General features: G+C 45.1%; 3 protein-coding genes across 10 annotated transcripts in view; all 3 read right to left on the reverse strand.

The window, feature by feature from the left end:
* Window positions 1-3099, reverse strand: part of LOC129858442 (BTB/POZ domain-containing protein KCTD12-like) — an 11097-nt gene extending 7998 nt beyond the window's left edge. The window contains exon 1 of the mRNA XM_055927669.1: window positions 1-3099. This exon is cut by the window's left edge and continues 7998 nt beyond it. Coding sequence (XP_055783644.1) covers window positions 1074-1925 — 852 coding nt within the window. The 5' untranslated portion in view covers window positions 1926-3099 and the 3' untranslated portion in view covers window positions 1-1073.
* Window positions 3100-12159: 9060 nt separating this feature from the next.
* LOC129858443 (zinc finger protein 711-like) lies at window positions 12160-36263 on the reverse strand. 3 transcript variants are annotated; one of them, XM_055927671.1, is made up of 10 exons: window positions 36132-36263; window positions 34544-34623; window positions 34194-34291; window positions 32498-33952; window positions 29539-29688; window positions 27272-27448; window positions 26805-26942; window positions 22312-22452; window positions 15995-16161; window positions 12160-15046 (listed from the first exon to the last, which is right to left on the reverse strand). In XM_055927671.1, exons 3-10 carry the CDS (start codon window positions 34270-34272, stop codon window positions 13901-13903), a joined length of 3453 nt encoding a protein of 1150 aa, XP_055783646.1. In that variant the 5' UTR covers window positions 34273-34291; window positions 34544-34623; window positions 36132-36263; the 3' UTR covers window positions 12160-13900. The 3 variants fall into 3 exon arrangements, with proteins under 3 accessions (XP_055783646.1, XP_055783645.1, XP_055783647.1); XM_055927670.1 differs by lacking the exon at window positions 36132-36263 and adding an exon at window positions 35842-36061; XM_055927672.1 differs by lacking the exons at window positions 22312-22452; window positions 36132-36263 and adding an exon at window positions 35842-36061.
* A 223-nt stretch (window positions 36264-36486) lies between these two features.
* On the reverse strand, window positions 36487-56868 carry LOC129858444 (SLAIN motif-containing protein-like). 6 transcript variants are annotated; one of them, XM_055927675.1, is made up of 9 exons: window positions 56608-56868; window positions 55351-56030; window positions 46898-47052; window positions 43859-43990; window positions 40347-40487; window positions 39479-39808; window positions 39133-39276; window positions 37759-38026; window positions 36487-37555 (listed from the first exon to the last, which is right to left on the reverse strand). In XM_055927675.1, exons 2-9 carry the CDS (start codon window positions 56016-56018, stop codon window positions 37489-37491), a joined length of 1905 nt encoding a protein of 634 aa, XP_055783650.1. In that variant the 5' UTR covers window positions 56019-56030; window positions 56608-56868; the 3' UTR covers window positions 36487-37488. The 6 variants fall into 6 exon arrangements, with proteins under 6 accessions (XP_055783650.1, XP_055783652.1, XP_055783651.1 ...); XM_055927677.1 differs by having other exon boundaries at window positions 46913-47052; window positions 55351-56033; XM_055927676.1 differs by having other exon boundaries at window positions 39133-39273; window positions 55351-56033.
* Window positions 56869-72089: the final 15221 nt, after the last annotated feature.

A 72089-nucleotide genomic window follows, 5' to 3' on the forward strand; every position in this document is an offset into this window, starting at 1 on the left:
GAGACAAGATGGCATCATGTTAGCTAGTTGTCTTCACAAGCAGAGACTTAAAAGCTAAGGTATTATTCCCTTTCCACGAAACTGGGGGGGAAAATATGTTACTTCATTTGAATAGTAGAACTGAACGGTGCTTTCCCAACAGTTTGGTCACAGACATATCATAATGGAAATAAGAAGTAGGAGAAGGAGGAATGGAAGTTAAAGACTTTCGTTTGTGTAACACTTTGTTCTTGCTTGTGCCGGGCTGGCCACTCTCTCGCTCATTCCTCTAGGCTGCTTAGATGTCACATTAATCAGACATTTTTTGTTCAGAGGAGCAGGAGTCTGATCTGCTGGAGTAAACAGCAGCAGAGGCTAGATTCAGAACAAAAGAGTACCGACCAGGGGCCACTTCAAGCTAAGCTCTTTTCCAATAGGCCCCTCCAGCCTACTCTCTGAGTTCTACAATTAGTTAAACACAGACCAGGAAGGGCTTGAACTGGACTAAATAAGCTATTTTACACACAGCATTGTGCTTCACTGAGGCAGATACTATATACAGGAGGAGGAGACAGTACATGGAGAGTGGAGGGGGAGGCAGTTGGGTCTCTGGGGCTTGGTGCGGAGGCTTGAGGGGGCGATGGTCAGGTTATAGATGGATCAGGAGAGGGGACAGCAGAGGCGGTAAGGAGAGCAGCTGATGGGTCAGAAAGAAATATGGAGGGGTGTTTCAAGCAGGGGGCCGGGGCCAATGGGGCTGGCGTCCAGGCGACTTGAGGCAGGGGGCCAGGCCCGTGGGGCTGGGGTCCAGGGGGCTTGAGGCAGGAATCCATGGGAGGCTGGAGAGTGGGAGGGGGGGGGGGGGGGGGGGGGGGCACATGGTGGTTGGGGCCAAGGGCTGGAGGCTAGGGAGCACTATGGGGGTCAAAGAGCCAGGGGGGCAGTGGCTGGAGGCTGGGGTCCAGGAGGCAAGAGGACTAAGGGCCGGGTCCCGGGAGGCAAGGGGACCCAGGGCTTGATCCAGGGAGGCAAGGGGAGAGGGGCTGGAGGCTGGGGAGCACTAGGGGGCCCGGGGACCAGGGCTGATGATGGCCTCACTCACGATAGAACACGTATTCAGTGTAGCTGGTCCAGATCTTGTCGTCCGTCTGCTCATGAGCGAAGGCGCAGGTCCCCGTGGAGTTACAAGCCACCATGTGAAACCCGGCGTCCGCCAGCTTGTCAAAGGCCTGCTCCAGGAAGGTGAATTTGAGGTAGTAGCGTGACGTGTAGCGCTCTGGGGGTCGGTCTGGGTCCCGGCTCTCGTTCAGCGTCTCCCCAAACACCTCTTTAGCCAGCGACGTCTTGCCACAGACCATAATGCGAGCAACACGTCTGAACTTGGCGTCGGACTGACTGTCACGCCCCAAAGTATAGGAGCCGCGATAACCGATGGTGATGAACCCTGAGCGTTTACCGTCTCCGCTGGGGACCAGACTGGCGCAGGCGGCAGTGCCCAGCGAGGCCAGGTTGCGCCCGGTGTCGATGCCCGGCGAGGAGTCCTCCGGGTCGCTCTGACACCCCTCGTCGCCCAGCGAGTTCTGCTTGCTGAGTTTGGGCGCCAGGATCTTTATGAGCTCAGGTAGGTTGAAGAACTCCGCCTCCCGCTGCAGGCGACCCCGCTCTGGGAAGTGGTCTGGGAGCACCAGCTGCTGATCTCTCATGTAGTCCAGAATATACCGGAACAGGAAACCATCCCGATCCAGGAAGAAACGGCCCTTGGTGTCCCTCGCCAGCCCTTTGGTGGTTTTCCTGCTAAACATCTCCCACAGGAGAGAGTCTGGTACGCTGATCAGGGTTGAGTAGCGGGTGATGTACACCTGGCCGCCCACGTTCAGCTCTACTATCTCAGGGAAGATGACTTCCTCCGCTACGGGAATGCCGGGGGTGTTATCTGGCAGAGCCATGGCTGTTGTCCTTCTGTCACAGAGAACTCCGCTCACACTGCAACCCTACTCCACTGTCACCTTGCTAGTGCTGTGGGTAGATGATTCCACCTTATAGCCTACAACTGTACACTGCAGATCAGAATAGGTTACTTGCGTTTATATGAATTACAATTGATTTTTTTTATATATATATCGGTTAGTTGTCAAAATTAACAAAAGGGTATTTCTGAAAGCCTGTAGGTGATCTGCGTAGCGTCTATCCCGATAGGCCTTTATCTGTTCAAAAGAGCTTAACTACAGCAGTGCACTATTCCTACCAGCGAAAAGCAATCCTCTAAACCGCAGTTATATCATCCCAGCCCGTTAATTGCAAAATAGAGAGCACGAAGACATATATTCTAACTACAGGGATAATTTATGGTAGCTAAAACATAACTTGCGTAGACAGTGGATAATAAACATTGTGTCCATGCCCTTTACACGCCAACCAATGGAATATCCTGAAAATCGCAGCCGAGGATTGAAACAAAATTGTCTATCAAAGTCTATTTCGGTTAAAAATCCGTTCCCTTCTGCGTTTCTCAATGACCCGCTCTATAGATGGGGATCAGTCCGGAATGGAAAATAACCCACAGTCGTCCGTGATGGTTTCCTCTTACTTCTTATTGTCTTGACGCAGAAACACACAAGGTGGAACTTCAGTGCAATCCATAGTTGGAGGTGTCGGTTGATGTACCGATCAGGATTAGCCAATAAAGGAAGCAGATTTCCCAGACGAAATGCGAGCTAGAGCCGTGAACAAAAACACCTCTAGCTGTGCCATCGCCGATGGAACGATTCCACGAGGCTCTGTCTTTTGTTCGGTCGGTAGGTTTTCTCCTCCCGTAGTAATAGCCACTCTTATGCCATCCCGGAGAGCTCTGCTGCTACAAAAAGTACCGTAAATAATCAGCCCCGTTAAACCCCACCTACCTGCCAGAGTCAGCGTTTATATTATGCAAAACTAACAGTTTCCCTTACAGCTCTAAAAACAGATGCAGGACTTTGATTGTTTAGATGATTCATCAAAGGGAATTATAGAGATGATTCATAATTTGGTGTCATGTCATTGCTGTCATGAGCCATATAGCAAAGCAATTGAGATATCTGTTTGATTTGCAATGTCAATTTCAATTCAATTGTCTTTGTTGTGAACATCAATTGTGAATATAGTAAACAGGAGTGTAAAATACCAACTAGAGTTAGAATTAGCATTTTAACGGTCCTTATAATAAAACTCAGGTCCTTATAATAAAACAGAGGACAACAGCGACACCTAGCGGAAGAACTATAACTATAATAATGGCAAATACCCAAGAGTAAATAAAAAACGTTTAACACTAAAAACGTTACATATCATTTGAATTCCAAATAAAAAATATATTATTTCAAAATCGCATTGTAATCAATATCACTTTATCGGTCAATTGCACACAAGATCCAACCGAAATTTGACTTCTGCTTTAAACCCAAATGCACAAAGTTTTGGGGGGAGAGGCGCAGGGGGCTGCCACACTGGATGCCCAGGGAGCAGTTGTTGTGGGGGGTTAAGTGCCTTGCTCAAGGGCACAACAGCAGGCAACGGCATCTAGGATTTGATACCAGCAACCCTTTGGTTGCCAGGTCACTTCCAGACAGACTTTTCCCGTCAGACCCGGGATTAGAGCAGGCAGCCCTCCTGCCGCCCTGGAGAGTTAGCCGTGGCAGGTAGCCTAGCGGTTAGAACAACACAACATTTGAGCCACATCCACGTGCCTTGTGTATAAGATATTTGATTTGCAATGCATCTTGCACCTTAGAATAAACTGAAGGTCAATAAGATGTTGTCTGGTTGATTATTAAGGCACTTTGTTAGAACAGGGAGTATTCTGACACACCAGTGTTCCAGCTCCTACAGGAGTCCCTCCTGACACACCAGTGTTCCAGCTCCTACAGGAGTCCCTCCTGACACCCCAGTGTTCCAGCTCCTACAGGAGTCCCTCCTGACACACCAGTGTTCCAGCTCCTACAGGACTCCCTCCTGACACACCAGTGTTCCAGCTCCAACAGGAGTCCCTCCTGACACACCAGTGTTCCAGCTCCTACAGGAGTCCCTCCTGACACACCAGTGTTCCAGCTCCTACAGGAGTCCCTCCTGACACACCAGTGTTCCAGCTCCTACAGGAGTCCCTCCTGACACACCAGTGTTCCAGCTTCTACAGGAGTCCCTCCTGACACACCAGTGTTCCTTGTGGGGAGAGAATTCATCAGGAGGGTAGTGGATGTGGGAAGCTGAATCCTCTCTCTAACACACACACTCAAGCAAACAAGCACACACACACACACACACACACACACACACACACACACACACACACACACACACACACACACACACACACACACACACACACACACACACACACACACACACACACACACACACACACACACACAGTCCCTGTCTGACTCATTGGTTCTGTCTCTCACCAATCTGTTCCCTGATTTCCCAGAGGACCTTTCTCTTTGGGTCCAATACGGTCCCTGTCCCTCAACACCTAGATCTGCCCGTTGTTAAAATAAAACAGTGTGTGTGTGTGTGTGTGTGTGTGTGTGTGTGTGTGTGTGTGTGTGTGTGTGTGTGTGTGTGTGTGTGTGTGTGTGTGTGTGTGTGTGTGTGTGTGTGTGTGTGTGTGTGTGTGTGTGTGTGTGTGTGTGTGTGTGTGTGTGTGTGTGTGTGTCAGTGGGTATAGTCTAATGTGGCCTGTTATCCATATTATAGTCTAATGTGGCCTGCTATCCATATATAGTCTAATGTAGCCTGCTATACATATTATGGTCTAATGTAGCCTGCTATCATATACTAGTCTGTGAATATAAAGTCCATATAAAGAACTCTGATATGATTCAGACTGTAGTGGTGTTTGGAGGACAGCAAAGTGATGCTGAGTGTGAGCATCTAAACCAGGGGTGGGCAACTCCAATCCTCGAGGGACTGATTGGTGTCACACTTCTTCTCCATCCCTAACGAACACACTGTTCACTACAGTATTCACTACCCACCACTACAGTATTCACTACCCACCACTACAGTATTCACTACCCACCACTACAGTATTCACTACCGACCACAACAGAAACCACCACAGTACTCACTACAGTATTCACTACCCACCACTACAGAAACTACTACCCACCACTACAGTATTCACTACCCACCACTACAGAAACTACTACAGACACAAAAAGATTTCTAGCGTAGTGCTCCGAAGGAGGTAAGCAGGGTTCTTGGGAAGCCGGGGTAGATTGGGAAGACATGCCGCTGGTAGCGGGGTAATTGACAGTCTGTAGTGGCGGGCTGCCTCAGAAAATCCGCAGAATTGCTCCAGCAATGTGTTGAAGGCACGATCCTAGCAGTTCGCCAAGGTCTGTAATCCTTCCATAAGACCTTCAAGTAACTCCTCGTGTCTTCCAATGGTGGCTCCTAGGGAGGAGACGGCGTTGAGGAGCTGGTCCAAGTCTGCTGGGTCAGTCATGGTATGTTCGTACTATCACAACTCAGGATATGACTGCACCTGTACATAGCTCATCTGTAAATAGCCCATCCAATCTACCTCATCCCCATACTATATTTATTTATCTTGCTCCTTTACACCCCAGTATCTCAACTTGCACATTCATCTTCTGCACATCCTACCATCCCAGTGTTTTAATTGCTATATTGTAATTACTTTGCCACCATGGCCTATTTGCCTTACCTCTCTTATCCTACCTCATTTGCACATGCTGTATATAGATTTTCCTACTGTATTATTGATTGTATGTTTGTTTATTCCATGTGTAACTCTGTGTTGTTGTATGTGTCGAACTGCTTTGCTTTATCTTGGCCAGGTCGCAGTTGCAAATGAGAACTTGTTCTCAACTAGCCTACCTGGTGAAATAAAGGTGAAAAAAATGACCCAGATGCAAACACGGGAGAGGGATAGTACAGTTCTCAGATGATTTATTAGAAACACGGGGCAGGCAAACGGTAGGTCGAGGGCAGGTATAAGTTTGTGATCAGGTCAGAATCAGACAGGTACATGACGGCAGGCAGGCTCGAGGTCAGGGCAGGCAGAGGTTCGTAATCCGGTCAGAGTCAGACAGGTACAGGACAACAGGCAGGCTCGGGGTCAGGGCAGGCAGAATGGTTAGACCCGGGAACAACTAGAAAACAGAACTAGAGAAACAGGAATGCGGAAAATAACGCTGGTAAGACCTGACAAGGAGCTGGGGAGGTTCCTTAGAAGTCACTGCCAGGACCGGCAGGGGGAGTGGGCCCGGTTCCTTCCCTGGGCAGGGTATTCCCAGAACTCACTTTGCCACTCCTCCACCGGGTTGACCCCCTTCCTAGGGTATCAGCCAGCCCTGGCCACATGGACCCCAAGTCAGACCGAAGTCCCTGCAGTGGACGAGAGGTTTCGGCGTGCAGAGGAGGTTTGGAATGCTGCATATGTGAGGCTCCCGTGTTTCATCCTGGCTCCCCACCAGGAACCTCCCGCTCCGCCTGCCCCGGTTTGTGGGGCCCTTCAAGATGAATGAGGTAACATACCGTTTACAACTCCCCACCAACTACCAGATCTCACCATCTGTTCATGTTTCCCTCCTCAGACCGGTGGTTCCTGGTCCCCTGGTTGACGCAGTCCCCCGCGACACACCTCCGCCTCCCCTGGACATCGATGGGATCCCTGCCTATGCCTTCAGGTCCCTACTGGACTCCTGACTTCATGGGGGTCAGATTCAGTACTTGGTGGACTGGGAGGGGTACGGTCCAGAGGAGCACTGTTGGGTCCCGACATCCTGGACACCAACATCGTCTGGGATTTCCATCTCAGCCGAAATATTTTTATTCTGTACAGACATTTACATTTAAGTCATTTAGCAGACGCTCTTATCCAGAGCGACTTACAAATTGGAAAGTTCATACATATTCATCCTGGTCCCCCCGTGGGGAATGAACCCACAACCCTGGCGTTGCAAGCGCCATGCTCTACCAACTGAGCCACACGGGACCGGCTTACTTATTTTCACTCCTCCAATTAAGTTAGTATTGTGGAGTAACTACAATGTTGATCCTTTCTCAGTTTTCTCCTTTAACAGCTATTCAACTCTGTGTTTTAAAGTCACCATTGGCCTCATGGTGAAATCGCTGAGCGGTTTCCTTCCTCTCCGGTAACTGAGTTAAGAAGGAAGCCTGAATCTTTGTAGTGACGGGGAGTATTGATACACCATCCAAAGTGTAACTAATAACTTCACCATGCTCAAAGGGATATTCAATGTCTGCTTCATTTAGTTTTACCCATCTACCAATAGGTGCCCTTCTTTACGAGGCATTGGAAAACCTTTCTGGTGTTTGTGGTTGAATCTGTGTCTGAGATTCACTGCTTGACTGAGTGACCTTACAGGTAATTGCATGTGTGGGATACAGAGATGTGGTAGTCATTCAAAAATCATGTCAAACACTATTTTTCCACACTTATTGAGTCCATGTGATTTGTTAAGAACATTTTTATTCCTGAATTTATTTAGGCTTGACATAACAAAGTTATGGCTATCTACACCTTGTAGTAATAATGGCTGAATTACTGACCAGGCACGCAGGGCCCGTGCCCAGGGGTCCTGTCCTCCAGTGGGACCCGATTGATTTTGTTAGTCACTCTCACTCAGACATCATATGAACATGGCATAAGTCAAGGCAACATTAAAAAAATATCTCCGTCCCATGTGTAGAATTGCAGGAAATTAGCTATAAAACGGAACATTTTGCATCTCAATTGAATAGTACAGTTGGGATCACATGAGTAAAAATGCATGAAATTACTCTTCCTCACATGGCAAACTTTGTAGAATTGTATGAAATTTGTTAAAACCTGCAACATTTTCTCTATGTCCAACGGCAAAAGGTGTCGAATTTCAGGAAATTAACTTTACATTTCTAGGAAGGACAACTTCCAGGAAGAAGTTTCAGGAATTCTGTCAATATGTAATAGCAAATATGGGGAAACTGGAAATTCATGTCTATTGATTACTGCAGTAAGAGAGAGAGAGAGAGAGAGAGAGAGAGAGAGAGAGAGAGAGATGAGTCATGTCTATTGACTACTGCTGTGTGAGAGAGAGAGCGAGAGAGAGAGGGGGGAGAGAGAGAGAGAGGAGTCATGTTTATTGACTACTGCAGTAAGAGAGAGAGAGGAGAGGAGAGTCATGTCCACCAAAATAATGCCAAAATGTACGCTTGCTTTATCGACTTCTAAAAAGTATTTGATTCTATTTGGCATACAGGACTGTTCTACAAAGTTATTGAAAGTGGTGTAGGGGGTAAAACATATGACATAATTAAATCAATGTATACTGGCAATAAGTGCAGCATCAAAATAGGAAAGAAAATAACAGAATTCTTTAACCAGGGGCGGGGCCTTCACCAGGGTTGCAATCTGAGCCTTGCACTCTTTAATATTTACATCAACGAATTGGCCACTATTATAGAAAAATCCTCAGCACCCTGGTGTTAATTCTCACAATTCAGAGATTAAATGTCGGCTCTTCGCAGATGACCTATGCCTGCTGTCACACACAGCACATGGCCTACAGCCGAGCCTGGACCTGCTAGAGCAGTACTGCCAGACCTGGGCCATGGCAGTAAACCCCAAAAATACTACAATAATGATTTTCCAGAGAAGATCCAGATCTCAGGGAATTAGACCAAATGTCTTAATTGGTACAAAATATATAGAGTACTGGACACACTACAATTACTTAGGTTTATATATATAGAGTACTGCACACACTACAATTACTTAGGTTTAAAAATAAGCTCAACTGGACACCTTAATGATGCACTGAATGAACTGAGAGAGAAAGCATGCAGGGCATTCTACATCATTAAAAAACTAATTCAAATAGAAATACCTATTAAAATTTGGCTAAAACTAATTGAATGTGTCATTGAACCAATTGCACTTCATGGCAGCGAGGTGTGGGGTCCACTTGTAAAACAAGATTTCACCCAATGGGCCAAACACCCCATTGAAACCCTGCATGCAGAGATCTGTGCGATTCTCCTACATGTCCAGAAGAAAACTACAAACAACACATGCAGGGCAGAATTAGGCCAATATCCACTAATAATAAAAACTCAAAAAAGAGCAATTACATTTTGGAAACATCGAAAATACAGTGACCCCCTCTCATATCATTACCACGCCCTGCAATGCCAAGAGCTGAGCAAAGAAAAGAGTCCCCTCATCCAGCTGGTCCTGGGGCTGAGTTCACAAACCTGTTCTACTAACACACTGAAGCCTCAGGACCAGAACATCCAATCAATCAGAATAAACCAAATTACAACACAGTCAAAACAAAACTACATTACTTATTGGGAAACACAAGCACAAAGCAAAATGCAGTGCTATCTGTCCCTAAATCTACAGTACACCGTGGCAAAGTACTTGACCATAGTTACTGATCATAACCTTAGAAAGACCTTGACAAAGTGCAGGCTCAGTGAGCACAGCCTTGCCACTGAGAAGGGTAAACACAGGAAAACATGGCTCCCTGTAGAGGAAAGGCTGTGCAACCACTGCACCACAGCAGAACCTGAGACGGAGCTGCATTTCCTGACAAAATGTGAAAAATATAAAACAATCAGTGTCATTTCCCCAAATTTGAATCCCTTATTCAAGGTTTCAAAGAGTTCCGTCGGAGGACGCAGAGGGGGAGGACGCAGAGAGGTGTGGGTTACCGCGCACTACATTGCTGCCTGTCTAAAGATGACGGACAGTGTCTGACAGACCAACCAACCTGCACATGACCTTTATGCTTATTGTTCAATGTATGGTTATTTTGACCCTTTGTTATTGTTGTTACTGTTGTCCCATTGACAAATTGATTATTATTAATATGTTAATATTGTAAATCTCCAAAGTAAGCTTTGGCAATATGTACATTGTTACGTCATGCCAATAAAGCAAATTGAATTGAGAGGGATCATTAAAGGCAGAAAGTAGGAAGACATAAAGGCCTCTTCTTATTGATCTCACTGTTCTCAGCAGCTTTACCTTGCAGACAGCAGCATTTAGTAAGTGGTGTGTGTGATATATTCAGTGCATCAACCACGGGAATATGACGTTGCATTCCTCTTCCTCTCCCCGGTGCCCATAGCAACAATGTGAACCCACCTGTCCTATTCCGTGTCCCTCCTGTGAGAGGCATGGTCCATCACCGACATCTACAGAGAGAGAGATTATTAACATATTACTGTTACTACTGTCTCTAAACCATTATTAACATTTCTCTGATGTCCTTGTCCCATCGCGCTCTAGCTACTCCTTGTGGCGGGCGCGCTGACTTCGGTGTCCAGCTGTAGGGTGTTTCCTCCTGGCTTCCGGGTTAAGTGAGCAGAGCGAGCAGTGTGTCAAGAAGCAGTGCGGCTTGGCAGGGTCGTGTTTCAGAGGACGCATGGCTCTCCACCTTCGCCTCTCCTGAGACCATATGGGAGTTACAGCGATGGGACAAGACTGTAACTACCAATTGGATATGACAAAAAATAGGTAAAAAGTTTAAAATATATATTTCTAAAATAAACTATATTCTATATCTTTATCAGTATTGAGGGTCATGTACCACATCAATTTCAATGGGGATGATACCACAACCCCTAAAAAGAACAGAACAGCCAGAGCATCCCTTCCACAGAATATTAAATTAGGCTGGCCAACTTGATGTAGTCCAGAGCATCCCTTCTAATATTAATTAGGCTGGCCTACTTGATGTAGCCCAGAGCATCCCTTCTAATATTAATTAGGATGGCCTACTTGATGTAGTCTAGAGCATCCCTTCCACAGAATATTAAATTAGGCTGGCCTACTTGATGTAGTCCAGAGCATCCCTTCTAATATTAATTAGGCTGGCCTACTTGATGTAGCCCAGAGCATCCCTTCTAACATACATCAGGATTGATTCTCCAGGCAAGATTGTTTAAATGAACCCTGAGACGGAGCACTCACCCTGGCTTGTATTCCAAAAGGCACCATATTCCCTACATAGGGATATAGTATATATATAAGTGCTATATGTATATAGCACTTACGTGTTGACCAGAGCCCTATGGGTTGTATAGGGAACACGGTGCCTTTTGGGATGCTCACACTGACTGTATGTCCACTGGTAGACTTTAACCCAGACGGAGAGGGTGGACGCTGGGGGGGCGTTAGTCCTGTAGTTGAGAAGATGCAGCCTGGGCTTCAAGTAGGCCAGCCTAATTAATATTCGAAGGGATGCTCTGGACTACATCAAGTAGGCCAGCCTAATTAATATTCGAAGGGATGCTCTGGGCTACATCAAGTAGGCCAGCCTAATTAATATTAGAAGGGATGCTCTGGACTACATCAAGTTGGCCAGCCTAATTAATATTCTGTGGAAGGGATGCTCTGGACTACATCAAGTAGGCCAGCCTAATTAATATTAGAAGGGATGCTCTGGACTACATCAAGTAGGCCAGCCTAATTTAATATTCTGTGGAAGGGATGCTCTAGACTACATCAAGTAGGCCATCCTAATTAATATTAGAAGGGATGCTCTGGGCTACATCAAGTAGGCCAGCCTAATTAATATTAGAAGGGATGCTCTGGACTACATCAAGTAGGCCAGCCTAATTAATATTAGAAGGGATGCTCTGGGCTACATCAAGTAGACCAGCCTAATTCATGGAAGGAGAGGAGCACACAAGTGCAGACATCACTTCATCACAGTTCCATAAGTTCTGTCTCTTAGATGGAGCAGCATAGTGGCGTCACATATAGTCTGTCCCAAATGGAACCATATTCCCCATGTAGTGCACTACTTTTTAACAAGGCCCTTAGAGCTCTAGTAAAAAGTAGTGCACTATATGGGGAATAGGGTGCCACTTGGGACATTTATTGGATAAGTACTCCTTCCCCATTTTCAATATGGTAACCCACCCTTGACCTAAGTTAATTACTAGGTATTTTATATGATCATTTATGTGAGTTGTCATACTATTCAACTGAGTAAGACCTTATCGGTAAAGCTTGAAATAACGTTTGAATTTTCCATGGAGTTAGACCGCCATCTTGTGGTGATGATTGAGCAAGAGGAGACATTCTATTCCCTCGTCGTGCACTACTCACTAGACTTTGAGGCTCTAAATTCCCCCCCCCCCCCCCCAAAAAACAGCAAAAACTAAAAAGATAATTGTTTATTTTGGTTGCTCCTCACCAGTAGTTTCTGAACAATCAGACAAATTTAACAAAAAAAAATCTAGAAAATGCATACATTTTTTTTTTTTTTACACAATTCATTTCATGGCCAGCCTACTATGTGCACACTTTTATACTCCAACGACAATCTCTCCACCATTGTACTTAAGTGACTGTGGGGTTGCTGGACACCAGTGAGCAGAAATCTCAACAGAAAGACCAACCAATTACCTATCAGATATCAAAACAGAAGAGTTCATTAGACAGCTTTCTATTGATAATACATTTAGATGAATACTGGCCGCTACCGTCCCACTCCAGGCCCTGAAATACCCACAACCCTTTTCCAACACTCATATTGTCTCATTCAGGGAATATATATTATACACCGTACATGTCAAATGAACAAAACAATAGTTAAAGTGCTTTCTACTGACTCAAACACACAATCTCTTTACACGGCATATGTTTGAGACTTAAAATCACTTTACTTTTCAGATGTCTGTTTTAGCAGAGCTCAGTGCATGAGGAGAAACAGAACATAAGACATGACCATCGGATGGTTGGCTTGTGTGTGACCACGTCTGTGTTCTATGTGAAGACACATACACATCATATACACAACTTACAGTGGCATTCACAAGGTCAAAAAACGGTGGTGACAACTGCCAAAGTTTTTACCAAACATACAGAACAGAACCATCTGTCCACCAAACACCAAAACATTAAACAAGTTTAATTAATAATAAATTGGCACTGTTAAGAAACAAAACAAAGTTCTATTTTGTTTTTAAAAAATGAGTTGGTTTCGTAGCTCGTAGGTTAAGGTGCTTGTGTAAACATTGTTCCACTCTGACCTCACAGGTGGACCACCCAAACAGGGCCCACAGGCTCATAATGACATGATTGTGATTGAGATTGCCTTTAAAACAAATGGTATTAGGGTATAAACCAGGTTATTGGGAGGATACTTAGACCTGGGTTCAAAAACTATTTGTAATCATTTCAAATACATACCGTCGCTGGGCTTGCCTGGCACAACGGAACCAACTCATTCGCAAAAGTCCACTCTAGGCAGGATAAAGGAAATGCTAAAGGTATAAGAAATAGTTCTAAAATGATTTGAACCCAGGTTTGAAGATACTAGTCGGTAGCAGAGCCTTGCAGCTCTCCAGTATGCACTAGTTTGATGCACTAGTTTGATCCACTAGTTTGATCCAGATACAGTCTGGTGAGATAGAGAAGAACAGGCCTGAATGACGATCTCACATAACCACATCCTATATTAGAGGACGCCGTCCTTCTGTCCATTTCTTTCTCCCAGAAATTCAACAGGTATACACAGACATATGAGACCCTGAAAATAAAATGTCATCATATGGTGAATCCTCTCTGCAGATAAATAAATACAGAAAGATTGACAGGAGCCCCACTGACAACATATACACTGGTTTTAAACTTCACCAACTTCCACCACATGCTTAGTTTGATTACACCTGGGGGAGAGGGAATGGGGGGGTCTGGTGAGACCTATTCCTACTCTATACAACCAGTAGAAAAAGAGAAGCAGTCAGAATGTTATCATCGCTAGCAGTCTAAATGTACCATTCCATCCTTATCAACTGCCTAAATGTGTTCCCCCTTCGTGGTGTGAAAAAGGTCTACATAGACTAAGGAGTGAGTGTGTCAGTCTGTCTGTCCGGGTAACGTTGTGTCAACATTGTATTAACAACGTTCCATCAGCATATCTTTGTGATGTCTGGCTATGTGCTGGCTCTTCTCCGAGGGCCTTCTGAAGCCTTTACAACAGTAGTCACAGCAGTGGGGGTATTCCTTGGTGTGGATCGAGATCACGTGGCGTTTGAATCCTGAAGCGTCCGGGCTGTTGTACTCGCAGTACTGACACTGGTACACTTTCCTCCCGCTGTGGGTCTTCATGTGTTTCTTCAGCTCCGCGGACTGGCGGAACCCTCGCCGGCAGCGTTTACACTTAAAGGGGAGGTCCTTGGTGTGAACGGACAGGATGTGTCTGCTGAGGGTGAAAGGGTCAGAGGTCGTGAAGTTACAGTGTCTGCACTGGTGCACCTTGTTGCCCTTGTGCGTCTCGGAGTGTTTCTTCAGCTCAGAGGGCCGGTGGAAGCCCTTTTCACACACGTCACACTGGTGAGGGAAGTCTTTGGTGTGAACAGATATAATGTGTCGTTTTAGATCAGAGGAGTTGGTGCTCTTGTGTTCACAGTGGGGACACTGGTGGGTCTTGTGTCCCTGCACCATCTCTGTGTGGCGCTGCAGCTCCCCCTCGTCTGCGTAGGCCTGGGGGCAGTGGCCACACTTAAAAGGCAGGTCGGCACCGTGTTTGCTCTTGATGTGAGTCTTTAGGTTGGACTGGTCTGCACAGCGAAAGTCACAGTGCGGGCAGCAGTACGGCTTCTCGCCCGTGTGGGTCCGCATGTGCTTCTTGAGCTCTGACGGGTGACGGAAGCCTTTAGCGCACTCCACGCACACGTGGGCGAAGTTCCTACTGTGAACGGCCAATAGGTGGCGGTTAAGGAGCCCCTGCTCTGCAGTCTCATAGTCACAGTACTTACAGTGGTGCAGTTTGGACTCCTTGTCCCTCAGGATCAGCTTGTTAGACCCTAGCTGGCTGTCTTCGTGGTAACGCCGGGTGTACTCGGTGTACTCTGGGGTGGTCCTGTTGTATTCTGGGTACTCTGGGGTGGCCCTGTTGTATTCTGGGTACTCTGGGGTGGTCCTGTTGTATTCTGGGTACTCTGGGGTGGTCCTGTTGTATTCTGGGTAGTCTGGGGAAGAGGTTCTGTCTCTGTGATGGACCAGTAGCTTGTGGGACTCCAGGTGGTTGTGGAAGTTGACCTTCAAAAATAAAACAGAATATATTTATAGTGCATTTTACAGACATGTCACAAGAGCAACACACTTATCAGGGAGGAGTTACAACGTAATATTATAAAACGGGTTGTCTGGATCCTGATTGGCTGATATGCAGGAGTTGAGACAACAACTCAAGCAAAATACCATGACGTATTAATCTCATAATTCCACTGTCCAGCAGACCAGGCAGGAAATTCATCAACTTAATTTTCCTCTGGGGGAAAAAAAAAACACACGATCTTTTCCATGCTACTATTTGGTTTGCAACAGTTGGGGGGGGGAGGGGGGGGGGGATCTCTCCCCTGCCAATAGGCTAGCTAGCCCAAGAATGAACCTGAAACTAATAATTCACCATGGAAACCAAACACTCAGAAATCCATGAATTCTATTGGACATTTATTGAATCATTATTTACTGAAGTGCTTGTCTCATCTTCATTGACTCTCTGCTAGCTAGCTACATGCCAATGATTTGTTTAGCATAGCAAGTGGCATAGCAACATCGAATGAATAGAATGATTAGCATTAACGACAGGGTCAAAACATGAGAAAATAACTAATGACCAGTACACTTGAGTATAAACTTCAGAATGCAAAAACAAAATGTACTCGTTAAAATAATGTTTTTAATTCTAAAATGTCCATCATATTTTAATGAATAAATATATGTTTGCAACCATTTTACAAAAAAGTTATAATGCCCTCGAACCCGGGAATTATCGAGGGACAACTCCCTCCAAGGCAGTATCCTGGCCCTTGGCTTCGTCTTGGGCCTCAGAACATCCCTCGTCTGATCATTCCCGGGTTCTCAGGCATTATTGCTTAAATAACATAAAAGAATAGAGAGAATGAAGGGGAGAAGAAAAGAGGAGAGTAATAACAGAAAAAGTCCAATGACGGGAACATCAGAGATATGAGAGACGACAGAGACCTTCTTGTTGGTGGTGAAGTCACAGTCGGTACACTGGTACTTCTTAACGTGGTGGTCAGGATGGTTCTTCATGTGACACTTGAGGAAGCCTTGTGACCTGAACTTCTTACCACAGATGTGACAGGGGTAGACGGTCAGGGGCATGCCATCTGGACCGATGATCACAGCTGAGATGAGAGAGAGGGGAGATGTATTTAGCCTTTAATTATCCAGGTGAGCCAATTAAGAACATATGACCACAGCTGACGAGACAGAGCAAAGATATACAACATGGCCAACTGTATGTGGACACCCCTTCAAATTAGTGGATTCGTCTATTTCAGCTACACCCATTGCTGACAGGTGTATAAATTCGAGCACACAGCCAAGCAATCTCCACAGACAAACATTGGCAGTAGAACAACCTTATTGAAGAGCTTAGTGACTTTCAACCTGGCACCATCGTAGGATGCCACCTTTCCGACAAGTAATTTCGCCCTGCTAGAGCTGCCCCGGTCAACTGGAAGTGTGGTTATTGTGAAATTGAAACATTTAGGAAGAAAAATGTCTCAGTCGCGAAGTGGTAGGCCACACAAGCTCACAGAATGGGACTGCCGAGTGCTGAAACGCAAAAACTTTGTCTGTCCTCGGTTGCAACACTTGCTACAGAGTTCCAAAATGTATGTTCCAAGATGGCGTAGCAGTCGGACGCGTGTTTTGTCTTGTCCCGTGTATATAGTTGTGTTCCTATTTTTTTTTCATATATTCGAATCTCACTTTCCATCTACGGACAGAATATACTCTCCTATAACCCGCCTCACCCAATGTGGTATGGATATGCTATTTTTATACTTTAGAACCGGAACCCCCTTCAGAAGCTAGCCAGCTAACTAGCTAGTAGTCAGTTAGCCACTGCTAGCAGTCTTCACTGTTAACTCGGACACCAGCCAGCCTCAGCTCGGTCAATACCGGACAGTCTGCACAGCACAATATCAACCCAGAGCATATCGGACTGCTTTTTCTCTACCCCATCTTCGGATTCCTACCGCAAGCTCAGGACCATTACACCGGATCATCACAGCTAGCTAGCTGCAATCCGAGTGGCTACTCCTGGCTAATGCCTCTGTCCCGAAGCAAGCACCAGTTAGCCTTGAGCTAGGCCCATCTCCCGGCTAGCCGTAGAGGTCTACCAGCTAATTCTTGGGCTACAATACCTCTTTCGCCAATTGGCCTGGACCCTTTATTGCTGACACGGAGCCCCGCCGATCCGTCACGACTGGTCTGCCGACATAATCGCCCGAGGTGGTTTCAACAGGCTTCTTCATTGCGACGTCGCCGAAGACCCATCTGCTGGCTATAGCCTGCTAGCCTTCTGAATCGCTGTGCCTCCAGCTCGCCTAGCGTAGTAGCGGCTACCGAACGTCTCCATGACTCCCCTATTGCTGCTCATTGGACCCTATGATCACTCGGCTACACATGCCTCTCCCCAAAGTCAATATGCCTGGTCTACTTCTGTTTAGGTTAGTTATTATTGTATTATTTCACTGTAGAGCACCAGCCCCGCCCTAAATGCCTAAGATAGTTAATTTGTCGCACTCTCCATACATACGGAGACCTCAACTGGCACCTCCAGAGACGCAACCGCTCTCATTGTCACTCAATGCCTAGGTTTACCTCCACTGTACTCACATCCTACCATACCCTTGTCTGTACATCATGCCCTGAATCTATTCTACCACAGCCAGGAATCTGCTCCTTTTATTATCTGTCCCCAACACACTAGACAACCAGTTCTTATAGCCTTTAGCCGTACCCTTATCCTACTCCTCCTCTGCTGATGTAGAGGTTAACCCAGGCCCTGTAGTCCCCAGCTCCACAGCTATTCCCAAGGCGCTCTCATTTGTTGACTTCTGTAACCGTAAAAGCCTTTGTTCCATGCATGTTTCATGCATTCATACATCAAAAGCCTCCTCCCCAAGTTTGTTTTATTCACTGCTTTAGCACACTCCGCAAACCCTGATGTTCTAGCCGTGTCTGAATCCTGGCTTAGGAAGGCCACTAAAAATTCTGACATTTCCATCCCCCACGACAGCATTTTCCAACAAGATAGAGCTGCCAAAGGGGGCGGAGATGCAATCTACTGCAGAGAAAGCCTGCAGAGTTCTGTCTTACTATCCAGGTCTGTACCAAACAATTCGAGCTTCTACTTTTAAAAACCCACCTTTCCAGAAATAAGTCTCACCGTCCCCTCTTTTATAGACGCCCCTCAGCCCCCAGCTGTGCCATGGACACCATATGTGAATTGATTGCCCCCCATCTATCTTCAGAGTTCGGACTGTTAGGTGACCTACACTGGGATATGCTTAACACCCCGGACTTCCTACAATCTAAGCTAGATGCCCTCTATCTCACACAAATGATCAAGGAACCTATCAGGTACAACACAAAATCCGTAACCATGGGCACCCTCATAGATATCATCCTGACCAACTTGCCCTCTAAATATACCTCTGTTGTCTTTAACCAGGATCTTAGCGATCACTGCCTCATTGCCTGCATCCGTAATGGGTTCGCAGTCAATTGACCACCCCGCATCACTGTCAAACAATCCCTAAAACACTTCAGCAAGCAGGCATTTCTAATCGACCTGACCCATGTATCATGGAAGGATATTGACCTCATCCCGTCAGTAGAGGATGCCTGGTTGCTCTTTAAAAGTACAGAATGTAGATCTAAGAACAGATATAGCCCTTGGTTCTCCCCAGACTTGACTGCCCTTGACCAGCACAAAAACATCCTGTGGTGTACTGCATTAGCATCGAATAGCATCCACGATATGCAACTTTTCAGGGAAGTCAGGAACCAATAAACAGAGTCAGTTAGGAAAGCTAAGGCTAGCCTTTTCAAACAGAAATTTGCATCCTGTAGCACTAATTCCAAAAGGTTTTCGGACATTGTAAAGTCCATGGAGAATAAGAGCACCTCCTCCCAGCTGCCCACTGCACTGAGGCTAGGAAACACTGTCACCATCAATAAATCCACGATAATCGATCATTTCAATAAGCATTTTTCTACGGCTGGCCATGCTTTCCACCAACTGCTCTGCACCCCACACAGAAAGTGCCCCCCCCCCCTCTGGACCCTCTCCTTCTAAAAATGATCCGCCGAAATTGTTGCAACTCCAATTAGTAGCCTGTTCAACCTCTCATATCATCTGAGATCCCAAAAGATTGGAAAGCTGCCGCGGTCATCCCTCTCTTCAAAGGGGGAGACACTCTTGACCCAAACTGTTACAGACCATTATCCATCCTGCCCTGCCTTTCTAAAATCTTCGAAAGCCAAGTTAACAAACAGATCACCGACCATTTCGGTTTCCCTGCTGGTCATGGGTGCACCTCAGCCACGCTCAAGGTCCTAAACGATATCATAACCACCATCGATTAAAGACAGTACTGTGCAGCCGTCTTCTTCGACCTGGCCAAGGCTTCGACTCTGTCAATCATCACATTCTTATCGGCAGACTCAATAGCCTTGGTTTCTCAAATGACTGCCATGCCTGGTTCACCAACTACTTCTCAGAGTTCAGTGTGTCAAATCGTTGTCCGGACCTCTGGCAGTCTATGGGGGTGCCACCGGGTTAAATTCTCTGGCCGACTCTTTTCTCTGTATATATCAACGATTTCGCTTTTGCTGCGGGTGATTCTTTGATCCACCTCTACTCAGACGACACAATTCTGTATACATCTGGCCCTTCTTTGGACACTGTGTTAACTAACCTCCAAACAAGCTTCAATGCCATACAACTCTCCTTCCGTGACCTCCAACTGCTTTTAAATGCAAGTAAAACTAAATGCATGCTCTTCAACCGATCGCTGCCCGCACCTGCCCGCCCGACTAGCATCACTACTCTGGACAGCTCTGACTTAGAATATGTGGACAACTACAAATACCTAGGTGTCTGGTTAGACTGTAAACTCTCCTTCCAGACTCACATTAAGCATCTCCAATCCAAAATTAAATCTAGAATCGGCTTCCTATTTCGCAACAAAGCCTCCTTCACTCATGCTGCCAAACATACCCTCGTAAAAATGACTATCCTACAGATCCTTGACTTAGGCGATGTCATTTTCAAAATAGCCTCCAACACTACTCAACAAATTGGATGCAGTCTATCACAGTGCCATCTGTTTTGTCACCAAAGCCCCATATACTACCCACCACTGCGACCTGTATACTGTCGTTAGCTGGCCCTCGCTACATATTCGTCGCCAAGCCCACTGGCTCTAGGTCATCTATAAGTCTTTCCTAGGTAAAGCCCCACCTTATCTCAGCTCACTGGTCACCATAGCAACACCAACACGTAGCACGAGCTCGAGCAGGTATATTGCAATGGTCACCCCCAAAGCCAACATCTCTTTTGGCCACCTCCTTATAGTTCTCTGCTGCTAATGACTGGAACGAATTGCAAAAAATAAATAAATAAATAAATAAACTGAAGCTAGAGACTTACATCTCACTCTCTATCTTTAAGCATCAGCTGTCAGAGCAGCTTACCGATGTACCTGTACACAGCCCATCTGTAAATAGCACACCAATCTACCTCATCCCCATATTGTTACAATTTTTTTGTTGTTGCTCTTTTGCACCCCAGTATCTCTACTTGCAATTCATCATCTGCACATCTATCACTCCAGTGTTAATGCTAAATTGTAACTATTTCGCCTCTATTCCCTATTTATTGCTTTACCTCCCTAATCTTACTACATTTGCACACACTGTACATTGAAAAAAGTCTATTGTGTTATTGACTGTACGTTTGTTTATCCCATGTGCAACTCTGTGTTGTTGTTTTTGTCCCACTGCTTTACTTTATCTTGGCCAGGTCGCAGGTATAAATGAGAACTTGTTCTCAACTGGCCTACCTGGTTAAATAAAGTGAAATAAATAACAATAATAATAAAAATGCCTCTGGAAGCAACGTCAGCACAAGAACTGTTCGTTGGGAGCTTCATGAAATGGGTTTCCATGGCCGAGCAGCCGTACACAAACCTAAGATCACCATGCGCAATGCCAAGCGTCGGAGCGGTGTAAAGCTCGCCGCCATTGGACTCTGGAGCAGTGGAAACACGGTCTCTGGCGTGATGAATCACGCTCCATCTGGCAGTCCAACAAAAAAATGTGGCGGATGCCAGGAGAACGCTACCTACCCGAGAACGCTACCATTGCCGTGCACAAAGCGAGGTCCATACAGAAATGGTCTGTCGAGATCAGTGTGGAAAAACTTGTCTGGCCTGCACAGAGCCCTGACCTCAACCCCATTGAACACCTTTGGGATAAATTGGAATGCCGACTGTAAGCCAGGCCTAATCGCCCAGCATCAGTGCCCGACCTCACCAATGCTCTTGTGGCTGAATGGAAGCAAGTCCCCGCAGCAATGTTCCAACATCTAGTGAAAAACCTTCCCAGAAGAGTGGAGGCTGTTATAGCACCAAAGGGGTGGACCAACACCATATTAATGCCGATGATTTTAGAATGAGATGTTTGTCTAGCAGGTGTCCACATACTTTTTACCATGTAGTGTATATTACTGAGGAGCAGATCAAAACTCACACAAGGTCTAAGAGCAGAATTTCAAGAAACAAAAAGGAAGCCACAGGGAATCTCCGCCATGTTTTCAACCCTCTGATCATTTTATATATTAAGGAGACATAACTAGTTGTATGTTCTTTGAGCTCATGTCAGACGAAGGGATAATGTAATGTCTGTCTGTAGCGGTCTGGCACTGCCGTAATAATGTAATGTCTGTACCGGTCTGGCACTGCCGTGATAATGTAATGTCTGTCTGTACGGGTCTAGCACCGCCGTAATAATGTAATGTCTGGCACTGCCGTAATAATGTAATGTCTGTACCGGTCTGGAACTGCCGTGATAATGTAATGTCTGTCTGTACGGGTCTAGCACTGCCGTGATAATGTAATGTCTGTACCGGTCTGGCACTGCCGTGATAATGTAATGTCTGTCTGTACGGGTCTAGCACTGCCGTGATAATGTAATGTCTGGCACTGCCGTGATAATGTAATGTCTGTACCGGTCTGGCACTGCCGTGATAATGTAATGTCTGTACCGGTCTGGCACTGCCGTAATAATGTAATGTCTGTACCGGTCTGGAACTGCCGTGATAATGTAATGTCTGTCTGTACGGGTCTAGCACTGCCGTGATAATGTAATGTCTGTACCGGTCTGGCACTGCCGTGATAATGTAACGTCTGTCTGTACGGGTCTAGCACTGCCGTAATAATGTAATGTCTGGCACTGCCGTGATAATGTAATGTCTGTACCGGTCTGGCACTGCCGTGTGTCGCCATTCCTCTTCTTCTTCTTGATCTTCTGTTTGAGGGCTCTGTTGATGCCCTGACCGTCTCTGATCTGAAGGTATGGCCTGGTCCCTCCATTCTTCACTGTGTCCACACTGTTGTTATCTACATTTAAACAGCAGGAGAAACAGACTTATCTACATATAAAACACATTAAGCCCCACCCTCTTCAACATGTATATCAACAAATTGGCGAGGGCACTAGAATAGTCTGCAACACCTGGCCTCACCCTACTAGAATCTGAAGCCAAATGTCTACCGTTTGCTGATGATCTGGTGCTTCTGTCCCCAACCAAGGAGGGCAAACAGCAGCACCTAGATCTTCTGCACAGATTCTGTCGGACCTGGGCCCTGACAGTAAATCTCAGCAAGACAAAAATAATGATGTTCCAAAAAAAGTCCAGTTGCCAGGCCCACAAATACAAATTCCATTTTGACACCGTTGACCTAGACCACACAAAAAAACGATACATACCTCGGCCTAAACATCAGCGCCACAGGTAACTTCCACAAAGCTGTGAATGATCTGAGAGACAAGAAGGGCCTTCTACGCCATCAAAAGGAACATAAAATTCAACATACCATCTAGCTAAAAAATACTTAAATCAGTTATAGAAGCCATTGCCCTTTCTGGTTGTGAGGTCTGTGGTCCGCTCACCATTCAAGAATTCACAAAACGAGAAACACCAAATTGAAACTCTGCTTGCAGAATTTTGCAAACATATCCTTTGTGTACAACGTAAAACACCAAATAATGCATGCAGAGCAGAACTAGGACCATACCTGCTCATTATCAAAATCCACAAAAGAGACGTTAAATTCTACAACCACCTAAAAGGAAGGGGACTCCCAAACCTTCCATAACAAAGCATTCACCTACAGAGAGATGAACCTGGAGACCAGCAACACAATTGGACCCGACCAAATCATGAGAAAACAAAAGGATAATTCTTTCCAATGTGTCAAGTAATTAATAAAAAAACCTGAGCAAACTAGAATGCTATTTGGCCCTAAACAGAGAGTACACAGTGGCAGAATACCTGACTACTGTGATTGACCCCAAATTAAGAAAAGCCTCGACCATGTACAGACTCAGTGACCATAGCCTTGCTATTGAGAGGCCACAGTAGGCAGACAGGGTTCTCAACTTAAGACAGGCTATGTGCACACTGCCCACAAAAGGTGGAAACTGAGCTGCACTTCCTAACCTCCTGCCAAATGTATGACCATATTAGAGACACATTTTCCCTCAGATAACAGACCCATAAATAATTTGAAAACAAACCCAATTTGCTCAACTCCCATATCTACTGGGTGAAATAACACCGTGTGCCATCACAAAGGCAACCCATATTTCGATGTATTTTCCCCTTTGTACTTTAACAATTTGCACATCGTTACAACACTGTATATAGCCATAATGACATCTAAAATGGGTCTATTCCTCTGAGAGTGTAATGTTTGCTGTTCATTTTATTGTTTATTTCACTTTAGTTTATTTTCTATTTCACTTGCTTTGGCAATGTAAACACATGTTCCCCATGCCAATAAAGCCCTTTAAATTCAATTACACAGCAGAGGAGGAGGAAGACTTATTTACACGGAACAAAAACAAAAACGCAACAATTTCTAAGATTTTACTGAGTTACAGTTCAAATAAGGAAATCTGTTAATTAATGAGGCCCTAATCTATGGATCTCATATGACTGGGAATACAGATATGCATCTAATCTATTGGTCACAGATACCTTAAAACAAAAAGGTAGGGCCTTGGATCACAAAACCAGTCAGTACCCGGTGTGACCACCACCTGCCTTATGGTGGTGTGTACAGATCCTTGCGACATGGGGCCGGGCGTTATCATGCTGAAACATGAGGTGATGGAGGCAGAGAACGTAGACCTCCCGGATACTGTTTCTGACAGTTTGTGCAGACATTCTTTGGTTGTGCAAACCCAGTTTCATCGGCTTGTCTGGGTGGCTCGTTTCAGACCATCCACAGGTGAAGAAGCCGGATGTGGAGGTCCTGGCTGGCGTGGTTACACGTGGTCTGCGATTTTGAGGTCAGTTAGACGTACTGTCAAATTCTCTAAAACAACATTGGAGGTATGGTAGAGCAATTTACATTCAATTCTCTGGCAAAAACTCCGGTGGACATCACTGCAGTCAGCATGTTAATTACACTCTTCCTCAAAACTTGAGACATCTGTGGAATTGTGTTGTGTGACAAAACTGTACATTCTAGTGTGGCATTTTATTGTCCCCAGCACAAGATGCACCTGTGTAATGCGCATGCTGTTTAATCAGCTTCTTAATATGCCACACCTGTCAGGTGGATGGATTATCTTGGCAAAGGAGACATGCTCACTAACAAGGATGTAAACAATGTGTGCACAAAATTAGAGAGAAATTTCAGGGATCTTTATTTTCAGCTCATGAAACATGAGACCAACACTTTACATGTTGCGTTTATATTTTTGTTCAGTGTACATATAAATAGCAGGGGAGGAGAAATAAGGTTTAGCAAATACTAAAACAAGCACTAGTCCTGAAAGGTCTGTGTGTGCCCCCGTGTACACCTTTTACTATACTTGTGAGTACCAGAAGTCCTCACAAGAATAGTAAACCAACTAAATTCAGCTGTTGGTCAACTGTTGGTCCCCAAAAAGTCAACACAAGTATAGTAAGACTCAGGGCAACGGGTTTCGACGTCCATCGTGAAACGAGAGATGAGAACCTCTGTGAATACCGGCCAACCTCGTATTTAGAAGTTATTTTCCTGTACAAATTGTTTTCCCGTTTCATTTTTTTGTTTTTTAAACCCAAGTCCTCTGTAGGCTACTCTTACCCTCAGCCTACTATAACGAAGGCTGGTTCAACAGCAATTTGGCTGGTTCAACAGATTTTATGATATCATTACATTTTACATGGATTTATTGTTGTTGAAAAACAGATTGCTTGTTTTTGTTTATTTTTATTTTTTAAATTTTATCCCCTTTTCTCCCCAATTTTTGTGGTATCCAATCGCTAGTAATTACTATCTTGTCTCATCGCTTCAACTCCCGTACGGGCTCGGGAGAGACGAAGGTCGAAAGTCATGCGTCCTCCGAAGCACAACCCAACCAAGCCGCACTGCTTCTTTAACACAGCGCGCCTCCAACCCGGAAGCCAGCCGCACCAATGTGTCGGAGGAAACACCGTGCACCTGGCCCCCTTGGTTAGCACGCACTGAGCCCAGCCCGCCACAGGAGTCGCTGGAGCGCGATGAGACAAGGAAATCCCTACCGGCCAAACCCTCCCTTACCCGGACGACGCTAGCCCAATTGTGCGTCGCCCCACGGACCTCCCGGTCGCGGCCGGCTGCGACAGAGCCTGGGGGCGAACCCAGAGACTCTGGTGGCGCAGTTAGCACTGCGAAGCAGTGCTCTAGACCACTGCGCCACCCGGGAGGCCCCGTTTTTGTTTAATTTTATTAAAACCAAACGTATTAGAATGATTCAGTGTCCTGGTTTAATGGTGAGGACGTCCGTGGCACTCATACAATGCACTTCTGGAAAAGTGTGACTGCGATCTATAAGATGGTTCCAAAATGTATATAAAACATATTTGGAAGCAGTATAACGGGTGAGGGGACATTCTCTCAGACTGCTGTGAACAGTCTGGATGTGCGTAAAACCAGAGCCTGCGTTGTTTAAAAATTATATTCCCACAGGAAGCAATTATGGTCCCTGTAAGTGTGTTTAGACATTTAGCTTATTTAAAAACAAGTTGTTTTCTTTCGAATTGTATTACAATTATTCACTCTCTTTTTAAGCCTAAAATAATAATGAATTTAATCATGCTTGTTGACATGGCATGTCCATGCTCAGTCCTAATGCAATTTATGTAGGCCTAGCCAATATTTCAGTGCTGATTGTATGTATATCTTTCCACATTAAAGCCATGCAATTACCTAGAACAATGTGGACTGCAAACAGGTTTGAGCCAACATATTAAGCAAAGACGGGATAGGTCTATATTTTGTTATTTGTTTCTGTAAGCTGTTTAACAAACTATAAAACAAACTAACATTGGAATTGGAGTTGATTCCAAGGCAATACATAAAAGATAGTAAATACACAACCACATATTTAGCCATGGAGCATGTTACGATTGGCAAGTGAGGGGCCAAGCCCCGACAAAAGCCACAATTTGTTTATTCATCAAACCCCAGCCCTTTCATACAACCGCCAGCACTGTGACGTACATTTTTAGTTGTGAAAAGAGCTAAAATACTTCTGACCCTCCCCGCGAACCTATAGCGCTACCTCCAGGGCTACCGCCAGCGCTTGGACTTACCATTGCGTTAGGTTTGTTAAAATAGAGTCCATAGTTGTGTGTGTGTGTTATATCCAGATGAAGGAATACTGTTATTAATGAATATAAAACCAGTTGATCACACAAATCCTTATTCCTTACCGTAGGCAGCAGCCCAGGAGACAGGGGCTAACGTCTTGCTGTTTGGAGAGTCATCTAGCTGGTTCTCCTGGACTGCAGAGGTCTCCTCCTCTCCTACAATCACCTCCATGTACACCTGCTCTGCCATGTCTGACACATCTGTAAACACACAGACAGATTCAGTAACAACCCTTACCCTCCTCCTCAACCACCTACATCTGCTCAGCCACGTCGGCCAGGTCTGGAAAACAGAGCGACACAGACACATGTACAGAACATGCACAAACACTGTTGATTTGCACAAAGCCCTCTTCAAATCCTTCTGAACGGCACCTGTGAAAGCTGTTTGTTGGAGAGGGAAAAAAATGAAGAATAATGAACCTACCCAGGCGTGTTTGATCACATGATTGGACAGATGAAATGAAGGGTTCCACTAACAAGCCTTCACAGACGGGGAGTTATTTTTTTTAAGAAGAGTGTTTACTCACCGATATCTTCCTCTGACTGGGCGTGGTCCTTCACAGCCATGTAGACCATCCTCTCCCCCCGGCCATGTCTGCCCCCTCCCCCAGACTCCCCCCGGCCATGTCTGCCTCCTCCCCCAGACTCCAACACAGCATGGTGGCCGTTATGGAAGTCACTCTCAGACACCACCTCGGTCCCACCTACAGACAAAGACAGTAACCACAGTTTTTAATGCTAGTCGAGTTTCAGAGTGTTCAACAGACAGTTTAATGCTAGTAGAGTTTCAGAGTGTTCAACAGACAGTTTAATGCTAGTAGAGTTTCAGAGTGTTCAACAGAGAGTTTAATGCTAGTAGAGTTTCAGAGTGTTCAACAGAGAGTTTAATGCTAGTAGAGTTTCAGAGTGTTCAACAGAGAGTTTAATGCTAGTAGTTTCAGAGTGTTCAACAGAGAGTTTAATGCTAGTAGAGTTTCAGAGTGTTCAACAGAGAGTTTAATGCTAGTAGAGTTTCAGAGTGTTCAACAGAGAGTTTAATGCTAGTAGAGTTTCAGAGTGTTCAACAGAGAGTTTAATGCTAGTAGAGTTTCAGAGTGTTCAACAGAGAGTTTAATGCTAGTAGAGTTTCAGAGTGTTCAACAGACAGTTTAATGCTAGTAGAGTTTCAGAGTGTTCAACAGAGAGTTTAATGCTAGTCGAGTTTCAGAGTGTTCAACAGACAGTTTAATGCTAGTAGAGTTTCAGAGTGTTCAACAGACAGTTTAATGCTAGTAGAGTTTCAGAGTGTTCAACAGACAGTTTAATGCTAGTAGAGTTTCAGAGTGTTCAACAGAGAGTTTAATGCTAGTAGAGTTTCAGAGTGTTCAATAGACAGTTTTTAATGCTAGTAAAGTTTCAGAGTGTTCAACAGACAGTTTAATGCTAGTAGAGTTTCAGAGTGTTCAACAGAGAGTTTAATGCTAGTAGAGTTTCACAGTGTTTAATGGTCACATGTGCAGGGTTGCAGGTGTGATTGCAGGGTACATTGAAAATGTTAGGCTTGGAGCTCCAACATGCAGGACTAGTGAAATATAATAAAAACAATAGAAATAGCACTATATAACTGTTTTAAATAAATAAAGTTATCCCACATATATATTTTTTTTTTAAATGCAACAGCTGTGATGGAAACGGGAAGTTTTGGTACAATTTTATAGATGCTGACAGACAATTAGTTAATTATTCGACATGGTGGGATCGTTGTATGACGGTAAAATGAATTATGCGAGAAAACGCCTTCATGCGCAAATATAGATATATAATAACTATATGGAAGTAGAGTTGGGAGTCATGCTATGTGTTGTTGTGTGGACCTCCCAATACAACTGGGAAACCATGCAGTTTATTAGGCGACAGATGAAATAAGTTGTGATGAACTTCACAGGGTGCTGAAAATGCACAGTGACATTGATGCTCTTTTCAATAAAATATCGAGGGTCTTATTCTGGTGAGATGATGACGCTTGACTGCTGTTTGACAAATAAACTACATCTGGCTCTTCTCCATAATAATCTCATTATGTAGACTAGCCTACCCTCACTGTATCTGAGAGCTGTTGCACCCAGACCAGGGTAGACACATTTGCTATTTAAAACGCAACAGTTTGTGACAAAACTATCAGTTGAGTTGAAAATGATGCAAACACATTGAACTTTACATTTTTATTCAGTACATGAAAAAGTACATTTTGTGTGCACTACGTCAACACGCACTGATTTTATATACAAAAAGTAAATGTTTTGGAACTAGCACTGGTGGGAAAATGCACATATTTTCTTATGCAGATTTTTGAATATTTGCATAAAAATCTGTCGCCAATTGGAAGGAAACATAGCTAGCACTTATGTTCTCTCTGCTCCTCCAGGGAACACTTACCATCTAAACTATCATTTCCATGCATGTAGCTGATACTTCACGTTAGAAGATAATAGTTTGATGCCATTCAGCATATGAAAATGATGCTTCACGTTTCAATTGACACGTGGCTCTTGAAATGTTGGCCTCGTTGATGAAAGAATGGCGCTTTCAAGACAAGTGGGAACTCTGAAATAACCGAGGTCAAATTATGACGTCGGTGATCTTCAGATCAGAAAGTTGGAGCTCTAGAAAGATGCCAGAGTTTCCGAGTTGGATGACCGTTCAAACCGATTATTCCCCAGTCGGAGCTAAATTTTTTCTGCGTTCCCAGTGGTCTTGAACGCACTGAAGTCGGAGTGTTCACAGTTGTTTTGAACGAGATAGAAGTATCACTCACCTATCTCCACATCGTCATCAGCCTCTGCTTTGAAGATGTAGACCTTGATGACCTCGGACCCCTCCTTGTTGGATTCTTCACCATGCATCACCTCAGTAGTGATCTCTAGAGGAGTGTCTCCTCTGTCCAGCTTCTCACCAACGTCGTCCACTGGATGGACGGACACACACACACACACACACACTAAGATTACAGTAGTGATCTCCAGAGGAGTGTCTCCTCTGTACAGCTTCTCAACAACGCCATCCACTGGATGGACACATAACACGACAGTAAGCTTTTACCCAGCAGCAGGGTAGGACAATACCAAGGACTTGGAAATCAAAAATGATCAGAAGAGTTCATGAAATATGCTCTCAAAACAGACTTCAGAAACTGTCTACAAACAATCCTTCAGATATATTCTAGCTTGTTAATTTGCAGCAGTTGTAAACATTGATTCAAATTAGGGCTGTCCCCAATTAGGCAACTGGTCGCTTGGTCGTTAGGCTGTTGGTCGACCGAGATGGTTTTAGGTCGAGCAGTAACACACACACACACATTATATATATATATATATACACACACACACACAAACACACATTATATATATATATATATATATATATATATATATACACACACACACACACACACATACAGTACCAGACATAAGTTTGGACACGCCTACTCATTCATTAAATTTTTCTTTATTTTTTACATTGTAGAATAATAGTGAAGACATCAAAACTATGAAATAACACATATGGAATCACATAGTAACCAAAAAAGTGTTAAACAAATCAAAATATTTTATATATGAGATTCTTCAAAGTAGCCACCCTTTGCCTTGATGACAGCTTTGCACACTCTTGGCATTCTCTCAACCAGCTTCATGAGGTAGTCACCTGGAATGCTTTTCCAACAGTCTTGAAGGAGTTCCCACATATGCTGAACACTTTGTTGGATGCTTTTTCTTCACTCTGCGGTCCAACTCATCCTAGACTCCAGACTAAAGGACAATTTATGCTTGATTCTAAAATGTAGTCGGAGGCTCCATACGGAAGGTGTGAAGCAATTGCGTAGCCTCCAAAGGCCAAATCGAGCTCTGTACCACAGTCAATGAGCCCCCTAAATTTTGTAACAAGAAGGGCTCTGAATAGCTCCGCATTGGCATGATTGGTTGACGGTAGGGGGAAGCGGTACACCTTGTATAAATACAAACTCACTTCCTTGACAACAGCTCTGCACTGCTCAGCAAAGTGAATGTATGAACGCCCTGACATCTGCTGAGGCCAAATCACGGTAAATGCCGACTTCGGCATTCGTCTCTCTACCGCCAATTTGTGCACATTCATTGTCTCATAACTTCATTGTGTGAATTGGTTGCGTTTGATTTTTAGTGTCTATCAACTCCCCTTTACATTTACCCTTCATTCCTAATCTACAATGTTGGTTAATTTGGTTACGGCCATTTAAAAAAAAAATCCATTCAATATTATTCCAGTCTTCCTGTTGTCAGTGTCAGAGTGGACATGTTGATTGCAGAGTTCACAGCCTATGCCTGGTACACTTATGAGAAACAATGTTTGGTTAATTTCATTTCATTTACGAGTTCTGTCAAATTAGTCATTGTCTTTTGTTTGGAGCACTACTGTAGAATGTTGAGTAAGGACGCACACACATGGAAGTAGGCCCATAGGCTACCTGTCATGCGTGCAAATGTAGACATAAATGTGCCCATTTGGGGATCTGATAGTATTTCTGATTGGCTTAACACACCACCTGTGGAGCGTCTCAATGTAATGTTTTCTTCACCTCAAACAGCAAGCAAACAAATTCTGTTTTTCCATCCATTGAGAATAACAATAGTTCCTCAATGTATTTGAACAATATTTCCAGGTCTCTCCCTTTGATAACCACTCAGTGTGATAGGGAAAAATGTGATTCTCTGATCCAGTGAAAACCTCATAAAATATGCTTCTTATCAGTGCTCGACTTGAACTGTAATAGGTTCCGGGAACTCATTTTGGGTGCTGCTACTGTTTATATTTAGGTGCAGGAGCTCAACAATACTTTTTAGCTAATTTTCTATAAGAGGAACAGGAGCTCAAGAGGTAGAACATTTGAGGTACCTGTTTTCAGCTCCGGCGAGCTCCCGCCCAAGTCAAGCACGGGTTCTTATCCCTTGTGTCTGTCCTGAGCTCACTGGCGGAAACTGAGGGCCCAGAATAATGTTATACAATGTTGCAAGTTCGATAGTGCTAGCTTCAGGCTGGACACAAGTTAATAGTTGATACAATGTTTCAAGTTTGTTGCAGACAGGCCATGTGTAGCCAATGTGATTTATATGAGGGGGGGGGGGGGAATATATTTTAAATCAGGATATTTTCTACCTGCAGGCTGTAATATTTGTATTTGTTTTTACATAGTTGGCAATGGAAGTAACGTTTAAGGTTTGTATCATGTTCATTTAGATTTGGATATAATTTTTATTAACCACATGACAATGATTGAGATATGAAGACGTTATTATTAATTCAATTAAACTTTCACGAAAATGTGAATATGAAAACCATAACTGTCACGTAGATCGGTAGAAATGGTAAGATAAATTGGCATTCCACATGAGAAAGTTGGCCGACTCCTCGTGTAGTCTATTACCGGAAACTTCAGGAGAGTAATGGCAGAAAGCCAGCAGGAGAGGGAGGATAGTTGGGCCAGGTTTTTTTCCTTCTGGTTATCTAGATCTCTGGCACCCTCTTAAGGCATCAAACGGTAAACTTTAAGCATCAGACAAGCTCAATGCACATAGATGATTTTATTAAAACACATAAGGTGTGTCTATATAGAAAAATACATGTTTAAAAATTAACCAATCCATTGGTCGAAAGAGGGACAGCCCTAATATCACTGATCATAGCAAATCATTCAATGAAATCAAGCCTCATTAGTCTGTTTCTAGGGCTAGTTGACTCACAGGAGATCATGAGGTAGTCCTCATCAGTCTGAAGAGAGACAGCCTCCACGTCCACCGGCAGCTCCTCGTGGGCCTGGATCACTGTCTCCTCCTCCCCCACCGACACCTCCTGGTCCAAACCCTCCAACCCGTTCTCCTCCTCCTGGTGCTCCACAAAAAGCTGGTCTGGCATGTGGTGGTGGTGATGGTGGACTGAGCCCTGGATGAGGTCTGAGGTTAGAACATGGTGATGGTGAGAGTCTATAGCCTCCTCGATGGCCACTTCGGAACCCAGCAAGTGTTCGTGTCCGATGTCAGGGCCTTCAATCACCTCAGTCTCTAGATATTCCTCTAGGACCTCTACCTCTTCCTCAAGGCCCTCGACTTCCACCCCCGCTTCAAGGCCCTCGACTTCCACCCCCGCTTCAAGGCCCTCGACTTCCACCCCCGCTTCAAGGCCCTCGACTTCCACCCCCGCTTCAAGGCCCTCGACTTCCACCCCCGCTTCAAGGCCCTCGACTTCCACCCCCGCTTCAAGGCCCTCGACTTCCACCCCCGCTTCAAGGCCCTCGACTTCCACCCCCGCTTCAAGGCCCTCGACTTCCACCCCCGCTTCAAGGCCCTCGACTTCCACCCCCGCTTCAAGGCCCTCGACTTCCACCCCCGCTTCAAGGCCCTCGACTTCCACCTCCGCTTCAAGGCCCTCGACTTCCACCTCCGCTTCAAGGCCCTCGACTTCCACCTCCGCTTCAAGGCCCTCGACTTCCACCTCCGCTTCAAGGCCCTCGACTTCCACCTCCGCCTCCAGGCCCTCGACTTCCACCTCCGCCTCCAGGCCCTCGACTTCCACCTCCGCCTCCAGGCCCTCGACTTCCACCTCCGCCTCCAGGCCCTCGACTTCCACCTCCGCCTCCAGGCCCTCGACTTCCACCTCCGCCTCCAGGCCCTCGACTTCCACCTCCGCCTCCAGGCCCTCGACTTCCACCTCCGCCTCCAGGCCCTCGACTTCCACCTCCGCCTCCAGGCCCTCGACTTCCACCTCCGCCTCCAGGCCCTCGACTTCCACCTCCGCCTCCAGGCCCTCGACTTCCACCTCCGCCTCCAGGCCCTCGACTTCCACCTCCGCCTCCAGGCCCTCGACTTCCACCTCCGCCTCCAGGCCCTCGACTTCCACCTCCGCCTCCAGGCCCTCGACTTCCACCTCCGCCTCCAGGCCCTCGACCTCCAGGCCTTCAACCACCTCCGCCTCGAGGCCCTCGACCATCTGTGTCTCTATCTCCACCACCTCCGCTCCAAAGCCTTCAACTTCCGTTTCCAGGCCTTCCACCTCCACCTCCGTCTCCAGGCCCTGCACCTCCAGGCCGTGCTCCAGCAGGATGCCTTCGTCCGTCATGACGTCAGACAGGAGCATGCCATCAGGCACAGACACCAAAATGTGATCCCCGTCGATGTGGGCCAGACCCCTCATTCCTGTCACTGCACAGGGAAACAGTAAGAGGGGGAAGATTATTACAGGAATGTTTTTCCACTGCAGCCCTGGTTTGGCCTGAGGCATTTCCAGGCTGTCCTCTTAGTGGAAAAGCACCAAAAAAAAGGTACAGCTACACAAGACATTGATGTAGTGTGTTCAGCATCTAACTTTGCATGAGGCATTGGGCTATCAAGTGAAGGCTAATGAACCCAAAGTATACATTATCACAAGGCTATATTGACCTACCAAAGTCTTGCATGATCATGGTGTGAGGCATCTTTAACTCCTGTGTGTGTAGCTCCAGGATCCCTCCGCCATGGTCCATCTCTTTGATCTTAAAAAAGCTTAAATAAAATGATTCATGTTAGGCCTACACATCCTTTCAAGAGGTTCAATACTCATTACACACTATGTGAATTCAGGAATGTCAGATGATTAGGGCCGGTATCCACAAAGTATCTCAGAGTAGGAGTGCTGAACTAGGATCAGTTTGGCTTTTAGATCATAATGAATAATATTATATGGACAGATCCTAGAGCAGCACTCCTACTCTGAGAGACAGGCCCTGGAAATGAATTACTGTCAGTGTGTATTACCTTCACATTTGATGCCAATGCACTCTAAAATAAGAACAGTGTGTTGCTGGTGTTTCTTCCTTCCATTGGGAGAGAGCACCCTGCAAAGAATGGACAACAAACTGTGAGATAGATGCCACTGAAAACATTGATCTTTCATCCAGGGAACACAAGAGGAAGTGTGGGAAAAACTGATGACATCACATATCCAGTAAATATCCTCTGTGTATGCTATTTTATGATATGGATACTGAAACTGATGTATTCTAGCTACAGGCATTGCTGTGTCTGTCTTGACAAAATTAATGTCTGGAAAAATATGACCACATACTTAATTGGTGCTACTGTGGAAACTGTTGATTAGTTAACACTTGTTGATGCCATTTGAGTCAGTCCAAGCTCATATGGAATATGACTGAATAATGAGATATTCTGTCATATTTCTATTATGCGACGGTCGAAAGAGACCTAGAACGGATATAATAACGGTTGTTTTTCCTGCTTCTCAAATGCAATGGTTTAAGCTGTCCCACACACGCCCACCATTCATTGCTCAATTTCATGGCTGCCTGGATTATGCAACTGTAGGGCATGCTAGTGAGCCCTCGCTATTTAAAAATAATAATAAAAATGAACAGAACCGAATAGTTAGTGTTACTAATTCCACCTGATTGCCAAATGTTCGTGTTAACACTTGCAAACATCCACATGCATTGGGTGGCGGTGGGGTAGAGAGCTATCTGTATCGGGCTAGCCAGCTAGCTAATAACGAACTAAGCAAGCTTGTTCCGAGTTGTGCAGACGTTTTGCGGCAGATGTCGACATCTGGGGGGAAATTCCACAAACGCAACGTTGTGTTATACTGCAAAGAAAGGGATGTATATAACAGTAACAAGTCGTTGAACAGTGTATAGTGCTTGGTGGCTGTTATTTATGGTATATTTATATATAAAACGTTGCGCCCACAACAACCGTAGCTAGTTAGCCTTGATTCCGCCATTTTGGTTAGCTAGTTTGATAGCGTGTTTTGAAACTCCATAAAACCTCCATACATCAACGATTGGTGCTAAATGAACGCGATCGACACCACAAAATAAATACAATCGACGTGTACATTCACAACATTGCTAGTAGCTAAACATTTATCGATGCATTTGTAATTGCGAAAGGACATTAACTAGCTAGTCTAGCATGTTAGCTAGCGCATGCGGCATTATCAACCATGTTGTTTTTTGATGGGCTGTAGAAGGCCCGTAACGGCCGACTGGGCCCTAGTCTTATATTTGATATGCAATTTCAATCGTTTCGAAATGTTTTACCTTATTATGGACTCCTTCAAATGGATCGTCGATATGTCTCCTTTCTCGGTTGTGTCTGTTATTGTTTGGGTTTATTTTTCGACACTAAGATAAATGCGGCCTGTACATTTGGATCCCCGGGCACTCTTTCCGAGGCCTGGGCCAATCACCTTGCTCGCTCGCAACCGAGGGCGGGAGGGCCAGACAATGCGTGGCCTCGTTTAGCGCTGATCCCTGTCTATTTGCGTCACGCAAGCGAGAGCTTTGAGTACACATCGATATTGTCAAATTGACAAAGATAATTTACTTACCTACTGATCAGGAATGTTACAGCAGTTGATGAAATAAGAATATACATGTGTGTTTATATGTGTTTGATTATCGGACAGGGTTCAACATTGGATAGAGATGACAGCAGTGCATTGAAGTGCATACACTCATCATTCATGTTCCCTAATAAAGTTGTCCCCTACTATGACAGCTACACATGTTGGAAAATACACATTGCCTTGTTAAACAGGATATAACAGTGGGATTATTCATAGGTTCTGAGTTTTATTCACAATAAAAAAAAAATATATAGCAGAATGTGTTCCAGCCTACGGCACATCGATCTATGGTCCATGCATGCTGAACAGAGGAAGAGCATCTGCACGAGAAACAAAGTAAACTTTAAAGTTCTGGGTAGGTTTTATTGTTCGTTTTCATGACAGTTCCTGATTTTAAGAGGCACTCCGCATGAGGGTGCATAGCTGGTTGTCTTAGAAAAGGCATAAGGCCTTTGCTTCGTGCATAAAACAGTTCATTTTATTAGTACAGTGGTATTCAAAAACCAGAACAGATTAACCTACCGATATGCAGTAAAAACAACTGTGGTAAATCAACGCATACAGTATCTCAACTACAAGTCGTACTTTATTGGATTTTAGAAACAGTGCTGCAGCATCAGAAATGCACCTTGGCACAAAGATTTGAACCCAACAATAACATGTTTTGTTTTTCTTAAGGGAAGGGCAGTGTGGTCCAGAGATGTTGCGTCAGAGTCGGCAAAACACAAATAGACAACACATCATTATAGGAGAAATCACAATCAATCACTCAAAAAACCTTCCCACACGCATCAACATGGGGTTTGTTCCTTGGAAGAACAGAATTACTATTGATAAGGCTATTATGTAACAAACTAACTTCTTTGTCCTCAGAGGAAACTAAACAGAAACATCATGCAACACCCAAGATGAGATCACCTTCATATCAGAGTTCAACTTCACACAATAGAACAGTCCACCCACGGTCTTCAATCATTTGTACATCTACAGAACGTAAACAAATCAAAAACAACCCGTAGTCTTCTCTCAACTATCATAAAATATAGACTGGACTTGTTAAAAACAACATTTTGTGGAAGCTTTGTCTAGGTCCCTAGAGCGATAGAGCGGTGTGTGTTTGTGCGCTAAGTCTCTCTCCAGTATATCCATGGTGTGAGAGGGTTCTTCATGCCAAGGAAGGTCTGTTCATCTACAGTGGTCCAGCCTACAGAGGTATGTTCAGAGGCAAGTAAGTTGGTGTTGCCCACAGGGGTATGTTCAGAGTCAGTACACAATGTTGGTGTTGTTTATACTAAAATGTGAGGTAAAGGAGAGCGGTGGAGGAAGTTTCCTTGTTGCCTCAGTAGCAGCCGTCTCTCCACGACTCATTTGAGATTGGGCCATTCATTCTAGTCATCCCCATAGACCTAACAAACAAAGACAACAATGACATGAGTCTTGATAGCTGTAAGAGTGCCATACAAACGGTTTGTGGCCGCCACTGATAAGGAGTAATCAGGTTTAACCAACGGAGTGACTACTGAAAAATCACACTCCTATCAACTCACTTTATGAGATGTAATCATCCCAAGTCATAATGCTGAATGTGTATGTCTAAATAATCAATCACCTTCTAGGTGTCTGGGCCAGTCTTCCCCTGGAGGATGGGGCTGCTGCTTGCCTCCCACCCCCAGTAGAGGCTCTCCCAGCTGGGTAGGCTCCCCCATTGGCAGGCCCTGGGGACTGGACCCTCGATACCCCTCCATTGGGTCCACTCTGGACTACAGGCAGGCCCCTGGAGGGCTGGCGGGCCCCTGGCATGGAGCCCATGGCTTTGACAGGGACCCGCATGGACAGAGGGGACTGGCCACTGCCTCGCATCCGACTAGATGACATACCTGGGGAGGGGGTGATGGGCATGATGAGATGGGTTTAGGAGAGTGCTATCCACACTGCAAAGTAGTACACATGTGGTCTTCTCACTTATTTCATGTTCATATGCCAATGATCTGATGACAGTACAATTCAGGTAATGAGAGAGAAGAGCACATATTCTCTGTATACTTGACATCAGGAATTGTGGCAGAAAAAAGTTGTAGACTAGATGTACCCAGAGGACTATTAGTGGAACTGAGGTGTATAACCAGGGAGGGACAGTAATGAGGGAGAGGGAGGAGTTGTAGACTAGATGTACCCAGAGGACTATTAGTGGAACTGAGGTGTATAACCAGGGAGGGACAGTAATGAGGGAGAGGGAGGAGTTGTAGACTAGATGCCTGTACCCAGAGGAATATTAGTGTGTTTTTTTTTGGGGGGGGGGGTGTAGTTGTGAGACAGGCGAGGTACCGGTAAGGGTTACCTGAGGGGAGTAGGGTACATGTGAGAGGCTCCCTCTGAGCCTCAGGATAGGGTACACAGTATCAAGTTCTATTTGAGAGAGTGGGGCAGGTGCACAGGCCAGGTGAGGGTTACCCGAGGAGGGGGCAGGTGGACAGGCCAGGTGAGGGTTACCCAAGGAGGGGGCAGGTGGACAGGCCAGATGAGGGTTACCCAAGGAGGGGGCAGGTGTACAGGCCAGGTGAGGGTTACCCGAGGAGGGGGCAGGTGGACAGGCCAGGTGAAGGTTACCCAAGGAGGGGGCAGGTGTACAGGCCAGGTGAGGGTTACCTGAGGAGGGGGCAGGTGTACAGACCAGGTGAGGGTTACAGGAGGGGGCAGGTGTACAGGCCAGGTGAGGGTTACCCGAGGAGGGGGCAGGTGGACAGGCCAGGTGAGGGTTACCTGAGGAGGGGGCAGGTGTACAGACCAGGTGAGGGTTACAGGAGGGGGCAGGTGTACAGGCCAGGTGAGGGTTACCCGAGGAGGGGGCAGGTGGACAGACCAGGTGAGGGTTACCTGAGGAGGGGGCAGGTGTACAGGCCAGGTGAGGGTTACCTGAGGGGGCAGGTGGACAGGCCAGGGTTACCCGAGGAGGGGGCAGGTGTACAGACCAGGTGAGGGTTACCTGAGGAGGGGGAGTGGGGCAGGTGAGATATGCGGTTGCCAGAGCTCTGGAGGTTAGCCTCCATGCTGCGGCTGTTCCTGACCGCCTCCAGGGAACGCAGGCTGGTGCGGGGGGCCAGGTTAGGCATGCTGTGCCTCACCTCTTCTGGAACCACACACACAGTTTGAGTTGGAGAAAGACTGAACTGAAACGGCGTTCTATAGAACTAGTCGATTTAGAAGTCATGTCTTCAAACGATACAGAGTACATCTGACTGACAATTCCATGTAGTTCTGACTGTACAGGTACTGCTATGTTTTCGGGTTAGTGTGTGATGCATGGACACTCCTCTCCAGTCTCCACCTACCCTCAGTCTTGGCGAACTTTAGCAGCTCGGGCCCGGGCCCCTGTAGCGATCGACGTGGAGTGCGTTGCCGGGGGGCCCCCAGCCTGCTGTACTCTGCCTGGCCCTGGGAGCCTGGGGAGGGGGAGAGGCAGCGGGGCGAGCCCAGGGGAGAGGGGGAGTAGCGGAGGCGTCGCTGGGGCAGAGAGCAACACTCATCCTCCTCATCCTCCAGGCTGTAGGTGTCAAACTCCTGGTCGCTGTAGGTCCCACCCCGACGTAGAGACTGGAGGGAGGCAGAGGAACTACGACGAGACACTGAGGCAGAGCTGGAGGCATAGTCCTGTCTCAGACCTGAGAGGGCAGAGAGTTACAGGGCCTGGACGCTGCCACAGACATACACATGGAAGAACAAGCGTCTACGGGCTTGTGTATTTAGTATCTACATGGACAAAACTCTGAAAGACATGCACACCCACACAAACACAGTCCTGCCCTAAGCACACAACCACAGAGTGAGCATATTCACGGTCTTCTTCTTTATCAGTTATCTGTGGCATATTGACAAGCACAATGTAACCCTTTAGAGACTTAACAGTATTCTATACACCACTCACCCTCTTCCTGAAATACATGATCACCACAGTCATTATTCTAGACAACACCACTCACTCTCTTCCTGAAATACATGATCACCACAGTCATTATTCTAGACAACACCATTCACCCTCTTCCTGAAATACATTATCACCACAGTCATTAATCTAGACAACACCACTCACTCTCTTCCTGAAATACATGATCACCGCAGTCATTATTCTAGACAACACCACTCACTCTCTTCCTGAAATACATTATCACCACAGTCATTATTCTAGACAACACCACTCACTCTCTTCCTGTAGGCGGGCCATGATCTGGACGTCAGTGAGGTCCTGTAGCTTGTAACCCATGGTGATGGAGTCGTCTGAGGTGCTCAGCTCACTGTCTATAGACGACTGGGAACTCAGAGCAGAGTACATACTCATGTAGCCTGGAAAAACAATAACACACCGTGATTTAGATATAATCCTCCACAGTAGTCGCACACAACAGCCCCTTGAGGGATAAAAATAAGGACTATAATACAACCTGAAAACCAAGGACATGCAACTATACATTATCCATACGGTAGTCAATTCTCTTTATTAGTCTAAATCAGAGACTGGTCCAGTAATAATCTCTGTGTATGGAGACCTGAGAACAATATAAAGCTATGAAATTGTTTCTGGACCAGGCCTGCATTATGAGAAGAGATATTTACAAGTCCTGACTTCCCTGTCTGTCCTACTGTACTAGTATAGACACAGTGCTGAGGACAGCTAGAAGCATGATGTTTCTACTAGGCATCAGCAAGGCCATCGTGTGACACACACACACACCCACCCACCCTTCATTCAAACTGAAACACACACACACACACACTTCATTCAAACTGAAACACACATACTTCAGTCAAACTGAAACACACACTTCAGTCAAACTGAAACACACACACCCTTCAGTCAAACTGAAAAAGAGGCAACATAATCCAGGGTGTTTGGTTATATAACAGATGGGATTAGGAGGGGTCACCAGCAAGCAAAGCAATTACATACTTCATGCAAAGAGTGTTATTCACAGTCTGTGTTCATCATAACAAAAGCATTGTGTTGGTTTACATAGTGCCACCCACACCTTGAGAAGTTAAAACGTTTGTTTTCCCAGTATCGCTAAGGACCAAAGTATTTGATATCCACACCACTCTGCAAAACATGCCTGTAAATGCCATTAGTTGTGAAATAATCATCAATGCATAACATAAGATACCATTCAGCATCGTTGCTGTAAAAGGCCAATATACACAATACATCCAACCTTTGACCCTTTACGTTGAGTTGAGAACAACCCTTTGAAAACTTTCCAGAAAAAACAGCAAACATTGTAAACAAACACTTGTTACAAACCTGTTACTTTAAAGTCCTACTCCAGTCTCCCTTTCAGCTCATTCATCACCTGATTTACTTAACAAAAGGCACATCTCAAAAGGTGATCCAGGTGTCCAGATTACTCTATTTATACATGGAATATTGTTTTTCAACATGAAGTTCCAAAATCACTTGGGTGGGTCTTAAACAAATAAAAATATATTAGATTCTTCAAAGTAACCCCACTTTACCCTGAAGACAGCTTTGCACACTCTTGGCATTCTCTCAACCAGCTTCACCTGGAAGCTGGTTTGCTTCTCGAACAGTCTTGAAGGAGTTCCCACATATGCTGAGCACTTGTTGGATGCTTTTCCTTCACTCTGCAGTCCATCTCATCCCAAACCATCTCAATTGGGTTGAGGTTGGGTGATTGTGGAGGCCAGGTCATCTGATGCAGCACTCCATCACTCTCCTTCTTGGTCAAATAGCCCTTACACAGCCTGTAGGTGTGTTTTGAATCATTGTCCTGTGCAAAAACAAGTGATAGTCCTAAGCGCAAACCAGATGGGATGGCGTATCGCTGCAGAATGCTGTGGTAGCCATGCTGGTTAAGGGTACTAAATAAGTCACAGACAGTGTTACCAGCAAAGCACCATCACACCTCTTCCTTGCTTCACAGTGGGAACCACACATGCGGAGATCATCCATTCACCTACTCTGTGTCTCACAAAGACTTGCTTGGGCCAAGAAACATACACAATCTGTCCTATGTTCTGATGAATCCAAATTTGAGATTTTTGGTTCCAACCGCCATGTCTTTGAGACGCAGAGTAGGTGAACGGATGATCTCAGCATGTGTGGTTCCCACTGAAGCATTAAGGTGTGATGGTGCTTTGCTGGTGACACTGTCAGTGATATATTTAGAATTCAAGGCACACTTAACCAGCATGGCTACCACAGCGATACACCATCCCATCTGGTTTGAGCTTAGTGGGACTATCACTTGTTTTTCCACAGGACAATGATTCAAAACACACCTACAGGCTGTGTAAGGGCTATTTGACCAAGAAGGAGAGTGATGGAGTGCTGCATAAAATGACCTGGCCTCCACAATCACCCGACCGCCTTCACACGGCAGAGTGAAGGAAAAGCAGCCGACAAGTGCTCAGCATGTGGGAACTCCTTCAAGAATGTTAGAAAAGCCTTCCGCATGAAGCTGGTTGAGAGAATGCAAAGAGTGTGCAAAGCGGTCATCAAGGCAAAGGGTGGCTACTTTGAAGAATCTAAAATATATTTTAATTTGTTAAACACTTTTTTGGTTACTACATGACTCCATGTGTTATTTCATAGCAGCATACCACCCTGCATACCACTGCTGGCTTGCTTCTGAAGCTAAGCAGGGTTGGTCCTGGTCAGTCCCTGGATGGGAGACCAGATGCTGCTGGAAGTGGTGTTGGAGGGCCAGTAGGAGGCACTCTTTCCTCTGGTCTAAAAAATATCCCAATGCCCCAGGGCAGTGATTGGGGACACTGCCCTGTGTAGGGTGACGTCTTTCGGATGGGACGTTAAACGGGTGTCCTGACTCTCTGAGGTCATTAAAGATCCCATGGAACTTATCGTAAGAGTAGGGGTGTTAACCCCGGTGTCCTGGCTAAATTCCCAATCTGGCCCTCAAACCATCATGGTCACCTAATAATCCCCAGTTTACAATTGGCTCATTCATCCCCCTCCTCTCCCCTGTAACTATTCCCCAGGTCGTTGCTGCAAATGAGAACGTGTTCTCAGTCAACTTACCTGGTAAAATAAAAAAATAAAAAATAATTTTGATGTCTTCACTATTATTCTACAATGTAGAAAATAGTCAAAAATAAAGAAAAACCCTTGAATGAGTAGGTGTCCAAACTTTTGACGGGTACTAATATTATTTTTTTCTCCCCTTTTCGTGGTATCCAATTGGTAGTTACAGTCTTGTCCCGTTGCTGCAACTCCCGTACGGACTCGGGAGAGATGAAGGTCGAGAGTCGTGCATCCTCCACAACACGACCTCGCCAAGGCGCACTGCCTCTTTACACACTGCTCGCTTAACTCGGAAGCCAGCCACACCAATGTGTCGGAGGTAACACAGTACAACTGGCGACCGTGTCAGCGTTCATGCACCCGGCCCGCCACAGGAGTCGCTAGAGCGCAATGGGACAAGGACATCCCTCCCAGACAACGCTGGGACAATGGGTCTCCCGGTTGAGGTCGGCTGCGATTGAACCCGGATCTGTAGTGACGCCTCAAGCGCTGCAGTGCCTTAGACTAGCCTCCCGAGTGGCACAGCGGTCTAAGAACTTAAGTTATTTTTAATCTGATACTACTTTAATGTTGAGTTCCACCAACACTGTTAAACACACTGGAGAGAGAGAGAGAGCAGCTGAAAGTAAAGCAGCACGTGGTGTATTAATATCATGCATACCTGAGCCACCACTGGTTAGTAGGATTTTGTTAGTGGATTTGTTGTGGTACCCAGGAGAGAGGAGACCAGAGCCAGAGGAGCCAGCCTCCCCCGCCTGACCAGCGCTGCTGTAGATGTTCCTCCAGCGAGATGCTAAAAGGCACACAGGAGAGGAGACAGGAGAGGACACACACAGTTACATAAACAGAGTCACGGCACCGTTTAAAAGGCAACCTGTATCGTGCAAAGAGAGTGTTTACTTCAATTTTTGGCCAAAATCTGTGACCTTGTAGACAAATAAAACACCGCCCGGTGGAAGTGTGTGCTCAGGATTCCTTTACCAGTTCTTTAGGTACTGATTCTGAAGTGAACAAGAACTTTAAAAGTAATTCCTGATCAAAAGAGAAATGACAACTTTCACCATCGTTTCAAAATGGTCGGCCGTGGCAGGTTCATTAAAAAAAAAAACTGTTGCAAAAGAGCGAGTCCAATCTAAAGGCATTGATTTTGTGTATTTAGTAGGACAGATGATGTTTCCAAGAGCTTAAGGTGGGACCATGTCTGTGCCTGCACAAAAAGAGTTTTACAACTTACTGTACTATAGCAATACTTATGAAGAGCTAACAATGGTGTCTATATTATTTACCGACTTCACACAGCGTCATTGTTGGCCACAACACAAGTTTGGGAGTGTGAAACTGTTCTCGTAGTGATCTAGAGGTAGCAATGAGGCTATGGTAGGTCGCTATTCCTAAGGCACTGGTTCCTATATGTTTTATTTAATTTACTTCCTCCAGGAAGCAGTATTGTTTGCCATTGGCCACATCAAGTGTGGGAGGGTGAAACTCCAATATCACACTTATATAACATAACTATGGGGTAGGTTATAGCCTAGTGAATGAGTTCCTATTTGGCCGGCTGCCTGTGCCAGTGGGTAGCTGATGTAGTACATTGAGCGCCGGAGTTCTTTGATCTTTTCTACAATGAAGTCAACTCTGGGGCTGTAATCTCCTGTACCACACATGAGCAGCACGGTGGTGTGCATGTCAACGTTTCACTTCTAAAGTGGGTAGTATCTGACCCAGAGCAAGGTAATCCAACCCAACAGCCAGCCTCTACACCATGACATCAAGTGGTCATTGAGCCAGGCCCTGGTCGGGTGTGAATGGCTTGGTTGTTGAAGTTCAATAGCTGCAGGAAGTACCAGATGCACACCGGATAAATAAATAATGAATGGGGGTGTGCTGCTGGATCGAACACTGGTTAACTACTGGTGGTGGCGGAGTTGCCGGGAATCTCTAAATTAGGAGCACCGCATGAAATTTAGGAGCACCAGATTATTATTATTTTTGATTGGGAGCAGCATATATGGGGCCTATATAGAATCTAGCTACTTTCGAAGCACACGTGCCTTAGAAACTAACATGTAACACCGTTAAGTTTATTATAAAAGCAAAAAATGTCGATACGAATACACGCCATTGAAATTACAAAAGTCACATTTGTAGATTATTAGGTTTCTACATTGTGTAAAATCACAATTTCTCTATGGAGATGCATTACATTGACAATTGTACACCGTCTCTAAAAACATCAGGTTTGTCATTCATCGCTATGATCATTGATCTCCTGAAGAAGATATACCCCTTCCTTTCTTTGCCCCCAGATGTTTGCGTATACTAGCAAAGTAACCAGGTTGTTAGCTAGCTAACGAGGTAACACGACTGAACGAAGTGTAAACAAATAGTTAACGGCGCAAGTAGTTTTAGAATGGCCCAGGACATGGTTTAGGAACGTTAAATGCGGTCCCGGCGATCCGTTATAGGAAGATTAAAATGTTGCGGCGGTAATATGAGTCCGATCTTTTGACCTGTTTGGGCTAGAAGCAAGCCATTTCCACTGTAGTAATGGCGCAACCGTGACGCGAATAAATTTGCACCCACAAACATTAATTCCAGAGAAGACGCGTGAATAAAAACATTCCCTCGTTATGCCAAGATCATACATTTTCTCGTAATCACGACAAGTTGTTTTGTGGAGATTGAGAGGAACTCTATACATACAGTAGGTGTGGACATATTGATGATCGGATGACAGTAGTGTCATAGTGCCTTAGAGGCAGTAAGAGACTCTACAATGACCTTTAATTAGAGCACATCTGCTGTAAGTAGCCGTGTGCTAGTGTATAGGCCTCGGCCCTATCAAACCCCCAGCAATTAAATCCGATTTCGATCAATCAATACGTCCACTCCTATTTATAGAACTTCTCATGGTTGACAAAACTTTTGTTACATCATTATGAACAGAAAATTGTCTTGTGATCTCGCCATAACGTTGAGGTGTGATTATATTTCCCCATAGTACCGAAGTTGACTGACAAAGGGAACGTAACGTTATGACTAGAACTACTGTTCCCGGAAGGGTGGGAAACGAGGTACACCTGTTTGGCCCCACACCGCCTGTTCCTCGGCGAACAGCGGTATTCAAATCAAGTACTGAATCCAAGCCTCATACTTATAACCAGAGAGGCGCAGATTTCATTGGCCATGTCAGACGTGTTTGTAGATCCGTCAACTGAAGTCACTGGAGTGAGACTCCCTATAGTATGTTGTACCTCGTTTCCCTCCTTCAGGGAACAATAGTTCTAGTCATAACGTTATGTTATTGGATAGGAGGCTGTACTGGTTATTGCCTCAGGTAATGTGTTATGACTGCATTCACTGTTGGTCAGTGGCAAGCTCATCTTATTTGTATATTGCTTGTTATGAGGTTATTGGGTGTTGGACAGGAGCGTTACTTTGCACCGGTACTGTTGGTATAAGGTTACTGGGCACTGGCAGGAAGCAAGGTTATTGTAGAAGTGTTCCTACAGGGTTGTTATAATGTTAATGTAAGGTTGTTTTTTTATGGTTATCAAAAGGTTGTATATGGTTATTATAGGATTACTATAAGATTATTGTACATGGTTAATACATGGTTAGTATAAAGTGACTGTGGTTACTATAGTATAGTTACTTTAGAGTTGGTATATGATCATTATAAGGTTATTATCAAGGTTACTAGGTAGGTGTGTACTCTGGTCGAGACGGTTGAGCAGGGTGCGACAGGCCACCTCCGTCTCTGGGCTGGGATGGTCCAGAACCTTCCGACACCACTTCAGAGGAGACTCAGGCCTGGGCTCAGCAACTACCTGCTTCTTAGGGGAGACATACAACCTGCAGAGAGACGAGGGAGAGAAGAAAAAAAAGATATATATATGAAAGTGATAGAGAGAGAGGGTAGGGAGGAGAAAGATGAGGCCGGGAGAGAGGAGAGATGTGGTGGATAATGGGGCAGGCAGCAATGAAAGGAGGTGGTGGATGGAGAGCACGAGACAGCAAGAGGAAGAAAAAGAGGCGATTTACATTTTGCAAAGCCCCAAAGCCTGTTCATCCAGCCTGCCTGCAGCCAAGCAAACAGCAAAACAGTGGGATAAGAACACAGCATTAATGGTTCTCTGGCTTGCGAGTTACGCATTTAATAACTTGTACTATGCGGGAATGTTTGCAGGAGGCCTGTCTTCTAGTCTTACGCATTGGTGGAACAACCACACACACAAACTCGTTATCCTTCATACCACTAATCACCTACTACTAAAAATACACTCCACGTGTTTCAACATACAGTATGTCTTTGTTACATACATAAGGCATTGCCATAGACTAAACCCTCCTTTTATCCAATACTAGACAGTCACCACTCCATCTCAACCAATTTAGTTCGGCCCATCCTAGCCTATCCCAGATTCCCGGGCAATAACCACAGTCCACAGCTGTGCTGTTTGTGCTCAGCCCATACCTGGCAGTGTTACCTCTTCCTTCCACAGTAGCAATATCAGCAGCACTGTGGCCTGTGCATGACCCCATCTCCCAATGAGGGCTCTACTGTACTGTCCTCTCCCAGCAATCACTATGCATTACCTTCTACTGCATGAGTGGTCTGAAATAGGCACATCTACAGCAAGTCTAGCCTACTGTAGACAATGTGCCTAGTCTCCTACACAGCAAGGTGATGATCTCAACTGACATCAGCGCTGGGCCTGATCGTCTTGCACATCAGCGCTGGGCCTGATCGTCTTGCACATCAGCGCTGGGCCTGATCGTCTTGCACATCAGCGCTGGGCCTGATCGTCTTGCACATCAGCGCTGGGCCTGATCGTCTTGCATTGCTTTAACAGTTTGAGTACATGTGAAGTAAAGGTAGCAGTGAGTCTTTAAGTCTCCTTGAAAAGTGCAGCGCAAACTGCCAAGTTCGTTAGGACGTTTGATCCGGGTCACATGGGGGAATGCTTCGAGCCACAAAACACACACAAAAGAGGCCTGGCTGTGCTAACTGGTTTTTGAGTAATCAACTTGGGCTCATCTTCCCATTGGACAAACACAAAAGACAAGCCCTCTATCCCACTGGGACCAGCAACAATGAAGACAGTAGTCAGCCGGGTCTCTCACTACAGATGTTTCAGTAGTCAGCCGGGTCTCTCACTACAGATGTTTCAGTAGTCAGCCGGGTCTCTCACTACAGATGTTTCAGTAGTCAGCCGGGTCTCTCACTACAGATGTTTCAGTAGTCAGCCGGGTCTCTCACTACAGATGTTTCAGTAGTCAGCCGGGTCTCTCACTACAGATGTTTCAGTAGTCAGCCGGGTCTCTCACTACAGATGTTTCAGTAGTCAGCCGGGTCTCTCAGTACAGATGTTTCAGTAGTCAGCCGGGTCTCTCAGTACAGATGTTTCAGTAGTCAGCCGGGTCTCTCAGTACAGATGTTTCAGTAGTCAGCCGGGTCTCTCAGTACAGATGTTTCAGTAGTCAGCCGGGTCTCTCAGTACAGATGTTTCAGTAGTCAGCCGGGTCTCTCAGTACAGATGTTTCAGTAGTCAGCCGGGTCTCTCAGTACAGATGTTTCAGTAGTCAGCCGGGTCTCTCACTACAGATGTTTCAGTAGTCAGCCAGGTCTCTAAAATCAGAGAACTTGATCCTGGAACAGTTTTGTTCTAGTAATTGGAGAGCTGCCCAGCGGTGACTGATGTTAAGTAGTAGGCCTAGTTACCGAGGCCAGTTGTTTAACAGGCAGATCATTTGATACACAGAGCTACAGTTGAAGTGATGAGGCACTAAGGGCAGATCATTTGATACACAGAGCTACAGTTGAAGTGATGAGGCACTAAGGGCAGATCATTTGATACACAGAGCTACAGTTGAAGTGTAGAGGCACTAAGGGCAGATCATTTGATACACAGAGCTACAGTTGAAGTGTAGAGGCACTAAGGGCAGATCATTTGATACACAGAGCTACAGTTGAAGTGTAGAGGCACTAAGGGCAGATCATTTGATACACAGAGCTACAGTTGAAGTGATGAGGCACTAAGGGCAGATCATTTGGTACACAGAGCTACAGTTGAAGTGTAGAGGCACTAAGGGCAGATCATTTGATACACAGAGCTACAGTTGAAGTGTAGAGGCACTAAGGGCAGATCATTTGATACACAGAGCTACAGTTGAAGTGTAGAGGCACTAAGGGCAGATCATTTGATACACAGAGCTACAGTTGAAGTGTAGAGGCACTAAGGGCAGATCATTTGGTACACAGAGCTACAGTTGAAGTGTAGAGGCACTAAGGGCAGATCATTTGGTACACAGAGCTACAGTTGAAGTGTAGAGGCACTAAGGGTAGATCATTTGGTAAATGGACCATTTGTTGTTATTATTTATACATAGAGCTAAATATAAATACTGGTAGGCACGCCATCATCTGCACACAAAACAAAGTGCTCATGCATGGACATTGGACACTTTTGTTCACCTTAGCTTGTGTGCCATTTCTTGGCTTGTTCCTTGCACAGCCGGGTTACTTCTAGACTCAACCCCCACAGATGACCAGAATTCTCCATACCTCTCAGTAAATGTTTTTAGAAGCAGAAGGTCCATGATGGATCACATGCAGCCTAAGCCACCCCCCAAAAAAATAAGTTTAGGCCTCAGCAGCAGCAGCCATCCAGCCCAAATGGCACCCTATTCACTATGTAGTCCACTACAACCATAGGGTTCTGGTCAAAAGTAGTGCATCATAAAGGGAACAGGGTGCCACTTGCGACTCAGTCCTGAGCCCTAGCCACCAGCCCAAAGCAGCTTAGGGGTCCATGCCTGGGCAGATTATTTATTTAATGTTGTAGTAGTGATAACCACCTGGGGCTCATACAGACTGGTCCATAATGTGGTAGAGAACCACCTGGGGCTCATACAGACTGGTCCATATTGTGGTAGAGAACCACCTGGGGCTCATACAGACTGGTCCATAATGTGGTAGAGAACCACCTGGGGCTCATACAGACTGGTCCATATTGTGGTAGAGAACCTCCTGGGGCTCATACAGACTGGTCCATATTGTGGTAGAGAACCACCTGGGGCTCATACAGACTGGTCCATATTGTGGTAGAGAACCTCCTGGGGCTCATACAGACTGGTCCATATTGTGGTAGAGAACCTCCTGGGGCTCATACAGACTGGTCCATATTGTGGTAGAGAACCACCTGGGGCTCATACAGACTGGTCCATATTGTGGTAGAGAACCACCTGGGGCTCATACAGACTGGTCCATAATGTGGTAGAGAACCACCTGGGGCTCATACAGACTGGTCCATAATGTGGTAGAGAACCACCTGGGGCTCATACAGACTGGTCCATATTGTGGTAGAGAACCACCTGGGGCTCATACAGACTGGTCCATATTGTGGTAGAAAGAACAAGGCTTTGCTGCTTTGGGTTGTTAATCCACAGATCAGCTGCTACAGTAGCTACCTGGAATACAATATGGTACCCGTTTGTATCGGACAATACCGTACAAAATGGAACAGCTAAAACAAACGCATACGTTTTTTTATTTTTAAACACCCTGAACTTGGCAAACACACAAGCCTCATGCCCAGATGAACATTGTGGCGTACAGAGAGGAAATTAAATGAATATGGACTCACTTGGAATTAGCAGTCTGCCATTACAAAAATGTAGGTAATCCAATCCTGTTAATTCAATTCTGGTAAACAAGCCAAGCTCCTCCTACTGCCCAGAAGAACCCAGACTAGACAGCAACAGCAGTACAGGGTTGACATTCATTTGAATAGAGTGAGATGATCATTTGAATGATGCAAATCCTGACTGAGCCAGCAGTAGTTGAAGCCCTGAGTAGCGACTGAGCCAGCAGTAGTAGAAGCCCCGAGCAGCGACTGAGCCAGCAGTAGTAGAAGCCCCGAGTAGCGACTGAGCCAGCAGTAGTAGAAGCCCTGAGTAGCGACTGAGCCAGCAGTAGTAGAAGCCCTGAGCCAGCAGTAGAAGCCCCGAGCAGCGACTGAGCCAGCAGTAGTAGAAGCCCTGAGTAGCGACTGAGCCAGCAGCAGTAGAAGCCCTGAGCCAGCAGTAGTACTAGAAGCCCCGAGCAGCGACTGAGCCAGCAGTAGTAGAAGCCCCGAGTAGCGACTGAGCCAGCAGTAGTAGAAGCCCCGAGCAGCGACTGAGCCAGCAGTAGTAAAAGCCCCGAGCAGCGACTGAGCCAGCAGTAGTAGAAGCCCCGAGTAGCGACTGAGCCAGCAGTAGTAGAAGCCCCGAGCAGCGACTGAGCCAGCAGTAGTAGAAGCCCCGAGCAGTGACTGAGCCAGCAGTAGTAGAAGCCCTGAGCCAGCAGTAGAAGCCCCGAGCAGTGACTGAGCCAGCAGTAGTAGAAGCCCCGAGCAGTGACTGAGCCAGCAGTAGTAGAAGCCCCGAGCAGTGACTGAGCCAGCAGTAGTAGAAGCCCCGCGTAGCGACTGAACCAGCAGTAGTAGAAGCCCTGAGCCAGCAGTAGTAGAAGCCCCGAGTAGCGCACTATGCCCATACATGGACTCCCGCATGGTTCAGCGGTCTAAGACTCTGCATCTCAGTGCTAGAGGTGTCACTACAGACATCCTGGTGCAGCAGTCTAAGGCTCTGCATCTCAGTGCTAGAGGTGTCACTACAGACATCCTGGTGCAGCAGTCTAAGACTCTGCATCTCAGTGCTAGAGGTGTCACTACAGACCCTGGTGCAGCAGTCTAAGGCTCTGCATCTCAGTGCTAGAGGTGTCACTACAGACCCTGGTGCAGCAGTCTAAGGCTCTGCATCTCAGTGCTAGAGGTGTCACTACAGACCCTGGTGCAGCAGTCTAAGGCTCTGCATCTCAGTGCTAGAGGTGTCACTACAGACCCTGGTGCAGCAGTCTAAGACTCTGCATCTCAGTGCTAGAGGTGTCGCTACAGACATCCTGGTGCAGCAGTCTAAGGCTCTGCATCTCAGTGCTAGAGGTGTCACTACAGACCCTGGTTCAGCGGTCTAAGGCTCTGCATCTCAGTGCTAGAGGAGTCACTACAGACCCTGGTTCAGCGGTCTAAGGCTCTGCATCTCAGTGCTAGAGGTGTCACTACAGACATCCTGGTTCAGCGGTCTAAGGCTCTGCATCTCAGTGCTAGAGGAGTCACTACAGACCCTGGTTCAGCGGTCTAAGGCTCTGCATCTCAGTGCTAGAGGAGTCACTACAGACCCTGGTTCAGCGGTCTAAGACTCTGCATCTCAGTGCTAGAGGTGTCACTACAGACATCCTGATTCATATCCAGGTTGTATCACACCTGGCCGTGATTGGGAGTCGAATAGGGCGGCGTGCAATTGGCCCAGCGTCATCCGGGTTTGGCCGGGGTAGGCCGTCATTGTAAATAAGAATTTGTTCTTAACCGATTTACCTAGTTAAAAAGTTTAAAATAATTATTATAATAATGTGGGATAAACAAAGGACCACTAATGCCTTGTTTCCACTTCTCTGGCTGTGGGAAATGCTGCAGCCTTGGTTCGTCACACACACTTACTTTTGAACTTTGCCAAGTATGACACAATAAGTCAAGTCATGCTATTGGACTACCTATGGCTGTATGCATTAGGGCCCAAAGGCTGTATGCATTAGGGCCCAAAGGCTGTATGCATTAGGGCCCAAAGGCTGTATGCATTAGGGCCCAAAGGCTGTATGCATTAGGGCCCAAAGGCTGTATGCATTAGGGCTAGAGGTCGACCGATTAAATAGGGCCGATTTCAAGTTTTCATAACAAATCGGTAATCGTCATTTTTGGATGCCGATTATATTGCAATTCACGAGGAGACTGCGTGAGCACCTGTTGCGCGAGTGTAGGCAGCAAGGAGCCATGGTAAGTTGCTAGTTAGCATTAAACTTATCTTGTAAAAAACAATCAATCTTAACCTAATCACTAGTTAACTACACATGGTTGATGATATTACTAGTTTAACTAGCTTGTCTTGCGTTGCATATAATCAATGCGGTGCCTGAAATTGTGTCACTTCTCTTGTTCAGTGCAAGCAGAGTCTGGGTATATGCAGCAGTTTGGGCCGCCTGGCTCGTTGCGAACTGTGTGAAGACCATTTCTTCCTAACAAAGACCATAATTAATTATGACATAACATTGAAGGTTGTGCAATGTAACAGCAATATTTAGATTTAGGGTTGCCACCCGTTCGATAAAATACGGAACGGTTCCGTATTTCACTGAAAGAATAAACGTTTTGTTTTCGAAATGATAGCTTCCGGATTTGACCATATTAATGACCTAAGGCTCGTATTTCTGTGTGTTTATTATATTATAATTAAGTCTATGATTTGATATTTGATAGACCAGTCTGACTGAGCGTCCGTGGTAGGCAGCAGCAGGCTCGTAAGCATTCATTCAAACAGCACTTTACTGTGCTTGTCAGCAGCTTTTCGCAATGCTTGAAGCACAGCGCTGTTTATGACTTCAAGCCTATCAACTCCCGAGATTAGGCTGGCAATATAGTAGTGCCTATAAGAACACCCAAAGTTATATGAAATACAAATCGTATAGAGAGAAATAGTCAGATAATTCCTATAATAACTACAACCTAAAACTTCTTAACTGGGAATATTGAAGACTCATGTTAAAAGGAACCACCAGCTTTCATATGTTCTCATGTTCTGAGCAAGGAACTGAAACGTTAGCTGTTGTACATGGCACATATTGCACTTTTACTTTCTTCTCCAACACTATTTTTGCATTATTTAAACATGTTTCATTATTTATTTGAGACTAAATGTCTGCATTATATTAAGGCTGTATATATTAGGGCCCAATGGCTGTATGCATTAGGGCCCACCATAGCAAAATGCTTTAAAAATGTAAAACAAGTGCCTTTCTTATTGGACACGTTTCAGTCCATTTGATTCAGTCGGGTGCCTAGTGAATAGAACTCATGTCTCCTCGGCCGTTGAGAGGCCCAGCTGTGCTGCACTAGTTCTGGCTCTGCGCTCAAGCCTCCCTCTCTGGGTATTCATGTCAGAGGAGAAAAATCACTATTGCTGCTGAGCGCACACACACAGTGCCCAGAGTAAATCACGTTGGCTGGCTGCCCCTCGCCCAGCGACAACAGTGGCCCCTCTCCCTCTAGAGCAAGGCACTCCCCCTCTCTGTCCATTTCAGTCTCCCTCTCAGTCACTACCCATCCTCTCTCTCCACACTAACCCCTCTTTTCTCTCTCCCAGTCACATAGATCCAGTGATCAGAGGCACTGCCTGTCAGTGCCCATTTTATATAGCCCACAAAGCCGAGCATTTCCAAGGCAGAAGCAGCGCACAGATATTTCCATCTAAAGACCCACTAGCCCAGCTGCATCAAATCTGCATGTATTTTCTGCATGTTTTCCTCTGGTTGCTGCGTATCACGGAAACCAGGCCAACTGCCACAGCAGAGACCCACCTTCAACCTAGGGTCACGTCCCAAACAGTACCTTATTCCCTACATAGTGCACTAGGGCCCTGGTCAAAAGTAGTGCACTGTAAACGGGAATAGGGTGCCATTTGGGACATTGGTATGACTAAAGGTCACAGTCATAGTCCCTATACTTATGAGATTGAAAGGTTCAACAGAACAGTAACATAATGACTCATCTGGCTATAGGGCCTTCCATCCTCCTGAGTGTGATCACAAACTCATCCCACACACACAGTATGACATCACGCTGACCCCTGGAGACAGTGGTAAACAGATGTCTCCACTCCAACATGTGGGGGTGCAGACTAGTGAAGATACGTCTACATGTGTTCCTCTCCTTCATCTGCAGTGATCAGAATGCATGTCTAGTGTCTACTGGGAATACGTTTCATCTGAACAGAGCAGAATCTGCAGATACACAGCAGATGAGGAAGGGACCGTAGACTAAAAAACTGAACAAGACCCTTTATGATCGGAGCATAGAAAATAAAGGTAGGAGACCTTCCAAACAGTGTGCAGAGGATATTTGACTGAATCTGAAATGACACTCTATTCCCTATATAGTGCACTCCTTTTGAGCAGAGCCTTATGCAGGCCCCGGTTTAAAGTACTGCATTAGCTATATAGGAAATAGGTTGGAATTTCAGATGCTTTCTTTGTCTCGCTCCTATCCCCATGGTACCTACCAGCTGTCCTCGTCATCCACCTCTGCAAGGTCCTCCCATAGGTCCAGAACATCCACCTCATCCAGGGCCAACTGGTCCAATCCCGAGTCGCTCTCCGCCAGGGTCTCAGACTCATAGCTGTCCAGAGAGGGACTCTCTGGGGTTGGGCTTAGCCCCTGGGTCTGTGCCGGTCCTGGTCCGTTCCCGCAGGGCAGGGTCAGAAAGCCTGCGCACAGTCCACCATCCGCATCCTCTATCTGGTTAGCTGCAGGGAGCGGGGACATATCCTCACTGCTACTACTGTCCTGAGGAGGGGACAGCTCCACGTCACTGCTGCTGCCTAGTTCAGTTCCACAACTTCCACTGCTCCCCAACCTGAGAGGGGAGTTGGTGTTGGTCACCTCTTCGCTGGAAGAGATTCTCTCATTGATGTTGGTACTGGTTGTGAGGTTACTGTTTGTGGTGGTCGCTCCTCTAAGATGTAGATTTTTACTGCCTCCCCTGTTGCGGAGTGTTTGATTCTGGACCTCGAGTCTTCGAATGAGCTCCTGGAGCTTACGTACCTCTTCCAGCTCCACCCCTGCTAGCTCCTGCTCCTCCTCGTAGCTCGGCTGGGACGTCTTCATGAGACCCCCGGTACAGTCATTGCCTGCCGGTTGGACCTCACCGGCGCTGTCCGGAACTACCATGTTGCTCCTGTTCTGCTAGGGGAAGATAATCGAATGTTTCGATCAGCAGCTCGCTAAGGAACAAACCATTCAAACCACTGTTTTGAAATAAGCAATCATCAGAACAAACACCCAAACTGCAAGCTCATCGTGGTGGGATAACTAATCAATTTGATCATAGCTAGTTACTTCGTTACGTTTACATGCCAATAAAAGCCATAGACGGCAGTTGAATATATTTTCTGGCTACATCAACTAACAAACTCCCATGTTTATAATTAATAACGCTGCCATGATGAATAAAGAAATAACGGCCGAAGCCTCTAAGGCTGACATTGTAGGTTAACAGCGGGCACAAACCGCATCTCCCCCCCCCCCACTCACATTCAGTTTCATTGAATGCCGCCAACATTTACAGCTAAAGATAAGTGCAGCGTCTAGTTGCCATTTGTTGCTAGCTAATTAGATCAAATTAACGTTAAAACACATGCATTTATATAATTTATCATGCAAGCCAATAGATCATTGTCCTTACATCGATGCATTTCCAAGAGAACTGTTGATTAGCCAGCCACCAAGCTAAAGCGCTAGCTAAACATAACAAACCTACCTTGGCTTCACCGGTTGAGATGAGCCGTGTTGTCAAGAAATGCTCGAATTAGCCTGATAAATCCAACGCACGAGTTTGCGTTAATCAAGTACGTTTACAAATATTTTTTTTTTTAAGTAAATGAGATGTATGTAATAAAAATATAGCTATATGATTATCGATGTAATTGCTCAAACCACGCTAAGCCATGTCCCTGTTAGCCTGTAACTGGCTAGTTAGTAAAGATAGCTAACTAAGCAGCTATGTTTTGCCAGCTTTGAGGGACTCGAGTTGACCCAATCAGAGCATTGGTCCCGCCCCCTACCTGACATTAACACGATATTTGGTGCCACCTGCAGGATACTTCAGGTATTACCTGTCGTTCTCTTCTCATGCGCTAGAGGTCACCAAATAAAAGGGGAAAGATAAACTAACCCAATGTCACAGCTGAGGTGCGTCGAGTTCGCGTCAACGTTTTCTACGTTGCGTGACGATTTGAAATGAAACCACACGTTTCCCCAAAACGATGAGAACCGTTCTTCAACAGCATTTGAGGTACTTTTGCTCCCGTTTGGTGGGTGTGGCGAGGTGTGTGCTGATCAATATGGGCATGACCAGAGCCATGTATTTAGAATAAATAAATAAAAACATTGCTCTGGGTGTGACTATTTCAAATTGCAAAACACTTGCAGCACACTATAGAGTAATCAATCGCCTTCTGAGCCACCATAATTACAGCGTTTTTCAACTGGATTCAGTACAGTACAGTTTCCTTTCTGGTGTACTTAACGCAGCCCTGTCATCAGTACTATACACTTTTTGGCCACAAAAGTTTCAGTCAACATGAGAGTAAATTACATACCTAGTACCACACCAAACATTCCAAGACATCTAATTTACTCCCATGGTAGATTACATACCTAGTACAACACCAAACATTCCAAGACATCTAATTTACTCCCATGGTAGATTACATACCTAGTACAACACCAAACATTCCAAGACATCAAATCTACCACAATACTTATAATTATCCAAATAACCTGTCTTCAACATAACAAACTACATGAGCTGTGGAAGATAAACTAACTGAAGAAAATAACTCCTCTGTAGTATTGTAATGCAACACCTCTCTTTATCTTTGCCAAGACCCACACATACCATCATTGCTCAAATTCTGCAGAACCCTTAATTCTGTTGCAACGGTGATTCTCATGGTAATAAACATGCTTCACTTATTGAATTGTACCCGTCGATAATAGAGCTATATGAGTTAGTAGCCTACGACCAGAAACAAGCCCTGGGCAGAGACCTGATGTTGATCTAGTGGAAGAATACTGGGTTGGGTGAAACCTGTGAGAGTGTTAGTTTGATAATAACTCTGCTGGTTCGGGAACATGTACTAACAAGTAGGCTTCAGCACATGTTACTGTGTGTGTACACCACCCTATTCTTCACTATATGAGCTGTTATGCTCTGGATTCAAAGTAAAGATGAGAGGGAGGACTTTTCTGTTCAAAAGTAAAGAAAAAAGTCTTATTGTTGGTAGATAACCACCATAAATATGGGATCATGAAATACAGAAATATCTAATTTACATAAGTATTCACACCCCTGAGTAAATACATGTTAGAATCACATTTGGCAGTGATTACAGCTGTGAGTATCTCTCGAAGGGCTTTGCACACCTGGATTGTACAATATTTGCACATTATTCTTAAAAGAATTCTTAAAGCCTTGTCAAGTTGGTTGTTGATCATTGCTAGACAGCCATTTTCAAGTATTGCCATAGATTTTAAAAGACAATTTAATTAAAAACTGTGACTAGGCCACTCGGGAACATCCAACGTCATCTTGGTAAGCAACTCCGGTGTATATTTGGCCTTGTGTTTTAGGCTATGGTACTGCTAAAAGGGGTTGCTACCAGTGTCTGTTGGAAAGCAGACTGAAAAAGGTTTTGCTCTAGAATGTTGCCTGTGCTTAACTATTTTCCGTTTCTTTTTATCCTAAACAAATCCTTTGTCCCCACCGATGACAAGCATACCCATAACATGATGCAGCGACCACCATGCTTGAAAATATGAAGAGTGGTACTTAGTGATGTGTTGTGTTGGATTTGCCCCAAACATAAAACTTTGTATTCAGGACATAAAGTTAATTTCGTTGCCACATTTTTTGCAGTTTAACTTTAGTGCCTTATTGCACGTTTTTGAATGTTTGTATTCTGTACAGGCTTCCTTCTTTTCACTCTTTCAATTAGGTTAGTATTGTAGAGTAACTACAACTTTCTAGTTACTCCTAAATCAAATTAAATCAAATGTATTTATATAGCCCTTCTTACATCAGCTGATATCTCAAAGTGCTGTACAGAAACCCAGCCTAAAATCCCAAACAGCAAGCAATGCAGGTGTAGAAGCATGGTGGCTAGGAAAAACTCCCATGAAAGGTCAAAACCTAGGAAGAAACCTAGAGAGGAACCAGGCTATGAGGGGTGGCCAGTCCTCTTCTGGCTGTGCCGGGTGGAGATTATAATAGAACATGGCCAAGATGTTCAAATGTTCATAAATTACCAGCATGGTCAAATAATAATAATCACAGTAGTTGTCGAGGGTGCAGCAAGTCAGCACCTCAGGAGTAAATGTCAGTTGGCCTTCCATAGCCGATCATTAAGAGTATCTCTACCGCTCCTGCAGGCTCTAGAGAGTTGAAAACAGCAGGTCTGGGACAGGTAGCACGTCCGGTGAACAGGTCAGGGTTCCATAGCCGCAGGCAGAACAGTTGAAACTGGAGCAGCAGCACGGCCAGGTGGACTGTGCACAGCAAGGAGTCATCATACCGGTAGTCCGGAGGCATGGTCCTAGGGCTCAGGTCCTCCGGGAGAGAGAAAGAAAGAGAGAAAGAGAGAATTAGAGAGAGCATACTTAAATTCACACACTCCTCAGTTTTGTCCTGTCACAGCCATTAAACTCTGTAATTGTTTTAAAGTCACCATTGGCCTCATGGTGAAATCCCTGAGCGGTTTCCTTCCTCTCAGGGAACTGTTAGGAAGGACGCCTGTATCTTTGTAGTGACTGGGTGTATTGTTACACCATCCACAGTGTAATTAATAACTTCACCATCCTCAAAGGGATAGTCAATGTTTGAATTATTTTTTGTTTACCCATCTACCAGTATGTGCCCTTCTTTGTGAGGCATTGGAAAACCTCCCTTGTCTTTGTAGTTGAATTTGTGTTTGAAATTCACTGCTGGACTGAGGGATTTTATAGATAATTATATGTTTGGGGTACAGAGATAAGGTTAAAGAATCATGTTAAACATTAATATTGTACACAGAGTAAGTCCATGCAACTTATTATCTGACTTGTGTAAATATTTCCTCCTGAACTTATTTAGGCTTGGCATTTTTTTTTATTTTTTATTTCACCTTTATTTAACCAGGTAGGCAAGTTGAGAACACGTTCTCATTTACAACTGCGACCTGGCCAAGATAAAGCAAAGCAGTTCGACACATACAACAACACAGAGTTACACATGGAGTAAAACAAACATACAGTCAATAATACAGTAGAAAAATAAGTCTATATACAATGTGAGCAAATGAGGTGAAATAAGGGAGGTAAAGGCAAAAAAAGGCAATGGTGGCGAAGTAAATACAATATTGCAAGTAAAACTGGAATGGTTGATTTGCAGTTGAAGAATGTGCAATGTAGAGATAGAAATAATGGGGTGCAAAGGACAAAATAAATAAATACAGTAGGGAAAGAGGTAGTTGTTTGGGCTAAATTATAGATGGGCTATGTACAGGTGCATAATCTATGAGCTGCTCTGACAGCTGGTGCTTAAAGCTAGTGAGGGAGATAAGTGTTTCCAGTTTCAGAGATTTTTGTAGTTCATTCCAGTCATTGGCAGCAGAGAACTGGAAGGAGAGGCAACCAAAGGAAGAATTTGTTTTGGGGGTGACCAGAGAGATATACCTGCTGGAGCGCGTGCTACGGGTGGGTGCTGCTATGGTGACCAGCAAGCTGAGATAAGGGGGGACTTTACCTAGCAGGGTCTTGTAGATGACCTGGAGCCAGTGGGTTTGGCGACGAGTATGAAGCGAGGGCCAGCCAACGAGAGTATACAGGTCGCAGTGGTGGGTAGTATATGGGGCTTTGGTGATAAAACGGATGGCACTGTGATAGACTGCATGCAATTTATTGAGTAGGGTATTGGAGGCTATTTTGTAAATGACATCACCGAAGTCGAGGACTGGTAGGATGGTCAGTTTTACAAGGGTATGTTTGGCAGCATGAGTGAAGGATGCTTTGTTGCGGAATAGGAAGCCAATTCTAGATTTAACTTTGGATTGGAGATGTTTGATCTGAGTCTGAAAGGAGAGTTTACAGTCTAACCAGACACCTAGGTATTTGTAGTTGTCCACATATTCTAAGTCAGAGCCGTCCAGAGTAGTGATGCTGGACGGGCGGGCAGGTGCGGGCAGCGATCGGTTGAAGAGCATGCGTTTAGTTTTACTTGTATTTAAGAGCAATTGGAGGCCACGGAAGGAGAGTTGTATGGCATTGAAGCTCATCTGGAGGTTAGTTAACACAGTGTCCAAAGAAGGGCCAGAAGTATACAGAATGGTGTCGTCTGCGTAGAGGTGGATCAGAGACTCACCAGCAGCAAGAGCGACATCATTGATGTATACAGAGAAGAGAGTCGGTCCAAGAATTGAACCCTGTGGCACCCCCATAGAGACTGCCAGAGGCCCGGACAACAGACCCTCCGATTTGACACACTGAACTCTATCAGAGAAGTAGTTGGTGAACCAGGCGAGGCAATCATTTGAGAAACCAAGGCTGTCGCGTCTGCCGATGAGGATGTGGTGATTGACAGAGTCGAAAGCCTTGGCCAGGTCAATGAATACGGCTGCACAGTATTGTTTCTTATCGATGGCGGTTAAGATATCGTTTAGGACCTTGAGTGTGGCTGAGGTGCACCCATGACCAGCTCTGAAACCAGATTGCATAGCGGAGAAGGTATGGTGGGATTCGAAATGGTCGGTAATCTGTTTGTTGACTTGGCTTTCGAAGACCTTAGAAAGGCAGGGTAGGATAGATATAGGTCTGGGTCAAGAGTGTCCCCCCCCTTTGAAGAGGTGGATGCCGGCAGCTGCTTTCCAATCTTTGGGAATCTCAGACGACACGAAAGAGAGGTTGAACAGGCTAGTAATAGGGGTGGCAACAATTTCAGCAGATAATTTTAGAAAGAAAGGGTCCAGATTATCTAGCCCGGCTGATTTGTAGGGGTCCAGATTTTGCAGCTCTTTCAGAACATCAGCTGACTGGATTTGGGAGAAGGAGAAATGGGAAAGGCTTGGGCAAGTGGCTGTGGGGGGTGCAGTGCTGTTGACCGGGGTAGGGGTAGCCAGGTGGAAAGCATGGCCAGCCGTAGAAAAATGCTTATTGAAATTCTCAATTATAGTGAATTTGTCGGTGGTGCCAGTGTTTCCTATCTTCAGTACAGTGGGCAGCTGGGAGGAGATGTTCTTATTCTCCATGGACTTTACAGTGTCCCAGAACTTTTTTGAGTTTGTGTTGCAGGAAGCAAATTTCTGCTTGAAAAAGCTAGCCTTGGCTTTTCTAACTGCCTGTGTATATTGGTTTCTAGCTTCCCTGAAAAGTTGCATATCACGGGGGCTGTTCGATGCTAATGCAGAACGCCATAGGATGTTTTTGTGTTGGTTAAGGGCAGTCAGGTCTGGAGAGAACCAAGGGCTATATCTGTTCCTGATTCTAAATTTATTGAATGGGGCATGTTTATTTAAGATGGTGAGGAAGGCATCTACAAAAAATAACCAGGCATCCTCTACTGACGGAATGAGATCAATATCCTTCCAGGATACCCGGGCCAGGTCGATTAGAAAGGCCTGCTCGCTGAAGTGTTTCAGGGAGCGTTTGACAGTGATGAGTGGAGGTCGTTTGACCGCTGACCCATTACGGATGCAGGCACTGAGGCAGTGATCGCTGAGATCTTGGTTGAAAACAGCAGAGGTGTATTTAGAGGGCAAATTGGTTAGGATGATATCTATGAGGGTGCCCGTGTTTACGGCTTTGGGGTGGTACCTGGTAGGTTCATTGATAATTTGTGTGAGATTGAGGGCATCAAGCTTAGATTGTAGGATGGCTGGGGTGTTAAGCATGTTCCAGTTTAGGTCACCTAGCAGCACGAGCTCTGAAGATAGATGGGGGGCAATCAGTTCACATATGGTATCCAGAGCACAGCTGGGGGCAGAGGGTGGTCTATAGTAGGCGGCAACGGTGAGAGACTTGTTTTTAGAGAGGTGGATTTTTAAAAGTAGAAGTTCAAATTGTTTGGGAACAGACCTGGATAGTTGGACAGAACTCTGCAGGCTATCTTTGCAGTAGATTGCAACACCGCCCCCTTTGGCCGTTCTATCTTGTCTGAAAATGTTGTAGTTAGGGATGAAAATGTCAGAGTTTTTGGTGGTCTTCCTAAGCCAGGATTCAGACACGGCTAGGACATCCGGGTTGGCAGAGTGTGCTAAAGCAGTGAATAAAACAAACTTAGGGAGGAGGCTTCTAATGTTAACATGCATGAAACCAAGGCTATTACGGTTACAGAAGTCATCAAAAGAGAGCGCCTGGGAAATAGGAGTGGAGCTAGGCAGGGCCTGGATTCACCTCTACATCACCAGAGGAACAGAGGAGGAGTAGGATAAGGGTACAGCTAAAAGCTATGAGAATTGGTCGTCTAGAACGTCTAGAACAGAGAGTAATTAAGGGATGAAAAGGCATAACAAAGGAGTTGAGTACTTATTGACTCGACATTTCAGCTTTTAATTTTTAATTAATTTGTAAAAATGTAATTGCACTTTGACATTATGGAGTATAGTGTGTAGGCCAGTGACACAACATCTCAATTTCATCTATTTTAAATTCAGGCTGCAACACAACAACGTTTGGATAAAGTCAAGGGGTGTGAATACTTTTTAAGGCACAGTATGTGCACTTTCACAATAGGAGAGATCTGTAAGATCTGGCAAGTGGAGGCATGATCCATGATCAATTGTGGAACGCAGTTGTTTTAAATCTCCTCTGCTAAATTCATAGACATGATTCCTTCCTTTGTCAACTATAAGAACAGGCAGACCTGTTAGTAACACGATCTTGACTTCCCCTTTTTTTGCAGTGGCATAAATTGTAAGACGTGTTGTGTAATTGTGCAGAAGAACCCAGAAAATTAAACTGAGCTAATGTACTTATAATCTCACGAGTGGCGCAGCAGTCTAGGGCGCTGCATCTCAGTGCTTGAGTTGACAGACACCCTGGTTCGAATCCAGGCTGTATCACAACCGGCCGTGATTGGGAGTCCCATAGGGCAGTGCACAATTTGCCCAGCATCATGTAGGTGTCATTGTAAATAAGAATTTGTTCTTAACTGACTTGCCTAGTTAAATATATATATATTTTTTTAAATAACCAGGGTTGGGGAGTAACGGATTACATGTAAGGGATTAAAAAAACTGTAACTGTAATCCATTATGTTACCGGCAAAAATGTTGTAATCAGATTAAAGATACTTTTGAAAAATTTAGATGATTACTTCGAGGATTACTTTTAAATTCAGAAAGGATGTTTGCGAAAAAAAATATTTGACACTTCTCTGTTTTCTCAATGACAGTTCAAATCACAATTGAAAAAAGGCGCACGTTTAAATTTGTTCCACCTGAGCGAGTCTGACCACGTCAGAGACCACTATGATGACAGAACAAATGTGGTTGATGGATCGCGGGAAAAGAGCAGGAACAGGCTTTTGTAGTCTACAGTCCAAGTTATGTCTCCCAATGGTACGACTGCTGTCGGCATCCAAAGATTATCCAATTTGAATAAAGGCTTTGAGGTAGGGACAGCCGTGGTGTAGTCTACGGCGATACGGATATCACTTATTATTGATATCTACATAGCGCGTTGATGTGAATCACACTGCTGCTCTCTCATTTAGCTATTTGCGCCTTACGGATTGTGGTTGTTGTGGATGGCTGTTAACGAATAGAAATGTGTATTTGTTAATCAAAGGGCTACCCAGACCCCTCCTTTACTCTGCAGCTGCTCTCTGTTTATTATCTATGCATAGTCCCTTTAACTCTACCTACATGTACATATTGCTATTGTTATTTTACTGCTGTTTCATTATTTGTTACTTTTATTTCAATTTCTTTACATAACACTTATTTTTCTTAACTTCTTAATTAAAGCATTGTTGGTTAAGGGTTTGTAAGCATTTCACTGTTGTATTCGGCGAATGTGACAAATACAATTTGATTTGAACCCAATAATGGTTGAATTCAAGAAGTTTAAGCTGCCTAACAATTATTGTTTTTGAACCCAGTGGAAAATGCGCTCTTGCAACAGCTGCATAGTGTGGATCCCAGCCTATGGAACAACAGCTGCATAGGGAGGATCCCAGCCTATGGAACAACAGCTGCATAGTGTGGATCCCAGCCTATAGAATAACAGCTGCATAGTGAGGATCCCAGCCTATGGAACAACAGCTGCATAGTGAGGATCCCAGCCTATGGAATAACAGCTGCATGTGTGGATCCCAGCCTATGGAATAACAGCTGCATAGTGTGGATCCCAGCCTATGGAACAACAGCTGCATAGTGAGAATCCCAGCCTATGGAACAACAGCTGCATAGTGCGGATCCCAGCCTATGGAATACAAGTGAGGCTTTTATATCGCTCAATCACATGCTGATAAAATAAATCCATAGGCCTAATGGACACATGCTCAAACTCGCACACTTCTGATAGACTTAAAGGGGCAATCTGTAGTTGCTACATCAATTTTTGGACTTATATATATTATATATATTAATGTAAAGATATAATTTAATCATATTATTATATGTAGTAGAAACGATGGGTTAGAAGAAGCCTATATAACCAACCCATAAAGTAAAATTTAACATCCATATATGGCCAGCTATGTAAACTTTAACATTGATTTATCCTGCAATAGATGTTGTTCAAATGGTAACATACATTTTATCTTCTTCTAATGACTCTTAAAGGGAAAGTAATCTAAAAGTAACTGAATGTGATCAGATTACGTTACTAAATTTGGGTAATCCAAAAGTTACGTTACTGATTGCAATTTTGGACAGGTAACTAGTATCTGTAACAGCTACCTGGGGCGGCAGGTAGCCTAGTGGTTAGAGTGTTGGGCCAGTAACTGAAAGGTTTCTAGATCAAATGCCTGAGTTGACAAGTTAAAAATCTGTTGTTCTACCCCTAAACAAGGCAATGAATCCACTATTTCTTGGCCATTATTCTAAGTAAGAATTTGTTCTTAACTGACTTGCCTAGTTACATAAAGGTAAAGAAACATTTAGAAAGTAACCTACCCAACCCTGATCATAACTCATACAGGACTGATTGTACATTGTATTGTTTTATGAACCTAAACCACACCTCTCTGTTGGCATGCTGGGCCCTGTTGCAGAGGCAGGAGTACGATATGGCCCAAATGGCACGCTATTCCTTTTGTAGTGCACTACTTTTGACCTTGGCTCATAGTGCTCTGGTCAAAAGGAGTGCACTATATAGAGAATATGGTGCAATTTGGGACGGAGTCTGGCACTACACCTGGCTGGCTATAGTAAAACCATAAAAGTGAAACACAACACAAGCAATACAGAACTTGTGGGGATAAACCTTGGTAGTGCCTGCATTTCAATATCCAAGGGAAACACGCAACTAAATGTTGTACAGCTCTGAATATACAACAGCCCTGTGTTGTGCTGCAATGCTGTTCCTATGGAAACATCTCCTGGTAACATTTGTTTTGAAGGAGTAATAGTTGGATCATAATAAAGGGTGTTTCGTTTTTGACTCCTCAGATTTGCTTGAGTTTGCCGTTAGAGTTTGAGGCATCAGTTGGCATCCACAGCTGATTAGTTACGTGTTGTGCAACACCAGCACCTTGCAGTAGCTTTCGCAGCGACGGTACACTTGGTTGAGACTCTGACAAGAAAAATGTGTTGCAATACCTGTGTAGCGCACAATGAAATTGAAATATTTTCATTTTATGGCTGACAAGAGTACTGTATCAGGGGAGAACGACATGCCTTTCTCATTGAAGCCGCGGGAGTTCAAGGCTGACTGTGGTACTGCAGGCATTGTTTGCAGAAAACAGGATTATAGTGAATGAAAAAAATTCAATTTTCGTGGTCAATCTTTGTGTAAATAAAATCATGTTTAGAAGACAATCATGGTGCAAACAATTGCTTCTAATACACCAGATGTATGCTTTGAAATGATTATTTCAAAATCGGACACAGAACAAGTTATAAGGATAATTTAGTTACTAATGACAATCTGCAGTACCCTGATCAGCCTTCAACTTGAGTTACTCAATGAGAGGGGGCTAGCCTGCAAAGTCACGTCCTGCAGTAGCTCAAACTGCGCATGTTATGTCTAACTGACTTCATTTGGCTTCAATGCGTTATTGATCCTTCACATAGGAACGAATGGTATCACGTGATCAATGGCTTTGTCCATTCATATGTCATTCAGAGTCATTGGTTGGTATGTGCCTCAGATTACACTTCAACCTGTCCTGAATGAGCTCTGCCAGTAAATAAAACTAGCTAATAATCACTCATACATACATCTTTTAAAGAATCTTCTTAATAGGATTGTATTCTCAATATAATGACAAAAACATCACAATATTACAGTTATCTTATTGCTCAAGTCAAAAAAAATAAGACAAGACTAAAACACAAATTTTATTAAAACAAAAATATCTTCTCTCATGTTATTGTTATAGAACTTATCCAGAATGGCACTGTGTACAGGCAGAACATTGGGCATAGTTGACAGTGGAACTAACTGTTGATGGTGGCAGTATTATATGTCATTGACACAAACACAACATGCTCAGTTCTTCCTTTTTTTCAACAAACGCTATGTCTTTTCCATCTTGATCTTAGTTTATCCCTTTCCAACCAAGACTGCATGAAAAAGCATAATTCAAAACATTGACGGTTAAAATCGTACTGGCCTTCCCTTTACTAATCATGCACCCCTAACCCCACAGCATCAGAGTCAAATGCCATTGTGATGAATTAACATGGTGAAACGCAAAGAAGCAGAAGCAGAGATGATAGATATATTTCTTAAAAGGAGGAGAAGAGAGAACGACGACTGGAGGAGAGGAACCATGGCGTTTCATTTGGAGCCTCCTTCAGCTTTCTTCTCCTGCTCGATATCTGTGAGAGAAAGAGAGAGAAGTTGGTGATTAGTCTATGTCTTGAACACTGTTGTGATGGATATCTGGCATATTGAGTAATCAAACTATCAGATATGTGTTCATCACCTCATCTATTCCAAAACACTCAAAACAGGACACCACAACCAATCCAAAATGGAAGATACTGTATCCTAAAATGGCAGTACATCCTCATACTGAACGTTAAAATCATGAGCTACCACTGGACAATAGAAGACAGGATTAAAACACTATCAGAAGGAGCAATAAAAAGAATCCAGAAGAATCCACTCTCAGGAGGAGCAATAGAAAGAGAGGACGAATCCACTCTCAGGAGGAGCAATAGAAAGAGAGGACGAATCCACTCTCAGGAGCAATAGAAAGAGAGGATGAATCCACTCTCAGGAGGAGCAATAAAAAGAGAGGATGCATCCACTCTCAGGAGGAGCAATAGAAAGAGAGGATGAATCCACTCTCAGGAGCAATAGAAAGAGAGGACGAATCCACTCTCAGGAGCAATAGAAAGAGAGGACGAATCCACTCTCAGGAGGAGCAATAGAAAGAGAGGATGAATCCACTCTCAGGAGGAGCAATAGAAAGAGAGGATGAATCCACTCTCAGGAGGAGCAATAGAAAGAGAGGACGAATCCACTCTCAGGAGCAATAGAAAGAGAGGACGAATCCACTCTCTCAGGAGCAATAGAAGGAGAGGATGAATCCACTCTCAGGGAGGAGCAATAGAAAGAGAGGATGAATCCACTCTCAGGAGGAGCAATAAAAAGAGAGGACGAATCCACTCTCAGGAGCAATAGAAAGAGAGGACGAATCCACTCTCAGGAGGAGCAATAGAAAGAGAGGACGAATCCACTCTCAGGAGCAATAGAAAGAGAGGATGAATCCACTCTCAGGAGGAGCAATAGAAAGAGAGGATGAATCCACTCTCAGGAGGAGCAATAGAAAGAGAGGATGAATCCACTCTCAGGAGCAATAGAAAGAGAGGATGAATCCACTCTCAGGAGCAATAGAAAGAGAGGATGAATCCACTCTCAGGAGCAATAGAAAGAGAGGATGAATCCACTCTCAGGAGCAATAGAAAGAGAGGATGAATCCACTCTCAGGAGGAGCAATAGAAAGAGAGGATGAATCCACTCTCAGGAGCGGCACAGGCTGAAAAGGCAGCTTGTGAGACAGATGGTTCCTCAGCCTGGCTGGCCCTACCTCCTGTCATTGGCTTGTTATCAGCCTGGCTGGCTCAACCTCCTGTCATTGGCTTGTTATCAGCCTGGCTGGCCCTACCTCCTGTCATTGGCTTGTTATCAGCCTGGCTGGCTCAACCTCCTGTCATTGGCTTGTTATCAGCCTGGCTAGCTCAACCTCCTGTCATTGGCTTATTATCAGCCTGGCTGGCTCTACCTCCTGTCATTGGCTTGTTATCAGCCTGGCTGGCTCTACCTCCTGTCATTGGCTTGTTATCAGCCTGGCTAGCTCAACCTCCTGTCATTGGCTTGTTATCAGCCTGGCTGGCTCTACCTCCTGTCATTGGCTTGTTATCAGCCTGGCTAGCTCAAACTCCTGTCATTGGCTTGTTATCAGCCTGGCTAGCTCAAACTCCTGTCATTGGCTTGTTATCAGCCTGGCTGGCTCTACCTCCTGTCATTGGCTTGTTATCAGCCTGGCTAGCTCAAACTCCTGTCATTGGCTTGTTATCAGCCTGGCTGGCTCTACCTCCTGTCATTGGCTTGTTATCAGCCTGGCTAGCTCAACCTCCTGTCATTGGCTTGTTATCAGCCTGGCTGGCCCTACCTCCTGTCATTGGCTTGTTATCAGCCTGGCTGGCTCGACCTCCTGTCATTGGCTTGTTATCAGCCTGGCTGGCTCAACCTCCTGTCATTGGCTTATTATCAGCCTGGCTGGCTCTACCTCCTGTCATTGGCTTGTTATCAGCCTGGCTGGCTCTACCTCCTGTCATTGGCTTGTTATCAGCCTGGCTAGCTCAACCTCCTGTCATTGGCTTGTTATCAGCCTGGCTGGCTCTACCTCCTGTCATTGGCTTGTTATCAGCCTGGCTAGCTCAACCTCCTGTCATTGGCTTATTATCAGCCTGGCTGGCTCGACCTCCTGTCATTGGCTTATTATCAGCCTGGCTAGCTCAAACTCCTGTCATTGGCTTGTTATCAGCCTGGCTAGCTCAAAATCCTGTCATTGGCTTGTTATCAGCCTGGCTGGCTCTACCTCCTGTCATTGGCTTGTTATCAGCCTGGCTAGCTCAAACTCCTGTCATTGGCTTGTTATCAGCCTGGCTGGCTCTACCTCCTGTCATTGGCTTGTTATCAGCCTGGCTAGCTCAAACTCCTGTCATTGGCTTGTTATCAGCCTGGCTGGCTCAACCTCCTGTCATTGGCTTATTATCAGCCTGGCTAACTCAAACTCCTGTCATTGGCTTATTATCAGCCTGGCTAGCTCAAACTCCTGTCATTGGCTTATTATCAGCCTGGCTAGCTCAAACTCCTGTCATTGGCTTATTATCAGCCTGGCTGGCTCAAACTCCTGTCATTGGCTTATTATCAGCCTGGCTGGCTCTACCTCCTGTCATTGGCTTGTTATCAGCCTGGCTAGCTCAAACTCCTGTCATTGGTCAAGTGTCTTTTGTCCTGTTATCAATAACCCTCTCTTTTATACAGTAAATCTTTAGAATGTATGTGACGCTTTATGGTATACCTGCAGGTAATACCGCACTGTACAGCTCTGTCTGATATTTGCCAGGTATTTATGGGGAAATTGTGCTTTATGAAATAACATGGAAGGCTACACAATAGAAAACGGTAACAGAGTAATTGTCATGTCATTTTTATATTACCATGTAATACTGATGTAAATACCTGGTAAATAGAGAATTGAAAATAGAAAGCCTAACCAACCGAATTCAATAGGTGTCTAGATGTCTTTACTAGAGATTCCTCCTTGCATGGCAGTATTCTGTCCTGGGGGTTATTGCAGCGGATGTTTCTAGAGCGGTGAACATGCATAATGCTTAATACTGCCCTCCCAATCACACCTCCTACCACACTGCTACTGACAAACAATGGTTATACATTTCCACACTATGAGGTTGGGATAATACTGTGAAATTGTTGAAAGTTATGATAATGCCCTTTTAGTGTCAGAGCTGTTTGAAAAGACCACCTGAAATATCAGCCTGTTTTGGTGGGATGGAGTTTTGGCCTTCCGTGCTGACATCACCATGAGGTAAATTAGTTAATAGACCAATAAGAAAGAGAGTTCCAAACCTCTCTGCCAATAACAGCTCATTTTCTGTTTTCTGCTCACCACTCAAATCACTCTCCGACAGTCCTAGCAAAATATATTTAGAAATGGCTCTTTGCTAAGAAGGAATTTTTGTTTCTTTTTGACCATTTTAATTGAAGTCAATCACAGTAAGGTACTTCATTGTTGCCCAGAAATGATTTGATATTGAGATAAAAACGGCTTCATTGGACCTTTAATATCCACCCAAATAATCTCCCTCCCACTGACTTCAATGCCTGATTGATGAAGTTTGAGAAGTGGGCATGCAGCATCTCAGGTCAGGATTGGATCAGATAGATAAGAGTCTACATTCCAAATGGCATCATATTCCCTATGAAGTGCTTTACTTTTGACCAGAGCCGGGCACCATGTAGGGATAAGGGTTCCATTTGGGACGTAGATAGAGAAAGGAGGAAGCAGGGAGGGGAGGGATCAGTTCATGTTGACAAGGCTGCTGCCATGGTGACAGCTCAACTCCTCTCTTCCTGCTCCTCTCTCACGTCACTCCCTGTTTGAACTATAGCTTCAGTCTAGTCCATCCTGTCTGAACTACAGCTTCAGTCTAGTCCATCCTGTCTGAACTACGGCTTCAGTCTAGTCCATCCTGTCTGAACTACGGCTTCAGTCTAGTCCATCCTGTCTGAACTACGGCTTCAGTCTTGTCCATCCTGTCTGAACTACGGCTTCAGTCTAGTCCATCCTGTCTGAACTACGGCTTCAGTCTAGTCCATCCTGTCTGAACTACGGCTTCAGTCTAGTCCATCCTGTCTGAACCTTGGCTTCAGTCTAGTCCACCCTGTCTGAACTACGCCTTCAGTCTAGTCCATCCTGTCTGAACTACGGCTTCAGTCTTGTCCATCCTGTCTGAACTACGGCTTCAGTCTAGTCCATCCTGTCTGAACTACGGCTTCAGTCTA

The sequence above is a fragment of the Salvelinus fontinalis genome, chromosome 6 (genome assembly GCF_029448725.1).
Source record: "Salvelinus fontinalis isolate EN_2023a chromosome 6, ASM2944872v1, whole genome shotgun sequence".
Taxonomy (NCBI): domain Eukaryota; kingdom Metazoa; phylum Chordata; class Actinopteri; order Salmoniformes; family Salmonidae; genus Salvelinus; species Salvelinus fontinalis.

Bases quoted from the DNA above. Each gene is read 5' to 3' on its own strand.
- LOC129858444 (XM_055927675.1), bottom strand. From the start codon at position 56,018: ATGGTAGTTCCGGACAGCGCCGGTGAGGTCCAACCGGCAGGCAATGAC. The intron at 39,809-40,346 runs GTGAGTGGTGTT...CTGCCCTCTCAG, and splicing joins GGCCCGCCTACAGGAAGAGA to GTCTGAGACAGGACTATGCC. The intron at 37,556-37,758 runs GTGATTGATTAT...TTTGTTTGTTAG, and splicing joins CTGGCCCAGACACCTAGAAG to GTCTATGGGGATGACTAGAA.
- LOC129858443 (XM_055927671.1), bottom strand. From the start codon at position 34,272: ATGGACCATGGCGGAGGGATCCTGGAGCTACACACACAGGAGTTAAAG. The intron at 22,453-26,804 runs GTAAGGAATAAG...GTTTAAATGTAG, and splicing joins CTCCTGGGCTGCTGCCTACG to ATAACAACAGTGTGGACACA. The intron at 16,162-22,311 runs GTACAGACATTA...CTCTCATCTCAG, and splicing joins CACACGGCAGTGCCAGACCG to CTGTGATCATCGGTCCAGAT.